Source organism: Haliotis rufescens, unplaced genomic scaffold (assembly GCF_023055435.1).
Source record: "Haliotis rufescens isolate VD_foot unplaced genomic scaffold, xgHalRufe1.0.p SCAF_15, whole genome shotgun sequence".
Lineage (NCBI taxonomy): Eukaryota > Metazoa > Mollusca > Gastropoda > Lepetellida > Haliotidae > Haliotis > Haliotis rufescens.
Genome location: NW_025963835.1, coordinates 18,602,962 through 18,675,050, shown reverse-complemented (window position 1 = coordinate 18,675,050; position 72,089 = coordinate 18,602,962).

The following is a 72,089-nucleotide window of genomic DNA, read 5'->3' as shown; positions in this document are numbered from 1 at the left end:
TCTTGTATGCACAGTTTAATAACTTATGATTAATTAGGGTGAAAAACATGTTATGCATGTTTCTTATGGTTTGTCTTCTTGTATATTTTCAGGTTCAACAGCTTATGAAAGGCCATTTTCCAGAGATTAGCGAGTATCAGATCGTTGACTGCAGGTACCCCTACGAATTCGAGGGAGGACACATCCAAGGTGCAACCAACATATACACAGAGGAAGGCATTTCCGAGCTTGTTCAACGTCCTGCTAGCCAACCGACAGTTCTCATTTTCCACTGTGAATTCTCATCTGAAAGAGGTCCCAAAATGTAGGTTGTTTAGCAATCTCATATTGCATTATGTCTATGAGACATCGTACTTTTGCTAACTTAATGTATTATCTTAAACACTATAATTTGTAAGAAGTTGTGTATCATTTTTTTCATATTTGTGTAATACTATGTATTCTTGGATGTATGATGTCGTCCCTTTGTCGTCATAAATTGTATTTTATATCTTTATTATCTTTATACAGGATGCGCCATTTGAGAAGCGAAGACAGGAAAGCCAACAGTCACCGTTACCCAGAGTTGCATTATCCCGAGGTCTACCTCCTACATTCAGGATACAAGACCTTCTTTGGTGAGCACAAGGTAGGTTGGCTGCATATCAGTTTATTCCACATTCATATGGACAACCTTAATTGCCCACTCTGGCATATACTTTGTATCTTGTACGGAGACTGCACGTGACTGAATTCGCTAAAGGTAGATTTTAATGTCTCTTCTTTGTTTCTTTGCAGGATATGTGTGAACCCCAGACCTACGTTCCCATGCTGCACGCTGACCACGTTGACGATTTGAAGAAGTTTCGGGCACGATCCAAGTCAGGGACCGCAGGCCAGAAAAAGATGGGAAGAAGTAGGCAAAGGATGAGTGCTCGAAGCATGTCTTCTCCCTCTTTCGGTCAGCCGTGTCTACCAGAGTCTCATCTAATGGCCTGTTTGCAGTTTTGAACCTAGTTGGTGTGCTATTTGGCCTTTTTTATATTCTTCCACGATTGAGGCAATTAATATGTTTTGTTGTTGATTGTTACTGTTGTAATAATGTTACAATGTTAGCATGTTACTATGTCCACGATGGTTCATGCATTGTTTTTTTTGTAAAGAAATTGCAAATGGACATTATTATCCTTATGCGCATGCAATTGTATATCATGTGTTTGAAGTTGTTGTTAACGATTGTTACTGTTGTAATATATTTTACAATAATGTTACTTTGTGTATGACGCCGATTTATGTCCTGTTTTCAATAAAACGAATTTCAACATTACATCGATTCTGTTATTACCCTGACGTATATGTGACAAGTCATTATTTTGAGAACTAGCTGCTGGCAGAGTTCAAGACAGAACACATACCCACAGATGTTTGCTACCCAAGTAACAATACTTTCTATCCAAAACAGACGTATATATATTTTTAAGATATATGATTTTTTTCACACACAAAGAGTAATCATTTAGACAAGCGTTTGAATGCATATATGTACACGTCTGATCTTCAGAGTAACTCGGTTACAGTTGATGTTATTGTATGTGAAGCCACTTACATCAATGCAGCTCCAAGTTACTTGGTATGGGGGCATTGTATTCAATTAACATCAAAGGGATTTCAATAAAGCTTATTTTGTATTTCAACGTCGTCATTAAATCTGACCTCCAGATCAGTGTGTACAGTCACGCCTACAAACGCGTGTTGCTTTAAGCTGTAATTGAATCAACGTTGACTTGGTCTCTGTCACTCAACCAGTCACCTCACTGTGAAATGAGCTCACACTAATCCAATCAAGAGAACATCTCTGGCTTCATTAGGAAACAGCTTATAAGCAAGCGCCCTCGGGAGACTGACCATTATATCCAGCGTCTACCAGTTGCATTGCATTTTCTTCCTAGTCCTCCAATACAAGAAGAATGTCTTCCCCTAGTTTCTCTTTGAGTGTTACTTCCGAGGCTGACATCAGCTTCACCGACCTGAAGACCTTACTCTTTGACAGCCCATGTGCCTGGAGAAACAGCGACTCCGAATCAAGTGACAGTGGTTTTGGGTCACCCGACTCGTTATCAGAGGTGGGTATTCTTGGTCTTTAATATTTGAATGTAATACTTAGTAAATATTTGAATGTAATACTCTAGTGAGTTACTCACACGTTTGACCTAATGATCAGGAGGTCATTTCGATACAGCATTCGTTTCATCTTGATTGGTAAATTGTGAGTTTGATGAATTTATTATTCTATTTCAGATTTCCACGGATGGTAGCCCCGTTTCTATGTGTGGATCCCTTGCCAGACGTTCACTATTCTCTTCCAAAAGGCAGCGCGAGGATGTGGATGACCATGAAGATTCACCCCTCAAGCGTTCACGACAGGGGCTGATATCCTGGGATGGGGATTCTGATGATGAAGAAGAGAGAACTCGATCCGCCGTAGAAAGGTTACAAGCTGTTGAGAAAAACCTGGTTGGTGATGGCTCAAGAGTACATTCCCTTCCCACTGTGGAGACGAGAAACCACAGAGATTTGAAGACTGTTACTCCTTTAACGGTATGTATGACAATATTGCATTTATCTGGAAACAACAATCAGAATATACAAAAATATGGAACTTTCTTGTATGCACAGTTTAATAACTTCATGATAAATTAGGGTGAAAAACATGTTATGCATGTTTCTTATGGTTTGTCTTCTTGTATATTTTCAGGTTCAACAGCTTATGAAAGGCCACTTTCCAGAGATTAGCGAGTATCAGATCGTTGACTGCAGGTACCCCTACGAATTCGAGGGAGGACACATCCAAGGTGCAACCAACATATACACAGAGGAAGGCATTTCCGAGCTTGTTCAACGTCCTGCTAGCCAACCGACAGTTCTCATTTTCAACTGTGAATTCTCATCTGAAAGAGGTCCCAAAATGTAGGTTGTTTAGCAATCTCATATTGCATTATGTCTATGAGACATCGTACTTTTGCTAACTTAATGTATTATCTTAAACACTATAATTTGTAAGAAGTTGTGTATCATTTTTTAAATATTTGTGTATGTATTCTTGGATGTATGATGTCGTCCCTTTGTCGTCATAAATTGTATTTTATATCTTTATTATCTTTATACAGGATGCGCCATTTGAGAAGCGAAGACAGGAAAGCCAACAGTCACCGTTACCCAGAGTTGCATTATCCCGAGGTCTACCTCCTACATTCAGGATACAAGACCTTCTTTGGTGAGCACAAGGTAGGTTGGCTGCATATCAGTTTATTCCACATTCATATGGACAACCTTAATAGCCCACTCTGGCATATACTTTGTATCTTGTACGGAGACTGCACGTGACTGAATTCGCTAAAGGTAGATTTTAATGTCTCTTCTTTATTTCTTTGCAGGATATGTGTGAACCCCAGACCTACGTTCCCATGCTGCACGCTGACCACGTTGACGATTTGAAGAAGTTTCGGGCACGATCCAAGTCAGGGACCGCAGGCCAGAAAAAGATGGGAAGAAGTAGGCAAAGGATGAGTGCTCGAAGCATGTCTTCTCCCTCTTTCGGTCAGCCGTGTCCACCAGAGTCTCATCTAATGGCCTGTTTGCAGTTTTGAACCTAGTTGGTGTGCTATTTGGCCTTTTTTATATTCTTCCACGATTGAGGCAATTAATATGTTTTGTTGTTGATTGTTACTGTTGTAATATTGTTACAATGTTAGCATGTTACTATGTCCATGATGGTTCATGCATTGTTGTTTTTTGTAAAGAAATTGCAAATGGACATTATTATCCTGATGCGCATGCAATTGTATATCATGTGTTTGAAGTGGTTGTTAACGATTGTTACTGTTGTAATATATTTTACAATAATGTTACTTTGTGTATGACGCCGATTTATGTCCTGTTTTCAATAAAACGAATTTCAACATTACATCGATTCTGTTATTACCCTGACGTATATGTGACAAGTCATTATTTTGAGAACTAGCTGCTGGCAGAGTTCAAGACAGAACACATACCCACAGATGTTTGCTACCCAAGTAACATTACTTTCTATCCAAAACAGACGTATATATATTTTTAAGATATATGATTTTTTTCACACACAAAGAGTTATCATTTAGACAAGCGTTTGAATGCATATATGTACACATCAGATCTTCAGAGTAACTCGGACACAGTTTGTTTATGTTATTGTATGTGAAGCCACTTACATCAATGCAGCTCCAAGTTACTTGGTATGGGGGCATTGCATTCAATTAACATCAACGGGATTACAATAAAGCTTATTTTGTATTTCAACGTCGTCATTAAATCTGACCTCCAGATCAGTGTGTACAGTCACGCCTACAAACGCGTGTTGCTTTAAGCTGTAATTGAATCAACGTTGACTTGGTCTCTGTCACTCAACCAGTCACCTCACTGTGAAATGAGCTCACACTAATCCAATCAAGAGAACATCTCTGGCTTCATTAGGAAACAGCTTATAAGCAAGCGCCCTCGGGAGACTGACCATTATATCCAGCGTCTACCAGTTGCATTGCATTTTCTTCCTAGTCCTCCAATACAAGAAGAATGTCTTCCCCTAGTTTCTCTTTGAGTGTTACTTCCGAGGCTGACATCAGCTTCACCGACCTGAAGACCTTACTCTTTGACAGCCCATGTGCCTGGAGAAACAGCGACTCCGAATCAAGTGACAGTGGTTTTGGGTCACCCGACTCGTTATCAGAGGTGGGTATTCTTGGTCTTTAATATTTGAATGTAATACTTAGTAAATATTTGAATGTAATACTCTAGTGAGTTACTGACACGTTTGACCTAATGATCAGGAGGTCATTTCGATACAGCATTCGTTTCATCTTGATTGGTAAATTGTGAGTTTGATGAATTTATTATTCTATTTCAGATTTCCACGGATGGTAGCCCCGTTTCTCTGTGTGGATCCCTTGCCAGACGTTCACTATTCTCTTCCAAAAGGCAGCGCGAGGATGTGGATGACCATGAAGATTCACCCCTCAAGCGTTCACGACAGGGGCTGATATCCTGGGATGGGGATTCTGATGATGAAGAAGAGAGAACTCGATCCGCCGTAGAAAGGTTACAAGCTGTTGACAAAAACCTGGTTGGTGATGGCTCAAGAGTACACTCCCTTCCCACTGTGGAGACGAGAAACCACAGAGATTTGAAGACTGTTACTCCTTTAACGGTATGTATGACAATATTGCATTTATCTGGAAACAACAATCAGAAGATACAAAAATATGGAACTTTCTTGTATGCACAGTTTAATAACTTCATGATAAATTAGGGTGAAAAACATTTTATGCATGTTTCTTATGGTTTGTCTTCTTGTATATTTTCAGGTTCAACAGCTTATGAAAGGCCACTTTCCAGAGATTAGCGAGTATCAGATCGTTGACTGCAGGTACCCCTACGAATTCGAGGGAGGACACATCCAAGGTGCAACCAACATATACACAGAGGAAGGCATTTCCGATCTTGTTCAACGTCCTGCTAGCCAACCGACAGTTCTCATTTTCCACTGTGAATTCTCATCTGAAAGAGGTCCCAAAATGTAGGTTGTTTAGCAATCTCATATTGCATTATGTCTATGAGACATCGTACTTTTGCTAACTTAATGTATTATCTTAAACACTATAATTTGTAAGAAGTTGTGTATCATTTTTTAAATATTTGTGTATGTATTCTTGGATGTATGATGTCGTCCCTTTGTCGTCATAAATTGTATTTTATATCTTTATTATCTTTATACAGGATGCGCCATTTGAGAAGCGAAGACAGGAAAGCCAACAGTCACCGTTACCCAGAGTTGCATTATCCCGAGGTCTACCTCCTACATTCAGGATACAAGACCTTCTTTGGTGAGCACAAGGTAGGTTGGCTGCATATCAGTTTATTCCACATTCATATGGACAACCTTAATAGCCCACTCTGGCATATACTTTGTATCTTGTACGGAGACTGCACGTGACTGAATTCGCTAAAGGTAGATTTTAATGTCTCTTCTTTATTTCTTTGCAGGATATGTGTGAACCCCAGACCTACGTTCCCATGCTGCACGCTGACCACGTTGACGATTTGAAGAAGTTTCGGGCACGATCCAAGTCAGGGACCGCAGGCCAGAAAAAGATGGGAAGAAGTAGGCAAAGGATGAGTGCTCGAAGCATGTCTTCTCCCTCTTTCGGTCAGCCGTGTCCACCAGAGTCTCATCTAATGGCCTGTTTGCAGTTTTGAACCTAGTTGGTGTGCTATTTGGCCTTTTTTATATTCTTCCACGATTGAGGCAATTAATATGTTTTGTTGTTGATTGTTACTGTTGTAATATTGTTACAATGTTAGCATGTTACTATGTCCATGATGGTTCATGCATTGTTGTTTTTTGTAAAGAAATTGCAAATGGACATTATTATCCTGATGCGCATGCAATTGTATATCATGTGTTTGAAGTGGTTGTTAACGATTGTTACTGTTGTAATATATTTTACAATAATGTTACTTTGTGTATGACGCCGATTTATGTCCTGTTTTCAATAAAACGAATTTCAACATTACATCGATTCTGTTATTACCCTGACGTATATGTGACAAGTCATTATTTTGAGAACTAGCTGCTGGCAGAGTTCAAGACAGAACACATACCCACAGATGTTTGCTACCCAAGTAACATTACTTTCTATCCAAAACAGACGTATATATATTTTTAAGATATATGATTTTTTTCACACACAAAGAGTTATCATTTAGACAAGCGTTTGAATGCATATATGTACACATCAGATCTTCAGAGTAACTCGGACACAGTTTGTTTATGTTATTGTATGTGAAGCCACTTACATCAATGCAGCTCCAAGTTACTTGGTATGGGGGCATTGCATTCAATTAACATCAACGGGATTACAATAAAGCTTATTTTGTATTTCAACGTCGTCATTAAATCTGACCTCCAGATCAGTGTGTACAGTCACGCCTACAAACGCGTGTTGCTTTAAGCTGTAATTGAATCAACGTTGACTTGGTCTCTGTCACTCAACCAGTCACCTCACTGTGAAATGAGCTCACACTAATCCAATCAAGAGAACATCTCTGGCTTCATTAGGAAACAGCTTATAAGCAAGCGCCCTCGGGAGACTGACCATTATATCCAGCGTCTACCAGTTGCATTGCATTTTCTTCCTAGTCCTCCAATACAAGAAGAATGTCTTCCCCTAGTTTCTCTTTGAGTGTTACTTCCGAGGCTGACATCAGCTTCACCGACCTGAAGACCTTACTCTTTGACAGCCCATGTGCCTGGAGAAACAGCGACTCCGAATCAAGTGACAGTGGTTTTGGGTCACCCGACTCGTTATCAGAGGTGGGTATTCTTGGTCTTTAATATTTGAATGTAATACTTAGTAAATATTTGAATGTAATACTCTAGTGAGTTACTGACACGTTTGACCTAATGATCAGGAGGTCATTTCGATACAGCATTCGTTTCATCTTGATTGGTAAATTGTGAGTTTGATGAATTTATTATTCTATTTCAGATTTCCACGGATGGTAGCCCCGTTTCTCTGTGTGGATCCCTTGCCAGACGTTCACTATTCTCTTCCAAAAGGCAGCGCGAGGATGTGGATGACCATGAAGATTCACCCCTCAAGCGTTCACGACAGGGGCTGATATCCTGGGATGGGGATTCTGATGATGAAGAAGAGAGAACTCGATCCGCCGTAGAAAGGTTACAAGCTGTTGACAAAAACCTGGTTGGTGATGGCTCAAGAGTACACTCCCTTCCCACTGTGGAGACGAGAAACCACAGAGATTTGAAGACTGTTACTCCTTTAACGGTATGTATGACAATATTGCATTTATCTGGAAACAACAATCAGAAGATACAAAAATATGGAACTTTCTTGTATGCACAGTTTAATAACTTCATGATAAATTAGGGTGAAAAACATTTTATGCATGTTTCTTATGGTTTGTCTTCTTGTATATTTTCAGGTTCAACAGCTTATGAAAGGCCACTTTCCAGAGATTAGCGAGTATCAGATCGTTGACTGCAGGTACCCCTACGAATTCGAGGGAGGACACATCCAAGGTGCAACCAACATATACACAGAGGAAGGCATTTCCGATCTTGTTCAACGTCCTGCTAGCCAACCGACAGTTCTCATTTTCCACTGTGAATTCTCATCTGAAAGAGGTCCCAAAATGTAGGTTGTTTAGCAATTTCATATTTCTTATGTCTATGAGACATCGTACTTTTGCTAACTTAATGTATTATCTTAAACACTATAATTTGTAAGAAGTTGTGTATCATTATTTTAATATTTGTGTAATACTATGTATTCTTGGATGTATGATGTCGTCCCTTTGTCGTCATAAATTGTATTTTATATCTTTATTATCTTTATACAGGATGCGCCATTTGAGAAGCGAAGACAGGAAAGCCAACAGTCACCGTTACCCAGAGTTGCATTATCCCGAGGTCTACCTCCTACATTCAGGATACAAGACCTTCTTTGGTGAGCACAAGGTAGGTTGGCTGCATATCAGTTTATTCCACATTCATATGGACAACCTTAATAGCCCACTCTGGCATATACTTTGTATCTTGTACGGAGACTGCACGTGACTGAATTCGCTAAAGGTAGATTTTAATGTCTCTTCTTTGTTTCTTTGCAGGATATGTGTGAACCCCAGACCTACGTTCCCATGCTGCACGCTGACCACGTTGACGATTTGAAGAAGTTTCGGGCACGATCCAAGTCAGGGACCGCAGGCCAGAAAAAGATGGGAAGAAGTAGGCAAAGGATGAGTGCTCGAAGCATGTCTTCTCCCTCTTTCGGTCAGCCGTGTCCACCAGAGTCTCATCTAATGGCCTGTTTGCAGTTTTGAACCTAGTTGGTGTGCTATTTGGCCTTTTTTATATTCTTCCACGATTGAGGCAATTAATATGTTTTGTTGTTGATTGTTACTGTTGTAATATTGTTACAATGTTAGCATGTTACTATGTCCATGATGGTTCATGCATTGTTTTTTTTGTAAAGAAATTGCAAATGGACATTATTATCCTTATGCGCATGCAATTGTATATCATGTGTTTGAAGTGGTTGTTAACGATTGTTACTGTTGTAATATATTTTACAATAATGTTACTTTGTGTATGACGCCGATTTATGTCCTGTTTTCAATAAAACTAATTTCAACATTACATCGATTCTGTTATTACCCTGACGTATATGTGACAAGTCATTATTTTGAGAACTAGCTGCTGGCAGAGTTCAAGACAGAACACATACCCACAGATGTTTGCTACCCAAGTAACAATACTTTCTATCCAAAACAGACGTATATATATTTTTAAGATATATGATTTTTTTCACACACAAAGAGTAATCATTTAGACAAGCGTTTGAATGCATATATGTACACGTCTGATCTTCAGAGTAACTCGGTTACAGTTGATGTTATTGTATGTGAAGCCACTTACATCAATGCAGCTCCAAGTTACTTGGTATGGGGGCATTGCATTCAATTAACATCAAAGGGATTTCAATAAAGCTTATTTTGTATTTCAACGTCGTCATTAAATCTGACCTCCAGATCAGTGTGTACAGTCACGCCTACAAACACGTGTTGCTTTAAGCTGTAATTGAATCAACGTTGACTTGGTCTCTGTCACTCAACCAGTCACCTCACTGTGAAATGAGCTCACACTAATCCAATCAAGAGAACATCTCTGGCTTCATTAGGAAACAGCTTATAAGCAAGCGCCCTCGGGAGACTGACCATTATATCCAGCGTCTACCAGTTGCATTGCATTTTCTTCCTAGTCCTCCAATACAAGAAGAATGTCTTCCCCTAGTTTCTCTTTGAGTGTTACTTCCGAGGCTGACATCAGCTTCACCGACCTGAAGACCTTACTCTTTGACAGCCCATGTGCCTGGAGAAACAGCGACTCCGAATCAAGTGACAGTGGTTTTGGGTCACCCGACTCGTTATCAGAGGTGGGTATTCTTGGTCTTTAATATTTGAATGTAATACTTAGTAAATATTTGAATGTAATACTCTAGTGAGTTACTGACACGTTTGACCTAATGATCAGGAGGTCATTTCGATACAGCATTCGTTTCATCTTGATTGGTAAATTGTGAGTTTGATGAATTTATTATTCTATTTCAGATTTCCACGGATGGTAGCCCCGTTTCTCTGTGTGGATCCCTTGCCAGACGTTCACTATTCTCTTCCAAAAGGCAGCGCGAGGATGTGGATGACCATGAAGATTCACCCCTCAAGCGTTCACGACAGGGGCTGATATCCTGGGATGGGGATTCTGATGATGAAGAAGAGAGAACTCGATCCGCCGTAGAAAGGTTACAAGCTGTTGAGAAAAACCTGGTTGGTGATGGCTCAAGAGTACACTCCCTTCCCACTGTGGAGACGAGAAACCACAGAGATTTGAAGACTGTTACTCCTTTAACGGTATGTATTCTTGGATGTATGATGTTGTCCCTTTGCGTTATAAATTGTATTTTATATCTTTATTATCTTTATACAGGATGCGCCATTTGAGAAGCGAAGACAGGAAAGCCAACAGTCACCGTTACCCAGAGTTGCATTATCCCGAGGTCTACCTCCTGCATTCAGGATACAAGACCTTCTTTGGTGAGCACAAGGTAGGTTGGCTGCATATCAGTTTATTCCACATTCATATGGACAACCTTAATAGCCCACTCTGGCATATACTTTGTATCTTGTACGGAGACTGCACGTGACTGAATTCGCTAAAGGTAGATTTTAATGTCTCTTCTTTGTTTCTTTGCAGGATATGTGTGAACCCCAGACCTACGTTCCCATGCTGCACGCTGACCACGTTGACGATTTGAAGAAGTTTCGGGCACGATCCAAGTCAGGGACCGCAGGCCAGAAAACGATGGGAAGAAGTAGGCAAAGGATGAGTGCTCGAAGCATGTCTTCTCCCTCTTTCGGTCAGCCGTGTCTACCAGAGTCTCATCTAATGGCCTGTTTGCAGTTTTAAACCTAGTTGGTGTGCTATTTGGCCTTTGTTATATTCTTCCACGATTGAGGCAATTAATATGTTTTGTTGTTGATTGTTACTGTTGTAATATTGTTACAATGTTAGCATGTTACTATGTCCACGATGGTTCATGCATTGTTTTTTTTGTAAAGAAATTGCAAATGGACATTATTATTCCCTTATGCGCATGCAATCGTATATCATGTGTTTGAAGTTGTTGTTAACGATTGTTACTGTTGTAATATATTTTACAATAATGTTACTTTGTGTATGACGCCGATTTATGTCCTGTTTTCAATAAAACGAATTTCAACATTACATCGATTCTGTTATTACCCTGACGTATATGTGACAAGTCATTATTTTGAGAACTAGCTGCTGGCAGAGTTCAAGACAGAACACATACCCACAGATGTTTGCTACCCAAGTAACATTACTTTCTATCCAAAACAGACGTATATATATTTTTAAGATATATGATGTTTTTCACACACAAAGAGTTATCATTTAGACAAGCGTTTGAATGCATATATGTACACATCAGATCTTCAGAGTAACTCGGACACAGTTTGTTTATGTTATTGTATGTGAAGCCACTTACATCAATGCAGCTCCAAGTTACTTGGTATGGGGGCATTGCATTCAATTAACATCAAAGGGATTACAATAAAGCTTATTTTGTATTTCAACGTCGTCATTAAATCTGACCTCCAGATCAGTGTGTACAGTCACGCCTACAAACACGTGTTGCTTTAAGCTGTAATTGAATCAACGTTGACTTGGTCTCTGTCACTCAACCAGTCACCTCACTGTGAAATGAGCTCACACTAATCCAATCAAGAGAACATCTCTGGCTTCATTAGGAAACAGCTTATAAGCAAGCGCCCTCGGGAGACTGACCATTATATCCAGCGTCTACCAGTTGCATTGCATTTTCTTCCTAGTCCTCCAATACAAGAAGAATGTCTTCCCCTAGTTTCTCTTTGAGTGTTACTTCCGAGGCTGACATCAGCTTCACCGACCTGAAGACCTTACTCTTTGACAGCCCATGTGCCTGGAGAAACAGCGACTCCGAATCAAGTGACAGTGGTTTTGGGTCACCCGACTCGTTATCAGAGGTGGGTATTCTTGGTCTTTAATATTTGAATGTAATACTTAGTAAATATTTGAATGTAATACTCTAGTGAGTTACTGACACGTTTGACCTAATGATCAGGAGGTCATTTCGATACAGCATTCGTTTCATCTTGATTGGTAAATTGTGAGTTTGATGAATTTATTATTCTATTTCAGATTTCCACGGATGGTAGCCCCGTTTCTCTGTGTGGATCCCTTGCCAGACGTTCACTATTCTCTTCCAAAAGGCAGCGCGAGGATGTGGATGACCATGAAGATTCACCCCTCAAGCGTTCACGACAGGGGCTGATATCCTGGGATGGGGATTCTGATGATGAAGAAGAGAGAACTCGATCCGCCGTAGAAAGGTTACAAGCTGTTGAGAAAAACCTGGTTGTTGATGGCTCAAGAGTACACTCCCTTCCCACTGTGGAGACGAGAAACCACAGAGATTTGAAGACTGTTACTCCTTTAACGGTATGTATGACAATATTGCATTTATCTGGAAACAACAATCAGAAGATACAAAAATATGGAACTTTCTTGTATGCACAGTTTAATAACTTCATGATAAATTAGGGTGAAAAACATTTTATGCATGTTTCTTATGGTTTGTCTTCTTGTATATTTTCAGGTTCAACAGCTTATGAAAGGCCACTTTCCAGAGATTAGCGAGTATCAGATCGTTGACTGCAGGTACCCCTACGAATTCGAGGGAGGACACATCCAAGGTGCAACCAACATATACACAGAGGAAGGCATTTCCGATCTTGTTCAACGTCCTGCTAGCCAACCGACAGTTCTCATTTTCCACTGTGAATTCTCATCTGAAAGAGGTCCCAAAATGTAGGTTGTTTAGCAATTTCATATTGCTTATGTCTATGAGACATCGTACTTTTGCTAACTTAATGTATTATCTTAAACACTATAATTTGTAAGAAGTTGTGTATCATTGTTTTAATATTTGTGTATGTATTCTTGGATGTATGATGTTGTCCCTTTGCGTTATAAATTGTATTTTATATCTTTATTATCTTTATACAGGATGCGCCATTTGAGAAGCGAAGACAGGAAAGCCAACAGTCACCGTTACCCAGAGTTGCATTATCCCGAGGTCTACCTCCTGCATTCAGGATACAAGACCTTCTTTGGTGAGCACAAGGTAGGTTGGCTGCATATCAGTTTATTCCACATTCATATGGACAACCTTAATAGCCCACTCTGGCATATACTTTGTATCTTGTACGGAGACTGCACGTGACTGAATTCGCTAAAGGTAGATTTTAATGTCTCTTCTTTGTTTCTTTGCAGGATATGTGTGAACCCCAGACCTACGTTCCCATGCTGCACGCTGACCACGTTGACGATTTGAAGAAGTTTCGGGCACGATCCAAGTCAGGGACCGCAGGCCAGAAAACGATGGGAAGAAGTAGGCAAAGGATGAGTGCTCGAAGCATGTCTTCTCCCTCTTTCGGTCAGCCGTGTCTACCAGAGTCTCATCTAATGGCCTGTTTGCAGTTTTAAACCTAGTTGGTGTGCTATTTGGCCTTTTTTATATTCTTCCACGATTGAGGCAATTAATATGTTTTGTTGTTGATTGTTACTGTTGTAATATTGTTACAATGTTAGCATGTTACTATGTCCACGATGGTTCATGCATTGTTTTTTTTGTAAACAAATTGCAAATGGACATTATTATCCTTATGCGCATGCAATTGTATATCATGTGTTTGAAGTGGTTGTTAACGATTGTTACTGTTGTAATATATTTTACAATAATGTTACTTTGTGTATGACGCCGATTTATGTCCTGTTTTCAATAAAACGAATTTCAACATTACATCGATTCTGTTATTACCCTGACGTATATGTGACAAGTCATTATTTTGAGAACTAGCTGCTGGCAGAGTTCAAGACAGAACACATACCCACAGATGTTTGCTACCCAAGTAACAATACTTTCTATCCAAAACAGACGTATATATATTTTTAAGATATATGATTTTTTTCACACACAAAGAGTAATCATTTAGACAAGCGTTTGAATGCATATATGTACACGTCTGATCTTCAGAGTAACTCGGTTACAGTTGATGTTATTGTATGTGAAGCCACTTACATCAATGCAGCTCCAAGTTACTTGGTATGGGGGCATTGCATTCAATTAACATCAAAGGGATTTCAATAAAGCTTATTTTGTATTTCAACGTCGTCATTAAATCTGACCTCCAGATCAGTGTGTACAGTCACGCCTACAAACACGTGTTGCTTTAAGCTGTAATTGAATCAACGTTGACTTGGTCTCTGTCACTCAACCAGTCACCTCACTGTGAAATGAGCTCACACTAATCCAATCAAGAGAACATCTCTGGCTTCATTAGGAAACAGCTTATAAGCAAGCGCCCTCGGGAGACTGACCATTATATCCAGCGTCTACCAGTTGCATTGCATTTTCTTCCTAGTCCTCCAATACAAGAAGAATGTCTTCCCCTAGTTTCTCTTTGAGTGTTACTTCCGAGGCTGACATCAGCTTCACCGACCTGAAGACCTTACTCTTTGACAGCCCATGTGCCTGGAGAAACAGCGACTCCGAATCAAGTGACAGTGGTTTTGGGTCACCCGACTCGTTATCAGAGGTGGGTATTCTTGGTCTTTAATATTTGAATGTAATACTTAGTAAATATTTGAATGTAATACTCTAGTGAGTTACTGACACGTTTGACCTAATGATCAGGAGGTCATTTCGATACAGCATTCGTTTCATCTTGATTGGTAAATTGTGAGTTTGATGAATTTATTATTCTATTTCAGATTTCCACGGATGGTAGCCCCGTTTCTATGTGTGGATCCCTTGCCAGACGTTCACTATTCTCTTCCAAAAGGCAGCGCGAGGATGTGGATGACCATGAAGATTCACCCCTCAAGCGTTCACGACAGGGGCTGATATCCTGGGATGGGGATTCTGATGATGAAGAAGAGAGAACTCGATCCGCCGTAGAAAGGTTACAAGCTGTTGAGAAAAACCTGGTTGGTGATGGCTCAAGAGTACACTCCCTTCCCACTGTGGAGACGAGAAACCACAGAGATTTGAAGACTGTTACTCCTTTAACGGTATGTATGACAATATTGCATTTATCTGGAAACAACAATCAGAAGATACAAAAATATGGAACTTTCTTGTATGCACAGTTTAATAACTTCATGATAAATTAGGGTGAAAAACATTTTATGCATGTTTCTTATGGTTTGTCTTCTTGTATATTTTCAGGTTCAACAGCTTATGAAAGGCCACTTTCCAGAGATTAGCGAGTATCAGATCGTTGACTGCAGGTACCCCTACGAATTCGAGGGAGGACACATCCAAGGTGCAACCAACATATACACAGAGGAAGGCATTTCCGATCTTGTTCAACGTCCTGCTAGCCAACCGACAGTTCTCATTTTCCACTGTGAATCATCTGAAAGAGGTCCCAAAATGTAGGTTGTTTAGCAATTTCATATTGCTTATGTCTATGAGACATCGTACTTTTGCTAACTTAATGTATTATCTTAAACACTATAATTTGTAAGAAGTTGTGTATCATTGTTTTAATATTTGTGTATGTATTCTTGGATGTATGATGTTGTCCCTTTGCGTTATAAATTGTATTTTATATCTTTATTATCTTTATACAGGATGCGCCATTTGAGAAGCGAAGACAGGAAAGCCAACAGTCACCGTTACCCAGAGTTGCATTATCCCGAGGTCTACCTCCTGCATTCAGGATACAAGACCTTCTTTGGTGAGCACAAGGTAGGTTGGCTGCATATCAGTTTATTCCACATTCATATGGACAACCTTAATAGCCCACTCTGGCATATACTTTGTATCTTGTACGGAGACTGCACGTGACTGAATTCGCTAAAGGTAGATTTTAATGTCTCTTCTTTGTATCTTTGCAGGATATGTGTGAACCCCAGACCTACGTTCCCATGCTGCACGCTGACCACGTTGACGATTTGAAGAAGTTTCGGGCACGATCCAAGTCAGGGACCGCAGGCCAGAAAACGATGGGAAGAAGTAGGCAAAGGATGAGTGCTCGAAGCATGTCTTCTCCCTCTTTCGGTCAGCCGTGTCTACCAGAGTCTCATCTAATGGCCTGTTTGCAGTTTTAAACCTAGTTGGTGTGCTATTTGGCCTTTTTTATATTCTTCCACGATTGAGGCAATTAATATGTTTTGTTGTTGATTGTTACTGTTGTAATATTGTTACAATGTTAGCATGTTACTATGTCCACGATGGTTCATGCATTGTTTTTTTTGTAAACAAATTGCAAATGGACATTATTATTCCCTTATGCGCATGCAATCGTATATCATGTGTTTGAAGTGGTTGTTAACGATTGTTACTGTTGTAATATATTTTACAATAATGTTACTTTGTGTATGACGCCGATTTATGTCCTGTTTTCAATAAAACGAATTTCAACATTACATCGATTCTGTTATTACCCTGACGTATATGTGACAAGTCATTATTTTGAGAACTAGCTGCTGGCAGAGTTCAAGACAGAACACATACCCACAGATGTTTGCTATCCAAGTAACATTACTTTCTATCCAAAACAGACGTATATATATTTTTAAGATATATGATGTTTTTCACACACAAAGAGTTATCATTTAGACAAGCGTTTGAATGCATATATGTACACATCAGATCTTCAGAGTAACTCGGACACAGTTTGTTTATGTTATTGTATGTGAAGCCACTTACATCAATGCAGCTCCAAGTTACTTGGTATGGGGGCATTGCATTCAATTAACATCAAAGGGATTACAATAAAGCTTATTTTGTATTTCAACGTCGTCATTAAATCTGACCTCCAGATCAGTGTGTACAGTCACGCCTACAAACACGTGTTGCTTTAAGCTGTAATTGAATCAACGTTGACTTGGTCTCTGTCACTCAACCAGTCACCTCACTGTGAAATGAGCTCACACTAATCCAATCAAGAGAACATCTCTGGCTTCATTAGGAAACAGCTTATAAGCAAGCGCCCTCGGGAGACTGACCATTATATCCAGCGTCTACCAGTTGCATTGCATTTTCTTCCTAGTCCTCCAATACAAGAAGAATGTCTTCCCCTAGTTTCTCTTTGAGTGTTACTTCCGAGGCTGACATCAGCTTCACCGACCTGAAGACCTTACTCTTTGACAGCCCATGTGCCTGGAGAAACAGCGACTCCGAATCAAGTGACAGTGGTTTTGGGTCACCCGACTCGTTATCAGAGGTGGGTATTCTTGGTCTTTAATATTTGAATGTAATACTTAGTAAATATTTGAATGTAATACTCTAGTGAGTTACTCACACGTTTGACCTAATGATCAGGAGGTCATTTCGATACAGCATTCGTTTCATCTTGATTGGTAAATTGTGAGTTTGATGAATTTATTATTCTATTTCAGATTTCCACGGATGGTAGCCCCGTCTCTATGTGTGGATCCCTTGCCAGACGTTCACTATTCTCTTCCAAAAGGCAGCGCGAGGATGTGGATGACCATGAAGATTCTCCCCTCAAGCGTTCACGACAGGGGCTGATATCCTGGGATGGGGATTCTGATGATGAAGAAGAGAGAACTCGATCCGCCGTAGAAAGGTTACAAGCTGTTGAGAAAAACCTGGTTGGTGATGGCTCAAGAGTACATTCCCTTCCCACTGTGGAGACGAGAAACCACAGAGATTTGAAGACTGTTACTCCTTTAACGGTATGTATGACAATATTGCATTTATCTGGAAACAACAATCAGAAGATACAAAAATATGGAACTTTCTTGTATGCACAGTTTAATAACTTCATGATAAATTAGGGTGAAAAACATGTTATGCATGTTTCTTATGGTTTGTCTTCTTGTATATTTTCAGGTTCAACAGCTTATGAAAGGCCACTTTCCAGAGATTAGCGAGTATCAGATCGTTGACTGCAGGTACCCCTACGAATTCGAGGGAGGACACATCCAAGGTGCAACCAACATATACACAGAGGAAGGCATTTCCGAGCTTGTTCAACGTCCTGCTAGCCAACCGACAGTTCTCATTTTCCACTGTGAATTCTCATCTGAAAGAGGTCCCAAAATGTAGGTTGTTTAGCAATCTCATATTGCATTATGTCTATGAGACATCGTACTTTTGCTAACTTAATGTATTATCTTAAACACTATAATTTGTAAGAAGTTGTGTATCATTTTTTTAATATTTGTGTATGTATTCTTGGATGTATGATGTCGTCCCTTTGTCGTCATAAATTGTATTTTATATCTTTATTATCTTTATACAGGATGCGCCATTTGAGAAGCGAAGACAGGAAAGCCAACAGTCACCGTTACCCAGAGTTGCATTATCCCGAGGTCTACCTCCTACATTCAGGATACAAGACCTTCTTTGGTGAGCACAAGGTAGGTTGGCTGCATATCAGTTTATTCCACATTCATATGGACAACCTTAATAGCCCACTCTGGCATATACTTTGTATCTTGTACGGAGACTGCACGTGACTGAATTCGCTAAAGGTAGATTTTAATGTCTCTTCTTTATTTCTTTGCAGGATATGTGTGAACCCCAGACCTACGTTCCCATGCTGCACGCTGACCACGTTGACGATTTGAAGAAGTTTCGGGCACGATCCAAGTCAGGGACCGCAGGCCAGAAAAAGATGGGAAGAAGTAGGCAAAGGATGAGTGCTCGAAGCATGTCTTCTCCCTCTTTCGGTCAGCCGTGTCCACCAGAGTCTCATCTAATGGCCTGTTTGCAGTTTTGAACCTAGTTGGTGTGCTATTTGGCCTTTTTTATATTCTTCCACGATTGAGGCAATTAATATGTTTTGTTGTTGATTGTTACTGTTGTAATATTGTTACAATGTTAGCATGTTACTATGTCCACGATGGTTCATGCATTGTTTTTTTTGTAAACAAATTGCAAATGGACATTATTATTCCCTTATGCGCATGCAATCGTATATCATGTGTTTGAAGTTGTTGTTAACGATTGTTACTGTTGTAATATATTTTACAATAATGTTACTTTGTGTATGACGCCGATTTATGTCCTGTTTTCAATAAAACGAATTTCAACATTACATCGATTCTGTTATTACCCTGACGTATATGTGACAAGTCATTATTTTGAGAACTAGCTGCTGGCAGAGTTCAAGACAGAACACATACCCACAGATGTTTGCTATCCAAGTAACATTACTTTCTATCCAAAACAGACGTATATATATTTTTAAGATATATGATGTTTTTCACACACAAAGAGTTATCATTTAGACAAGCGTTTGAATGCATATATGTACACATCAGATCTTCAGAGTAACTCGGACACAGTTTGTTTATGTTATTGTATGTGAAGCCACTTACATCAATGCAGCTCCAAGTTACTTGGTATGGGGGCATTGCATTCAATTAACATCAAAGGGATTACAATAAAGCTTATTTTGTATTTCAACGTCGTCATTAAATCTGACCTCCAGATCAGTGTGTACAGTCACGCCTACAAACACGTGTTGCTTTAAGCTGTAATTGAATCAACGTTGACTTGGTCTCTGTCACTCAACCAGTCACCTCACTGTGAAATGAGCTCACACTATTCCAATCAAGAGAACATCTCTGGCTTCATTAGGAAACAGCTTATAAGCAAGCGCCCTCGGGAGACTGACCATTATATCCAGCGTCTACCAGTTGCATTGCATTTTCTTCCTAGTCCTCCAATACAAGAAGAATGTCTTCCCCTAGTTTCTCTTTGAGTGTTACTTCCGAGGCTGACATCAGCTTCACCGACCTGAAGACCTTACTCTTTGACAGCCCATGTGCCTGGAGAAACAGCGACTCCGAATCAAGTGACAGTGGTTTTGGGTCACCCGACTCGTTATCAGAGGTGGGTATTCTTGGTCTTTAATATTTGAATGTAATACTTAGTAAATATTTGAATGTAATACTCTAGTGAGTTACTCACACGTTTGACCTAATGATCAGGAGGTCATTTCGATACAGCATTCGTTTCATCTTGATTGGTAAATTGTGAGTTTGATGAATTTATTATTCTATTTCAGATTTCCACGGATGGTAGCCCCGTCTCTATGTGTGGATCCCTTGCCAGACGTTCACTATTCTCTTCCAAAAGGCAGCGCGAGGATGTGGATGACCATGAAGATTCTCCCCTCAAGCGTTCACGACAGGGGCTGATATCCTGGGATGGAGATTCTGATGATGAAGAAGAGAGAACTCGATCCGCCGTAGAAAGGTTACAAGCTGTTGAGAAAAACCTGGTTGGTGATGGCTCAAGAGTACATTCCCTTCCCACTGTGGAGACGAGAAACCACAGAGATTTGAAGACTGTTACTCCTTTAACGGTATGTATGACAATATTGCATTTATCTGGAAACAACAATCAGAATATACAAAAATATGGAACTTTCTTGTATGCACAGTTTAATAACTTCATGATAAATTAGGGTGAAAAACATGTTATGCATGTTTCTTATGGTTTGTCTTCTTGTATATTTTCAGGTTCAACAGCTTATGAAAGGCCACTTTCCAGAGATTAGCGAGTATCAGATCGTTGACTGCAGGTACCCCTACGAATTCGAGGGAGGACACATCCAAGGTGCAACCAACATATACACAGAGGAAGGCATTTCCGAGCTTGTTCAACGTCCTGCTAGCCAACCGACAGTTCTCATTTTCCACTGTGAATTCTCATCTGAAAGAGGTCCCAAAATGTAGGTTGTTTAGCAATCTCATATTGCATTATGTCTATGAGACATCGTACTTTTGCTAACTTAATGTATTATCTTAAACACTATAATTTGTAAGAAGTTGTGTATCATTTTTTTAATATTTGTGTATGTATTCTTGGATGTATGATGTCGTCCCTTTGTCGTCATAAATTGTATTTTATATCTTTATTATCTTTATACAGGATGCGCCATTTGAGAAGCGAAGACAGGAAAGCCAACAGTCACCGTTACCCAGAGTTGCATTATCCCGAGGTCTACCTCCTACATTCAGGATACAAGACCTTCTTTGGTGAGCACAAGGTAGGTTGGCTGCATATCAGTTTATTCCACATTCATATGGACAACCTTAATAGCCCACTCTGGCATATACTTTGTATCTTGTACGGAGACTGCACGTGACTGAATTCGCTAAAGGTAGATTTTAATGTCTCTTCTTTATTTCTTTGCAGGATATGTGTGAACCCCAGACCTACGTTCCCATGCTGCACGCTGACCACGTTGACGATTTGAAGAAGTTTCGGGCACGATCCAAGTCAGGGACCGCAGGCCAGAAAAAGATGGGAAGAAGTAGGCAAAGGATGAGTGCTCGAAGCATGTCTTCTCCCTCTTTCGGTCAGCCGTGTCCACCAGAGTCTCATCTAATGGCCTGTTTGCAGTTTTGAACCTAGTTGGTGTGCTATTTGGCCTTTTTTATATTCTTCCACGATTGAGGCAATTAATATGTTTTGTTGTTGATTGTTACTGTTGTAATATTGTTACAATGTTAGCATGTTACTATGTCCATGATGGTTCATGCATTGTTGTTTTTTGTAAAGAAATTGCAAATGGACATTATTATCCTTATGCGCATGCAATTGTATATCATGTGTTTGAAGTGGTTGTTAACGATTGTTACTGTTGTAATATATTTTACAATAATGTTACTTTGTGTATGACGCCGATTTATGTCCTGTTTTCAATAAAACGAATTTCAACATTACATCGATTCTGTTATTACCCTGACGTATATGTGACAAGTCATTATTTTGAGAACTAGCTGCTGGCAGAGTTCAAGACAGAACACATACCCACAGATGTTTGCTACCCAAGTAACAATACTTTCTATCCAAAACAGACGTATATATATTTTTAAGATATATGATGTTTTTCACACACAAAGAGTTATCATTTAGACAAGCGTTTGAATGCATATATGTACACATCTGATCTTCAGAGTAACTCGGTTACAGTTGATGTTATTGTATGTGAAGCCACTTACATCAATGCAGCTCCAAGTTACTTGGTATGGGGGCATTGTATTCAATTAACATCAACGGGATTACAATAAAGCTTATTTTGTATTTCAACGTCGTCATTAAATCTGACCTCCAGATCATTGTGTACAGTCAAGCCTACAAACACGTGTTGCTTTAAGCTGTAATTGAATCAACGTTGACTTGGTCTCTGTCACTCAACCAGTCACCTCACTGTGAAATGAGCTCACACTAATCCAATCAAGAGAACATCTCTGGCTTCATTAGGAAACAGCTTATAAGCAAGCGCCCTCGGGAGACTGACCATTATATCCAGCGTCTACCAGTTGCATTGCATTTTCTTCCTAGTCCTCCAATACAAGAAGAATGTCTTCCCCTAGTTTCTCTTTGAATGTTACTTCCGAGGCTGACATCAGCTTCACCGACCTGAAGACCTTACTCTTTGACAGCCCATGTGCCTGGAGAAACAGCGACTCCGAATCAAGTGACAGTGGTTTTGGGTCACCCGACTCCTTATCAGAGGTGGGTATTCTTGGTCTTTAATATTTGAATGTAATACTTAGTAAATATTTGAATGTAATACTCTAGTGAGTTACTGACACGTTTGACCTAATGATCAGGAGGTCATTTCGATACAGCATTCGTTTCATCTTGATTGGTAAATTGTGAGTTTGATGAATTTATTATTCTATTTCAGATTTCCATGGATGGTTGCCCCGTTTCTCTGTGTGGATCCCTTGCCAGACGTTCACTATTCTCTTCCAAAAGGCAGCGCGAGGATGTGGATGACCATGAAGATTCACCCCTCAAGCGTTCACGACAGGGGCTGATATCCTGGGATTGGGATTCTGATGATGAAGAAGAGAGAACTCGATCCGCCGTAGAAAGGTTACAAGCTGTTGAGAAGAACCTGGTTGGTGATGGCTCAAGAGTACATTCCCTTCCCACTGTGGAGACGAGAAACCACAGAGATTTGAAGACTGTTACTCCTTTAACGGTATGTATGACAATATTGCATTTATCTGGAAACAACAATCAGAATATACAAAAATATGGAACTTTCTTGTATGCACAGTTTAATAACTTCATGATAAATTAGGGTGAAAAACATGTTATGCATGTTTCTTATGGTTTGTCTTCTTGTATATTTTCAGGTTCAACAGCTTATGAAAGGCCACTTTCCAGAGATTAGCGAGTATCAGATCGTTGACTGCAGGTACCCCTACGAATTCGAGGGAGGACACATCCAAGGTGCAACCAACATATACACAGAGGAAGGCATTTCCGATCTTGTTCAACGTCCTGCTAGCCAACCGACAGTTCTCATTTTCAACTGTGAATTCTCATCTGAAAGAGGTCCCAAAATGTAGGTTGTTTAGCAATCTCATATTGCATTATGTCTATGAGACATCGTACTTTTGCTAACTTAATGTATTATCTTAAACACTATAATTTGTAAGAAGTTGTGTATCATTTTTTTAATATTTGTGTATGTATTCTTGGATGTATGATGTCGTCCCTTTGTCGTCATAAATTGTATTTTATATCTTTATTATCTTTATACAGGATGCGCCATTTGAGAAGCGAAGACAGGAAAGCCAACAGTCACCGTTACCCAGAGTTGCATTATCCCGAGGTCTACCTCCTACATTCAGGATACAAGACCTTCTTTGGTGAGCACAAGGTAGGTTGGCTGCATATCAGTTTATTCCACATTCATATGGACAACCTTAATAGCCCACTCTGGCATATACTTTGTATCTTGTACGGAGACTGCACGTGACTGAATTCGCTAAAGGTAGATTTTAATGTCTCTTCTTTGTTTCTTTGCAGGATATGTGTGAACCCCAGACCTACGTTCCCATGCTGCACGCTGACCACGTTGACGATTTGAAGAAGTGTCGGGCACGATCCAAGTCAGGGACCGCAGGCCAGAAAAAGATGGGAAGAAGTAGGCAAAGGATGAGTGCTCGAAGCATGTCTTCTCCCTCTTTCGGTCAGCCGTGTCTACCAGAGTCTCATCTAATGGCCTGTTTGCAGTTTTGAACCTAGTTGGTGTGCTATTTGGCCTTTTTTATATTCTTCCACGATTGAGGCAATTAATATGTTTTCTTGTTGATTGTTACTGTTGTAATATTGTTACAATGTTAGCATGTTACTATGTCCATGATGGTTCATGCATTGTTGTTTTTTGTAAACAAATTGCAAATGGACATTATTATCCTTATGCGCATGCAATTGTATATCATGTGTTTGAAGTGGTTGTTAACGATTGTTACTGTTGTAATATATTTTACAATAATGTTACTTTGTGTATGACGCCGATTTATGTCCTGTTTTCAATAAAACGAATTTCAACATTACATCGATTCTGTTATTACCCTGACGTATATGTGACAAGTCATTATTTTGAGAACTAGCTGCTGGCAGAGTTCAAGACAGAACACATACCCACAGATGTTTGCTACCCAAGTAACAATACTTTCTATCCAAAACAGACGTATATATATTTTTAAGATATATGATTTTTTTCACACACAAAGAGTTATCATTTAGACAAGCGTTTGAATGCATATATGTACACATCTGATCTTCAGAGTAACTCGGTTACAGTTGATGTTATTGTATGTGAAGCCACTTACATCAATGCAGCTCCAAGTTACTTGGTATGGGGGCATTGTATTCAATTAACATCAACGGGATTACAATAAAGCTTATTTTGTATTTCAACGTCGTCATTAAATCTGACCTCCAGATCATTGTGTACAGTCAAGCCTACAAACACGTGTTGCTTTAAGCTGTAATTGAATCAACGTTGACTTGGTCTCTGTCACTCAACCAGTCACCTCACTGTGAAATGAGCTCACACTAATCCAATCAAGAGAACATCTCTGGCTTCATTAGGAAACAGCTTATAAGCAAGCGCCCTCGGGAGACTGACCATTATATCCAGCGTCTACCAGTTGCATTGCATTTTCTTCCTAGTCCTCCAATACAAGAAGAATGTCTTCCCCTAGTTTCTCTTTGAATGTTACTTCCGAGGCTGACATCAGCTTCACCGACCTGAAGACCTTACTCTTTGACAGCCCATGTGCCTGGAGAAACAGCGACTCCGAATCAAGTGACAGTGGTTTTGGGTCACCCGACTCCTTATCAGAGGTGGGTATTCTTGGTCTTTAATATTTGAATGTAATACTTAGTAAATATTTGAATGTAATACTCTAGTGAGTTACTGACACGTTTGACCTAATGATCAGGAGGTCATTTCGATACAGCATTCGTTTCATCTTGATTGGTAAATTGTGAGTTTGATGAATTTATTATTCTATTTCAGATTTCCATGGATGGTTGCCCCGTTTCTCTGTGTGGATCCCTTGCCAGACGTTCACTATTCTCTTCCAAAAGGCAGCGCGAGGATGTGGATGACCATGAAGATTCACCCCTCAAGCGTTCACGACAGGGGCTGATATCCTGGGATGGGGATTCTGATGATGAAGAAGAGAGAACTCGATCCGCCGTAGAAAGGTTACAAGCTGTTGAGAAAAACCTGGTTGGTGATGGCTCAAGAGTACATTCCCTTCCCACTGTGGAGACGAGAAACCACAGAGATTTGAAGACTGTTACTCCTTTAACGGTATGTATGACAATATTGCATTTATCTGGAAACAACAATCAGAATATACAAAAATATGGAACTTTCTTGTATGCACAGTTTAATAACTTATGATTAATTAGGGTGAAAAACATGTTATGCATGTTTCTTATGGTTTGTCTTCTTGTATATTTTCAGGTTCAACAGCTTATGAAAGGCCACTTTCCAGAGATTAGCGAGTATCAGATCGTTGACTGCAGGTACCCCTACGAATTCGAGGGAGGACACATCCAAGGTGCAACCAACATATACACAGAGGAAGGCATTTCCGAGCTTGTTCAACGTCCTGCTAGCCAACCGACAGTTCTCATTTTCCACTGTGAATTCTCATCTGAAAGAGGTCCCAAAATGTAGGTTGTTTAGCAATCTCATATTGCATTATGTCTATGAGACATCGTACTTTTGCTAACTTAATGTATTATCTTAAACACTATAATTTGTAAGAAGTTGTGTATCATTTTTTTAATATTTGTGTATGTATTCTTGGATGTATGATGTCGTCCCTTTGTCGTCATAAATTGTATTTTATATCTTTATTATCTTTATACAGGATGCGCCATTTGAGAAGCGAAGACAGGAAAGCCAACAGTCACCGTTACCCAGAGTTGCATTATCCCGAGGTCTACCTCCTACATTCAGGATACAAGACCTTCTTTGGTGAGCACAAGGTAGGTTGGCTGCATATCAGTTTATTCCACATTCATATGGACAACCTTAATAGCCCACTCTGGCATATACTTTGTATCTTGTACGGAGACTGCACGTGACTGAATTCGCTAAAGGTAGATTTTAATGTCTCTTCTTTGTTTCTTTGCAGGATATGTGTGAACCCCAGACCTACGTTCCCATGCTGCACGCTGACCACGTTGACGATTTGAAGAAGTGTCGGGCACGATCCAAGTCAGGGACCGCAGGCCAGAAAAAGATGGGAAGAAGTAGGCAAAGGATGAGTGCTCGAAGCATGTCTTCTCCCTCTTTCGGTCAGCCGTGTCTACCAGAGTCTCATCTAATGGCCTGTTTGCAGTTTTGAACCTAGTTGGTGTGCTATTTGGCCTTTTTTATATTCTTCCACGATTGAGGCAATTAATATGTTTTGTTGTTGATTGTTACTGTTGTAATATTGTTACAATGTTAGCATGTTACTATGTCCATGATGGTTCATGCATTGTTGTTTTTTGTAAAGAAATTGCAAATGGACATTATTATCCTTATGCGCATGCAATTGTATATCATGTGTTTGAAGTGGTTGTTAACGATTGTTACTGTTGTAATATATTTTACAATAATGTTACTTTGTGTATGACGCCGATTTATGTCCTGTTTTCAATAAAACGAATTTCAACATTACATCGATTCTGTTATTACCCTGACGTATATGTGACAAGTCATTATTTTGAGAACTAGCTGCTGGCAGAGTTCAAGACAGAACACATACCCACAGATGTTTGCTACCCAAGTAACAATACTTTCTATCCAAAACAGACGTATATATATTTTTAAGATATATGATTTTTTTCACACACAAAGAGTTATCATTTAGACAAGCGTTTGAATGCATATATGTACACATCTGATCTTCAGAGTAACTCGGTTACAGTTGATGTTATTGTATGTGAAGCCACTTACATCAATGCAGCTCCAAGTTACTTGGTATGGGGGCATTGTATTCAATTAACATCAACGGGATTACAATAAAGCTTATTTTGTATTTCAACGTCGTCATTAAATCTGACCTCCAGATCATTGTGTACAGTCAAGCCTACAAACGCTTGTTGCTTTAAGCTGTAATTGAATCAACGTTGACTTGGTCTCTGTCACTCAACCAGTCACCTCACTGTGAAATGAGCTCACACTAATCCAATCAAGAGAACATCTCTGGCTTCATTAGGAAACAGCTTATAAGCAAGCGCCCTCGGGAGACTGACCATTATATCCAGCGTCTACCAGTTGCATTGCATTTTCTTCCTAGTCCTCCAATACAAGAAGAATGTCTTCCCCTAGTTTCTCTTTGAATGTTACTTCCGAGGCTGACATCAGCTTCACCGACCTGAAGACCTTACTCTTTGACAGCCCATGTGCCTGGAGAAACAGCGACTCCGAATCAAGTGACAGTGGTTTTGGGTCACCCGACTCCTTATCAGAGGTGGGTATTCTTGGTCTTTAATATTTGAATGTAATACTTAGTAAATATTTGAATGTAATACTCTAGTGAGTTACTGACACGTTTGACCTAATGATCAGGAGGTCATTTCGATACAGCATTCGTTTCATCTTGATTGGTAAATTGTGAGTTTGATGAATTTATTATTCTATTTCAGATTTCCATGGATGGTTGCCCCGTTTCTCTGTGTGGATCCCTTGCCAGACGTTCACTATTCTCTTCCAAAAGGCAGCGCGAGGATGTGGATGACCATGAAGATTCACCCCTCAAGCGTTCACGACAGGGGCTGATATCCTGGGATGGGGATTCTGATGATGAAGAAGAGAGAACTCGATCCGCCGTAGAAAGGTTACAAGCTGTTGAGAAAAACCTGGTTGGTGATGGCTCAAGAGTACATTCCCTTCCCACTGTGGAGACGAGAAACCACAGAGATTTGAAGACTGTTACTCCTTTAACGGTATGTATGACAATATTGCATTTATCTGGAAACAACAATCAGAATATACAAAAATATGGAACTTTCTTGTATGCACAGTTTAATAACTTATGATTAATTAGGGTGAAAAACATGTTATGCATGTTTCTTATGGTTTGTCTTCTTGTATATTTTCAGGTTCAATAGCTTATGAAAGGCCACTTTCCAGAGATTAGCGAGTATCAGATCGTTGACTGCAGGTACCCCTACGAATTCGAGGGAGGACACATCCAAGGTGCAACCAACATATACACAGAGGAAGGCATTTCCGAGCTTGTTCAACGTCCTGCTAGCCAACCGACAGTTCTCATTTTCCACTGTGAATTCTCATCTGAAAGAGGTCCCAAAATGTAGGTTGTTTAGCAATCTCATATTGCATTATGTCTATGAGACATCGTACTTTTGCTAACTTAATGTATTATCTTAAACACTATAATTTGTAAGAAGTTGTGTATCATTTTTTTAATATTTGTGTATGTATTCTTGGATGTATGATGTCGTCCCTTTGTCGTCATAAATTGTATTTTATATCTTTATTATCTTTATACAGGATGCGCCATTTGAGAAGCGAAGACAGGAAAGCCAACAGTCACCGTTACCCAGAGTTGCATTATCCCGAGGTCTACCTCCTACATTCAGGATACAAGACCTTCTTTGGTGAGCACAAGGTAGGTTGGCTGCATATCAGTTTATTCCACATTCATATGGACAACCTTAATAGCCCACTCTGGCATATACTTTGTATCTTGTACGGAGACTGCACGTGACTGAATTCGCTAAAGGTAGATTTTAATGTCTCTTCTTTATTTCTTTGCAGGATATGTGTGAACCCCAGACCTACGTTCCCATGCTGCACGCTGACCACGTTGACGATTTGAAGAAGTTTCGGGCACGATCCAAGTCAGGGACCGCAGGCCAGAAAAAGATGGGAAGAAGTAGGCAAAGGATGAGTGCTCGAAGCATGTCTTCTCCCTCTTTCGGTCAGCCGTGTCTACCAGAGTCTCATCTAATGGCCTGTTTGCAGTTTTGAACCTAGTTGGTGTGCTATTTGGCCTTTTTTATATTCTTCCACGATTGAGGCAATTAATATGTTTTGTTGTTGATTGTTACTGTTGTAATATTGTTACAATGTTAGCATGTTACTATGTCCATGATGGTTCATGCATTGTTGTTTTTTGTAAAGAAATTGCAAATGGACATTATTATCCTTATGCGCATGCAATTGTATATCATGTGTTTGAAGTGGTTGTTAACGATTGTTACTGTTGTAATATATTTTACAATAATGTTACTTTGTGTATGACGCCGATTTATGTCCTGTTTTCAATAAAACGAATTTCAACATTACATCGATTCTGTTATTACCCTGACGTATATGTGACAAGTCATTATTTTGAGAACTAGCTGCTGGCAGAGTTCAAGACAGAACACATACCCACAGATGTTTGCTACCCAAGTAACAATACTTTCTATCCAAAACAGACGTATATATATTTTTAAGATATATGATTTTTTTCACACACAAAGAGTTATCATTTAGACAAGCGTTTGAATGCATATATGTACACATCTGATCTTCAGAGTAACTCGGTTACAGTTGATGTTATTGTATGTGAAGCCACTTACATCAATGCAGCTCCAAGTTACTTGGTATGGGGGCATTGTATTCAATTAACATCAACGGGATTACAATAAAGCTTATTTTGTATTTCAACGTCGTCATTAAATCTGACCTCCAGATCATTGTGTACAGTCAAGCCTACAAACACGTGTTGCTTTAAGCTGTAATTGAATCAACGTTGACTTGGTCTCTGTCACTCAACCAGTCACCTCACTGTGAAATGAGCTCACACTAATCCAATCAAGAGAACATCTCTGGCTTCATTAGGAAACAGCTTATAAGCAAGCGCCCTCGGGAGACTGACCATTATATCCAGCGTCTACCAGTTGCATTGCATTTTCTTCCTAGTCCTCCAATACAAGAAGAATGTCTTCCCCTAGTTTCTCTTTGAATGTTACTTCCGAGGCTGACATCAGCTTCACCGACCTGAAGACCTTACTCTTTGACAGCCCATGTGCCTGGAGAAACAGCGACTCCGAATCAAGTGACAGTGGTTTTGGGTCACCCGACTCCTTATCAGAGGTGGGTATTCTTGGTCTTTAATATTTGAATGTAATACTTAGTAAATATTTGAATGTAATACTCTAGTGAGTTACTGACACGTTTGACCTAATGATCAGGAGGTCATTTCGATACAGCATTCGTTTCATCTTGATTGGTAAATTGTGAGTTTGATGAATTTATTATTCTATTTCAGATTTCCATGGATGGTTGCCCCGTTTCTCTGTGTGGATCCCTTGCCAGACGTTCACTATTCTCTTCCAAAAGGCAGCGCGAGGATGTGGATGACCATGAAGATTCACCCCTCAAGCGTTCACGACAGGGGCTGATATCCTGGGATTGGGATTCTGATGATGAAGAAGAGAGAACTCGATCCGCCGTAGAAAGGTTACAAGCTGTTGAGAAGAACCTGGTTGGTGATGGCTCAAGAGTACATTCCCTTCCCACTGTGGAGACGAGAAACCACAGAGATTTGAAGACTGTTACTCCTTTAACGGTATGTATGACAATATTGCATTTATCTGGAAACAACAATCAGAATATACAAAAATATGGAACTTTCTTGTATGCACAGTTTAATAACTTCATGATAAATTAGGGTGAAAAACATGTTATGCATGTTTCTTATGGTTTGTCTTCTTGTATATTTTCAGGTTCAACAGCTTATGAAAGGCCACTTTCCAGAGATTAGCGAGTATCAGATCGTTGACTGCAGGTACCCCTACGAATTCGAGGGAGGACACATCCAAGGTGCAACCAACATATACACAGAGGAAGGCATTTCCGATCTTGTTCAACGTCCTGCTAGCCAACCGACAGTTCTCATTTTCAACTGTGAATTCTCATCTGAAAGAGGTCCCAAAATGTAGGTTGTTTAGCAATCTCATATTGCATTATGTCTATGAGACATCGTACTTTTGCTAACTTAATGTATTATCTTAAACACTATAATTTGTAAGAAGTTGTGTATCATTTTTTTAATATTTGTGTATGTATTCTTGGATGTATGATGTCGTCCCTTTGTCGTCATAAATTGTATTTTATATCTTTATTATCTTTATACAGGATGCGCCATTTGAGAAGCGAAGACAGGAAAGCCAACAGTCACCGTTACCCAGAGTTGCATTATCCCGAGGTCTACCTCCTACATTCAGGATACAAGACCTTCTTTGGTGAGCACAAGGTAGGTTGGCTGCATATCAGTTTATTCCACATTCATATGGACAACCTTAATAGCCCACTCTGGCATATACTTTGTATCTTGTACGGAGACTGCACGTGACTGAATTCGCTAAAGGTAGATTTTAATGTCTCTTCTTTGTTTCTTTGCAGGATATGTGTGAACCCCAGACCTACGTTCCCATGCTGCACGCTGACCACGTTGACGATTTGAAGAAGTGTCGGGCACGATCCAAGTCAGGGACCGCAGGCCAGAAAAAGATGGGAAGAAGTAGGCAAAGGATGAGTGCTCGAAGCATGTCTTCTCCCTCTTTCGGTCAGCCGTGTCTACCAGAGTCTCATCTAATGGCCTGTTTGCAGTTTTGAACCTAGTTGGTGTGCTATTTGGCCTTTTTTATATTCTTCCACGATTGAGGCAATTAATATGTTTTGTTGTTGATTGTTACTGTTGTAATATTGTTACAATGTTAGCATGTTACTATGTCCATGATGGTTCATGCATTGTTGTTTTTTGTAAAGAAATTGCAAATGGACATTATTATCCTTATGCGCATGCAATTGTATATCATGTGTTTGAAGTGGTTGTTAACGATTGTTACTGTTGTAATATATTTTACAATAATGTTACTTTGTGTATGACGCCGATTTATGTCCTGTTTTCAATAAAACGAATTTCAACATTACATCGATTCTGTTATTACCCTGACGTATATGTGACAAGTCATTATTTTGAGAACTAGCTGCTGGCAGAGTTCAAGACAGAACACATACCCACAGATGTTTGCTACCCAAGTAACAATACTTTCTATCCAAAACAGACGTATATATATTTTTAAGATATATGATTTTTTTCACACACAAAGAGTTATCATTTAGACAAGCGTTTGAATGCATATATGTACACATCTGATCTTCAGAGTAACTCGGTTACAGTTGATGTTATTGTATGTGAAGCCACTTACATCAATGCAGCTCCAAGTTACTTGGTATGGGGGCATTGTATTCAATTAACATCAACGGGATTACAATAAAGCTTATTTTGTATTTCAACGTCGTCATTAAATCTGACCTCCAGATCATTGTGTACAGTCAAGCCTACAAACGCTTGTTGCTTTAAGCTGTAATTGAATCAACGTTGACTTGGTCTCTGTCACTCAACCAGTCACCTCACTGTGAAATGAGCTCACACTAATCCAATCAAGAGAACATCTCTGGCTTCATTAGGAAACAGCTTATAAGCAAGCGCCCTCGGGAGACTGACCATTATATCCAGCGTCTACCAGTTGCATTGCATTTTCTTCCTAGTCCTCCAATACAAGAAGAATGTCTTCCCCTAGTTTCTCTTTGAATGTTACTTCCGAGGCTGACATCAGCTTCACCGACCTGAAGACCTTACTCTTTGACAGCCCATGTGCCTGGAGAAACAGCGACTCCGAATCAAGTGACAGTGGTTTTGGGTCACCCGACTCCTTATCAGAGGTGGGTATTCGTGGTCTTTAATATTTGAATGTAATACTTAGTAAATATTTGAATGTAATACTCTAGTGAGTTACTGACACGTTTGACCTAATGATCAGGAGGTCATTTCGATACAGCATTCGTTTCATCTTGATTGGTAAATTGTGAGTTTGATGAATTTATTATTCTATTTCAGATTTCCATGGATGGTTGCCCCGTTTCTCTGTGTGGATCCCTTGCCAGACGTTCACTATTCTCTTCCAAAAGGCAGCGCGAGGATGTGGATGACCATGAAGATTCACCCCTCAAGCGTTCACGACAGGGGCTGATATCCTGGGATGGGGATTCTGATGATGAAGAAGAGAGAACTCGATCCGCCGTAGAAAGGTTACAAGCTGTTGAGAAAAACCTGGTTGGTGATGGCTCAAGAGTACATTCCCTTCCCACTGTGGAGACGAGAAACCACAGAGATTTGAAGACTGTTACTCCTTTAACGGTATGTATGACAATATTGCATTTATCTGGAAACAACAATCAGAATATACAAAAATATGGAACTTTCTTGTATGCACAGTTTAATAACTTATGATTAATTAGGGTGAAAAACATGTTATGCATGTTTCTTATGGTTTGTCTTCTTGTATATTTTCAGGTTCAACAGCTTATGAAAGGCCACTTTCCAGAGATTAGCGAGTATCAGATCGTTGACTGCAGGTACCCCTACGAATTCGAGGGAGGACACATCCAAGGTGCAACCAACATATACACAGAGGAAGGCATTTCCGAGCTTGTTCAACGTCCTGCTAGCCAACCGACAGTTCTCATTTTCCACTGTGAATTCTCATCTGAAAGAGGTCCCAAAATGTAGGTTGTTTAGCAATCTCATATTGCATTATGTCTATGAGACATCGTACTTTTGCTAACTTAATGTATTATCTTAAACACTATAATTTGTAAGAAGTTGTGTATCATTTTTTTAATATTTGTGTATGTATTCTTGGATGTATGATGTCGTCCCTTTGTCGTCATAAATTGTATTTTATATCTTTATTATCTTTATACAGGATGCGCCATTTGAGAAGCGAAGACAGGAAAGCCAACAGTCACCGTTACCCAGAGTTGCATTATCCCGAGGTCTACCTCCTACATTCAGGATACAAGACCTTCTTTGGTGAGCACAAGGTAGGTTGGCTGCATATCAGTTTATTCCACATTCATATGGACAACCTTAATAGCCCACTCTGGCATATACTTTGTATCTTGTACGGAGACTGCACGTGACTGAATTCGCTAAAGGTAGATTTTAATGTCTCTTCTTTGTTTCTTTGCAGGATATGTGTGAACCCCAGACCTACGTTCCCATGCTGCACGCTGACCACGTTGACGATTTGAAGAAGTGTCGGGCACGATCCAAGTCAGGGACCGCAGGCCAGAAAAAGATGGGAAGAAGTAGGCAAAGGATGAGTGCTCGAAGCATGTCTTCTCCCTCTTTCGGTCAGCCGTGTCTACCAGAGTCTCATCTAATGGCCTGTTTGCAGTTTTGAACCTAGTTGGTGTGCTATTTGGCCTTTTTTATATTCTTCCACGATTGAGGCAATTAATATGTTTTGTTGTTGATTGTTACTGTTGTAATATTGTTACAATGTTAGCATGTTACTACGTCCATGATGGTTCATGCATTGTTGTTTTTTGTAAAGAAATTGCAAATGGACATTATTATCCTTATGCGCATGCAATTGTATATCATGTGTTTGAAGTGGTTGTTAACGATTGTTACTGTTGTAATATATTTTACAATAATGTTACTTTGTGTATGACGCCGATTTATGTCCTGTTTTCAATAAAACGAATTTCAACATTACATCGATTCTGTTATTACCCTGACGTATATGTGACAAGTCATTATTTTGAGAACTAGCTGCTGGCAGAGTTCAAGACAGAACACATACCCACAGATGTTTGCTACCCAAGTAACAATACTTTCTATCCAAAACAGACGTATATATATTTTTAAGATATATGATTTTTTTCACACACAAAGAGTTATCATTTAGACAAGCGTTTGAATGCATATATGTACACATCTGATCTTCAGAGTAACTCGGTTACAGTTGATGTTATTGTATGTGAAGCCACTTACATCAATGCAGCTCCAAGTTACTTGGTATGGGGGCATTGTATTCAATTAACATCAACGGGATTACAATAAAGCTTATTTTGTATTTCAACGTCGTCATTAAATCTGACCTCCAGATCATTGTGTACAGTCAAGCCTACAAACGCTTGTTGCTTTAAGCTGTAATTGAATCAACGTTGACTTGGTCTCTGTCACTCAACCAGTCACCTCACTGTGAAATGAGCTCACACTAATCCAATCAAGAGAACATCTCTGGCTTCATTAGGAAACAGCTTATAAGCAAGCGCCCTCGGGAGACTGACCATTATATCCAGCGTCTACCAGTTGCATTGCATTTTCTTCCTAGTCCTCCAATACAAGAAGAATGTCTTCCCCTAGTTTCTCTTTGAATGTTACTTCCGAGGCTGACATCAGCTTCACCGACCTGAAGACCTTACTCTTTGACAGCCCATGTGCCTGGAGAAACAGCGACTCCGAATCAAGTGACAGTGGTTTTGGGTCACCCGACTCCTTATCAGAGGTGGGTATTCTTGGTCTTTAATATTTGAATGTAATACTTAGTAAATATTTGAATGTAATACTCTAGTGAGTTACTGACACGTTTGACCTAATGATCAGGAGGTCATTTCGATACAGCATTCGTTTCATCTTGATTGGTAAATTGTGAGTTTGATGAATTTATTATTCTATTTCAGATTTCCATGGATGGTAGCCCCGTTTCTCTGTGTGGATCCCTTGCCAGACGTTCACTATTCTCTTCCAAAAGGCAGCGCGAGGATGTGGATGACCATGAAGATTCACCCCTCAAGCGTTCACGACAGGGGCTGATATCCTGGGATGGGGATTCTGATGATGAAGAAGAGAGAACTCGATCCGCCGTAGAAAGGTTACAAGCTGTTGAGAAAAACCTGGTTGGTGATGGCTCAAGAGTACATTCCCTTCCCACTGTGGAGACGAGAAACCACAGAGATTTGAAGACTGTTACTCCTTTAACGGTATGTATGACAATATTGCATTTATCTGGAAACAACAATCAGAATATACAAAAATATGGAACTTTCTTGTATGCACAGTTTAATAACTTATGATTAATTAGGGTGAAAAACATGTTATGCATGTTTCTTATGGTTTGTCTTCTTGTATATTTTCAGGTTCAACAGCTTATGAAAGGCCACTTTCCAGAGATTAGCGAGTATCAGATCGTTGACTGCAGGTACCCCTACGAATTCGAGGGAGGACACATCCAAGGTGCAACCAACATATACACAGAGGAAGGCATTTCCGAGCTTGTTCAACGTCCTGCTAGCCAACCGACAGTTCTCATTTTCCACTGTGAATTCTCATCTGAAAGAGGTCCCAAAATGTAGGTTGTTTAGCAATCTCATATTGCATTATGTCTATGAGACATCGTACTTTTGCTAACTTAATGTATTATCTTAAACACTATAATTTGTAAGAAGTTGTGTATCATTTTTTTAATATTTGTGTATGTATTCTTGGATGTATGATGTCGTCCCTTTGTCGTCATAAATTGTATTTTATATCTTTATTATCTTTATACAGGATGCGCCATTTGAGAAGCGAAGACAGGAAAGCCAACAGTCACCGTTACTCAGAGTTGCATTATCCCGAGGTCTACCTCCTACATTCAGGATACAAGACCTTCTTTGGTGAGCACAAGGTAGGTTGGCTGCATATCAGTTTATTCCACATTCATATGGACAACTTTAATAGCCCACTCTGGCATATACTTTGTATCTTGTACGGAGACTGCACGTGACTGAATTCGCTAAAGGTAGATTTTAATGTCTCTTCTTTGTTTCTTTGCAGGATATGTGTGAACCCCAGACCTACGTTCCCATGCTGTACGTTGACGATTTGAAGAAGTTTCGGGCACGATCCAAGTCAGGGACCGCAGGCCAGAAAAAGATGGGAAGAAGTAGGCAAAGGATGAGTGCTCGAAGCATGTCTTCTCCCTCTTTCGGTCAGCCGTGTCTACCAGAGTCTGATCTAATGGCCTGTTTGCAGTTTTGAACCTAGTTGGTGTGCTATTTGGCCTTTTTTATATTCTTCCACGATTGAGGCAATTAATATGTTTTGTTGTTGATTGTTACTGTTGTAATATTGTTACAATGTTAGCATGTTACTATGTCCATGATGGTTCATGCATTGTTGTTTTTTGTAAAGAAATTGCAAATGGACATTATTATCCTTATGCGCATGCAATTGTATATCATGTGTTTGAAGTGGTTGTTAACGATGGTTACTGTTGTAATATATTTTACAATAATGTTACTTTGTGTATGACGCCGATTTATTTCCTGTTTTCAATAAAACGAATTTCAACATTACATCGATTCTGTTATTACCCTGACGTATATGTGACAAGTCATTATTTTGAGAACTAGCTGCTGGCAGAGTTCAAGACGGAACACATACCCACAGATGTTTGCTACCCAAGTAACAATACTTTCTATCCAAAACAGACGTATATATATTTTTAAGATATATGATTTTTTTCACACACAAAGAGTTATCATTTAGACAAGCGTTTGAATGCATATATGTACACATCTGATCTTCAGAGTAACTCGGTTACAGTTGATGTTATTGTATGTGAAGCCACTTACATCAATGCAGCTCCAAGTTACTTGGTATGGGGGCATTGTATTCAATTAACATCAAAGGGATTACAATAAAGCTTATTTTGTATTTCAACGTCGTCATTAAATCTGACCTCCAGATCATTGTGTACAGTCAAGCCTACAAACACGTGTTGCTTTAAGCTGTAATTGAATCAACGTTGACTTGGTCTCTGTCACTCAACCAGTCACCTCACTGTGAAATGAGCTCACACTAATCCAATCAAGAGAACATCTCTGGCTTCATTAGGAAACAGCTTATAAGCAAGCGCCCTCGGGAGACTGATCAGTTGCAGTTTGTACTCCAAGCCAGCACAGAGCATTGCCTGATAGCCAGCCAAGGAGAAATCCATCATCGGTAATTATCACGTTATCCTTTCAGCCTTATTCACATACTCTTAAAATCACTCTCATCGTTTGTTTGTTTGTTGTTTAACGCCGAACCTAGCAATATTCCAGCTATAGGACAGCGGTCTGTAAATAATCGAGTCTTGGCCAAGCGAGCAACACTTCCCAAGCCAGCACAGAGCATTGCCTGATAGCCAGCCAAGGAAACTCCATCATCGGTAATTATCACGTTATCCTTTCATCCTTATTCACATACATCACTCTCACCGAATTAATCACAAAACCCCTAAATCCTTAAAACCAACAACAACACTCAACTCTTATAAATAACCAACACCTTATCCTCCCCCATCTCCCTAACACAGCTCGCTCTCATTTCTACTCGCTACCCACGCCCACCACTCAAACACACCCTTTGACCCAACTCCTAAAAACAAAAAAACACCTAATCCCCCCTTCTCCTTAACACAACGCACGCTCTTTCCTACTCACCACCCACGCCCACCACTCACATACCTCCACTCCTTCGACTAAATATCTCCTAATCCCCGCTTTCCACTTGTCTCACCTAATCCCAGCCTTCCAGCAACAAAATAAATCTTTAATAATTAATCCATTTCACAAACCCTCCTACTAAAACCAACAACAAATAACCACCGCAACCTCCTCCGCCTCCTAAACACAACTCACCAAGTAAAAACAACAAACCAACTCACCTCCCCAAAACACCACTCCACCCACCACAACACACGCTCTCCAACTCTCCAAACAACATGACTGACACCCGCAACGCCACACTCGCAGACATGCCAGCTCCTAACTCACCCACGCCTGCGGAAGCGCACAACACTTCCGGGAGGTCACTCGAAAACATCGTCCCGACCGAGTATGGCGAAAACACGACACACACCACCCCCACCAAACCAGCTAACTCGCCACCTCAAAACACCAAAAAACGCAAACTCGACACATCCACTCCACCTCCATCGCCCACACCCTCCCCGGCCGCCTTCCTCACGACCTTCGCCCTCTACTTCTTCTCAGCAGGCTCAGGCACCACTCTCTCACTAGAACTTTCGGCAGATAAAATAGGACTTTGGTTTAAAAGAGAAAAAATAAATTACAACAATATTAAAAAAGCCAACAAAGGATACCAGATAATCTTCCCTAACCGAGAATCTTACAACGCAGCAAATAAAATAACTCAAATATTCCACGTCACAGTAATCAAACAAACACCTAATTGGCAACAATATACACGAGGCGTAATTAGGGTTAACCCAAGGGAAACAACTGAGGACTTACAATTATACTCTCTAGAAGCTAACATAAACCAAGACCAAAACCCTCAACCCCTAATCACTAGCACGCGTAGAATAACCTCAACTAGAAACGGAAAAACGGTCCCAACCTCCATTGTCATAATCAACTTCAAAAAGACCGCTAAATTCCCTGAAGCCCCCAAACACATATCCTTCGGAGCCCACACCAACTTAGAAGTCAAACCCTATATAAAGCAGGTTAAGCAATGTACAAAGTGCCTCAAATACAACCACACTGCCTCCCAATGCACATACCGTAAAACTAAATGTAAAAAATGCGCACAAACAGACTGCCCAGGCACATGCACACCCTGGTGCATCCACTGCAAATCCACCCAACACACTTCACTCTCAAACCAATGCCCATACAGACACACACTCACCCAGCAGGCCAACAAACACATAAACATAGACACGGCCAAAATCCAAACACGAAAATTTGCTACACCTGCATCTAAACCACTCCTCCCTACACCACACCCAAACACCATCCCACAAACAAACACCACACCCATAACCGACAGCTCTGTCTGGGGCCCCTACCGAGAAACCGCACCCACCTCACACATACAAGCAGCCACTCAACCAACCACGAACCCTCCCACATCTCACATAGCCAAAACATCAACCCCCGCATGCAAAACAAACCTCAAAATGACCACCACAACACGACCCTCATCCAAGCACCCTACAGCCAATATGGTAACAACGCTCTCCCACAAGCAAGCACAACAACAAAACACAAACACTATGAAATCATCAGCTACACCCATCCCACAAACACCTTCACAATCCTCCACATCACATGCCTCCCCCATGGCAACTCAATCAGCTAAACCTAATCTAACCTATGACGAAGATTTCTCCACTACTGAGGAAACAATAGACACTACTCCAACTAAAACAAACCAAACTCCCCAACCAGCCAACACCCAAAACCTAAACAACCTCACCTTACTCCTAGCATACATGCATAGTCAAAACTCACCAAAAGCTAGCATGAAATCCTTCTACAAAGTAGCTTTCAATCTAAAATTAACCGATCTTCCCTTCTTCCTCTTTAACCTCCATCTAAAAGAACTCACCGAATAAAATAAAAAATAAAAAATAAATCACCAATCAGCCGAACCCAATATTCGAAGGACTAAATATTTTTCAGTGGAACGCCAACGGACTCACCTCCCACGGCCATGAACTAAAAACTAAATTTAAACTAAATAAAGGCCCTCACATTGCTTGTATACAGGAAACCAAATTCTCAAAAAAATCCAAATTCACACTACCTAACTACAACTCAGTTAGAACTGACAGAGCTAAACCGAAAACAAGAAGAGCCGCAGGAGGACTAATCATATTTATCAGGGAAGATATAAATTACGAAGAAATAAAAATAGACACGCCAAACCTAGAAGCCAACGGCATTAAAATCACATTAAATAACCGAAACATAAACATCATAAATATTTACCACTGGGCGGAACAAAAAGTCCAACCTGAGGATCTAAACAAACTACTCCAAATAAGCGATAAATCTACTATATTCCTAGGAGACTTTAACGCTCACCATCCTACATGGAGCATAGATGATAAAATAGATAATCATGGCAAATTAATCTCCGAATGGATAGAAACAAACGACCTAGTACTCCTTAATAGCAACCAACCCACGAGGTACGATAAGATAAACCAAAAAATGCCGGCTATCGACCTAACCATATGCACCGCAGATCTAGCCCAAAGTACTCAATGGGAAGTGCACGACGTCCCGCTAGGTAGTGACCACTTCCCCATAAACATAACCATAGGAAATACAAACGTACCAATCCAAACAGAAAACCAAGAACCAAAATTCCATTACAATAAAGCTAACTGGGACCAATTCCAAGATATCTGCAACGAAGCTAACCTAAACGAAATAGAAAATAATGATCCAGAAACCTATTGTAAAAACCTAACAGACTATATAATAAACGCAGCCAAAACCTCCATCCCCTTCAAAACATCTAAGACAGGCAAACCGACGGTACCATGGTGGAATGAGGAAATAGAACAGACTAGACGAAAACGTAAATCAGCCTTCAATAAAGCAAAACGCGACTACAAATATTTAAACATAGCCCACGAACTAAACCACCAGGTTCAAAAACTAGTCCAAATAGCCAAAAGTAGAGACTGGAAAAAATTCTGCGAAGGTATAAATAACCGTACAGATGCCAGAACGGTCTGGCGCAAAATCCACGCCATCAGAGGCTTAAAACGACATAAAAACAAAACAAACATTGACAACTCAACCAACCCCGCCCAAAAAGCAAATAATCTCGCCAACCACTTGTCGGCCGTTAGCAGTAACACCAACTTCAGTAAAAAATTCCAAGATAAACTTAAAACAGAAAACAAACCCACAAAAGAACCAAACAATAACAATCTAGAAATAAATCAACCCTACACAATGGAGGAGCTCCTCTACGTAATCCAAAACAGGAAAAAGGGCACAGCCCCAGGATTAGACCTAACTTCTTACCAAATAATTAAAAAACTCCCCCTAAAACTACTCCAGGCACTACTCAAACTATACAATCTCATCTACCTAAACGGACAGGTTCCTACTCCCTGGAAACAGGCCCTAGTCATACCAATCCCTAAACCTAATAAACCAGCTAATCAAGCTAACTCATATAGACCAATATCCCTAACTTCAAACTTATGTAAAGTAATGGAATCAATGGCTAAAAATAGATTACAACATTACTTAACCCAAAATAACATCATAAACCCAGATCAAAGCGGTTTCACTCCTGGCCGCTCAACCCTAGATAACCTCACCCGACTAGAACAAGATATTAAGACAGGACAGCTAAATAAACAATATACCACAGGCATCTTCTTAGACTTCTCTAAAGCTTTCGACATGGTATGGCACGATGGGCTAATACAAAAACTTAAAAAAATAGGACTCAAAGGTCAGATAATAAACTACATCCAGGACTTCCTAAACAATCGTAAAATAACCGTGGGTATAGACCAAACTCTATCGGACCAATGTCCCCTAGAAAATGGTACTCCACAGGGCAGTATCCTCAGCCCCACCCTCTTCAATATAATGATAAACGATCTATTCGAGGGCCTATCCCCTAAAGTAAACACATCAAAATTCGCGGATGATGGAGCCATCTGGATCCGCACTAAAAGCATGAACATGGTCCAAAATTTACTCCAAAAATCTCTTAATAAAATACAACAGTGGGCTGACAAATGGGGCTTCTCCCTTAACTCAGAAAAAACAACAGGAATAGTATTCAAACATAAAAACATGAAACCCGCCTCCCCAATCCTCCAGCTAAACAATCAAACAATCAAATTTCAAAAACAAACCAAATTCTTAGGACTTATTTTCGATGAACATCTCACCTGGGATGCTCACATCCAAAACCTAACAACTAAATGCAGTAAAGACCTAAACACCCTAAGATGCCTAACTGGTTCTAACTGGGGAGCATCCAAAGATACCCTCCTCTCTCTCTACATATCACTAATTAGATCAAAACTAGACTACGGCTGCGCCACATACAACACCCTAAACAACTCTCTATCTAAAAAACTTGACTCAATACAATATCAGGCTCTCAAACTAATTACACGCACCCAACATGGCACCTCCTACACCTCACTTCAGGCCTTAACAGGAGAAATGCCACTAAGTCTACGCAGGGAACAGCTAAGCTTAAATTTCTGGGCCGCGTCCCAATCAAACCCTCTCATCCAAAACTTAATAAACCAAAACATCAGCCCCAAAAACCAAGCTCTAGCTCGTAAACACCCCTTACTTACCCCAATATCCCAAAGAATATCAAACTACCTAAATGAACACCAAATTAAAAATCTTAAACCAAACTGCAAACAATCAAATATCTTCACCCCTAAACTTAAAATACCCAAAATAGACACAACACTAGCTAGCCAAATAAATAAACAAACCGACCCAAACATAGCTAAAACTACCACACTAGCATACATACACGAAAATTGGCCAAATTGGTGTCACATTTACACGGACGGATCCTCAGATCCGACCTCCAAACACACAGGTTTCGGAGTCCATACCACACAACCAACTAAAACCACACAATCCTTCCGACTCCCAAACAACCAATCAATATTCACGGCAGAACTAATGGGCATGGCCTCAGCCCTCCATAATCAAGAATCCAAAAACCACAAAAAAAATCCTTATACTTACCGACTCCCTAAGTGGACTGCAAGCCCTCCAAAACAAAAATACCAAAAACCGACCTAAATTAATAAATCAAATACTTAAAAGCTCCAACGACCTTACTAAGGCAGGCAAACAAATAACCTTCTTGTGGATACCCGCCCACGTAGGAATATACGGTAATGAAAACGCCGATAAAGCAGCTAAACTATCCCTCAAAATCCCAGAAATAAGCTTAAACTTACCCATCTCAAAATCAGAAATTAAAAGTGTAAACAAGCAAAAAATCACCAAAAAATGGCATAACCTATATCTAAACTCAAATAGCCAAATCAAAAAAGTGCTCAGCAAACCACTAACCAAACCAAAAATTCTCCATCCATCCAAAAAAATCGACAGAGTAATCACTGAACTCCAAACAGGACACACCAACCTAAATAACCACCTAAAAAAATTTAAAAAACACACTACAGGTAACTGCCCACACTGCAAACAACCAGAAACCACAGAACACGCACTCATCCACTGCACACACTACCTAACACATCGAACCGCATTACAAACCACCCTCAATCTAAACAAGGCTCTAACTCTAGAAGCAATACTAAACCCACAAAATAAACTAGAAAACTTCAAGGCCTTAGGCGTATTCTTAATAAAAAGGGAACTAATAAAACGCATCTAAAAACACAATAACTCACCAAATCAAATCACATAAACAAACAAACATCCACCATACCCAGCCCCCTTAGTTCTCCTCCCCAATCCCATCGGCATCTATTCCAAATCTCAAAATTCCCAAATTCTATATAAGCAACCCCTAAAACCCCCCTCTTGGGTTGCACAGACCACCTTCGCCCCTTTCGGAAACACATTAAATGGCCTGGCCGGGCCCGTGTGCGAAATACGCATCAGTCGGAAAGCGCACGTTAAATCTCCAAAGTAAGTAAGTAAGTAAGTAAGTAAGTAAGGAGACTGACCATTATATCCAGCGTCTACCAGTTGCATTGCATTTTCTTCCTAGTCCTCCAATACAAGAAGAATGTCTTCCCCTAGTTTCTCTTTGAGTGTTACTTCCGAGGCTGACATCAGCTTCACCGACCTGAAGACCTTACTCTTTGACAGCCCATGTGCCTGGAGAAACAGCGACTCCGAATCAAGTGACAGTGGTTTTGGGTCACCCGACTCCTTATCAGAGGTGGGTATTCTTGGTCTTTAATATTTGAATGTAATACTTAGTAAATATTTGAATGTAATACTCTAGTGAGTTACTGACACGTTTGACCTAATGATCAGGAGGTCATTTCGATACAGCATTCGTTTCATCTTGATTGGTAAATTGTGAGTTTGATGAATTTATTATTCTATTTCAGATTTCCACGGATGGTAGGCCCGTTTCTATATGTGGATCCCTTGCCAGACGTTCACTATTCTCTTCCAAAAGGCAGCGCGAGAATGTGGATGACCATGAAGATTCACCCCTCAAGCGTTCACGACAGGGGCTGATATCCTGGGATGGGGATTCTGATGATGAAGAAGAGAGAACTCGATCCGCCGTAGAAAGGTTACAAGCTGTTGAGAAAAACCTGGTTGGTGATGGCTCAAGAGTACATTCCCTTCCCACTGTGGAGACGAGAAACCACAGAGATTTGAAGACTGTTACTCCTTTAACGGTATGTATGACAATATTGCATTTATCTGGAAACAACAATCAGAATATACAAAAATATGGAACTTTCTTGTATGCACAGTTTAATAACTTCATGATAAATTAGGGTGAAAAACATGTTATGCATGTTTCTTATGGTTTGTCTTCTTGTATATTTTCAGGTTCAACAGCTTATGAAAGGCCACTTTCGAGAGATTAGCGAGTATCAGATCGTTGACTGCAGGTACCCCTACGAATTCGAGGGAGGACACATCCAAGGTGCAACCAACATATACACAGAGGAAGGCATTTCCGAGCTTGTTCAACGTCCTGCTAGCCAACCGACAGTTCTCATTTTCCACTGTGAATTCTCATCTGAAAGAGGTCCCAAAATGTAGGTTGTTTAGCAATCTCATATTGCATTATGTCTATGGGACATCGTACTTTTGCTAACTTAATGTATTATCTTAAACACTATAATTTGTAAGAAGTTGTGTATCATTTTTTTAATATTTGTGTATGTATTCTTGGATGTATGATGACGTCCCTTTGTCGTCATAAATTGTATTTTATATCTTTATTATCTTTATACAGGATGCGCCATTTGAGAAGCGAAGACAGGAAAGCCAACAGTCACCGTTACCCAGAGTTGCATTATCCCGAGGTCTACCTCCTACATTCAGGATACAAGACCATCTTTGGTGAGCACAAGGTAGGTTGGCTGCATATCAGTTTATTCCACATTCATATGGACAACCTTAATAGCCCACTCTGGCATATACTTTGTATCTTGTACGGAGACTGCACGTGACTGAATTCGCTAAAGGTAGATTTTAATGTCTCTTCTTTGTTTCTTTGCAGGATATGTGTGAACCCCAGACCTACGTTCCCATGCTGCACGCTGACCACGTTGACGATTTGAAGAAGTTTCGGGCACGATCCAAGTCAGGGACCGCAGGCCAGAAAAAGATGGGAAGAAGTAGGCAAAGGATGAGTGCTCGAAGCATGTCTTCTCCCTCTTTCGGTCAGCCGTGTCTACCAGAGTCTCATCTAATGGCCTGTTTGCAGTTTTGAACCTAGTTGGTGTGCTATTTGGCCTTTTTTATATTCTTCCACGATTGAGGCAATTAATATGTTTTGTTGTTGATTGTTACTGTTGTAATATTGTTACAATGTTAGCATGTTACTATGTCCATGATGGTTCATGCATTGTTTTTTTTTGTAAAGAAATTGCAAATGGACATTATTATCCTTATGCGCATGCAATTGTATATCATGTGTTTGAAGTGGTTGTTAACGATGGTTACTGTTGTAATATATTTTACAATAATGTTACTTTGTGTATGACGCCGATTTATTTCCTGTTTTCAATAAAACGAATTTCAACATTACATCGATTCTGTTATTACCCTGACGTATATGTGACAAGTCATTATTTTGAGAACTAGCTGCTGGCAGAGTTCAAGACAGAACACATACCCACAGATGTTTGCTACCCAAGTAACAATACTTTCTATCCAAAACAGACGTATATATATTTTTAAGATATATGATTTTTTTCACACACAAAGAGTTATCATTTAGACAAGCGTTTGAATGCATATATGTACACATCTGATCTTCAGAGTAACTCGGTTACAGTTGATGTTATTGTATATGAAGCCACTTACATCAATGCAGCTCCAAGTTACTTGGTATGGGGGTATTGTATTCAATTAACATCAACGGGATTACAATAAAGCTTATTTTGTATTTCAACGTCGTCATTAAATCTGACCTCCAGATCATTGTGTACAGTCAAGCCTACAAACGCGTGTTGCTTTAAGCTGTAATTGAATCAACGTTGACTTGGTCTCTGTCACTCAACAAGTCACCTCACTGTGAAATGAGCTCACACTAATCCAATCAAGAGAACACCTCTGGCTTCATTAGGAAACAGCTTATAAGCAAGCGCCCTCGGGAGACTGACCATTATATCCAGCGTCTACCAGTTGCATTGCATTTTCTTCCTAGTCCTCCAATACAAGAAGAATGTCTTCCCCTAGTTTCTCTTTGAATGTTACTTCCGAGGCTGACATCAGCTTCACCGACCTGAAGACCTTACTCTTTGACAGCCCATGTGCCTGGAGAAACAGCGACTCCGAATCAAGTGACAGTGGTTTTGGGTCACCCGACTCCTTATCAGAGGTGGGTATTCTTGGTCTTTAATATTTGAATGTAATACTTAGTAAATATTTGAATGTAATACTCTAGTGAGTTACTGACACGTTTGACCTAATGATCAGGAGGTCATTTCGATACAGCATTCGTTTCATCTTGATTGGTAAATTGTGAGTTTGATGAATTTATTATTCTATTTCAGATTTCCACGGATGGTAGCCCCGTTTCTATGTGTGGATCCTTTGCCAGACGTTCACTATTCTCTTCCAAAAGGCAGCGCGAGGATGTGGATGACCATGAAGATTCACCCCTCAAGCGTTCACGACAGGGGCTGATATCCTGGGATGGGGATTCTGATGATGAAGAAGAGAGAACTCGATCCGCCGTAGAAAGGTTACAAGCTGTTGAGAAAAACCTGGTTGGTGATGGCTCAAGAGTACATTCCCTTCCCACTGTGGAGACGAGAAACCACAGAGATTTGAAGACTGTTACTCCTTTAACGGTATGTATGACAATATTGCATTTATCTGGAAACAACAATCAGAATATACAAAAATATGGAACTTTCTTGTATGCACAGTTTAATAACTTCATGATAAATTAGGGTGAAAAACATGTTATGCATGTTTCTTATGGTTTGTCTTCTTGTTTATTTTCAGGTTCAACAGCTTATGAAAGGCCACTTTCCAGAGATTAGAGAGTATCAGATCGTTGACTGCAGGTACCCCTACGAATTCGAGGGAGGACACATCCAAGGTGCAACCAACATATACACAGAGGAAGGCATTTCCGAGCTTGTTCAACGTCCTGCTAGCCAACCGACAGTTCTCATTTTCCACTGTGAATTCTCATCTGAAAGAGGTCCCAAAATGTAGGTTGTTTAGCAATCTCATATTGCATTATGTCTATGGGACATCGTACTTTTGCTAACTTAATGTATTATCTTAAACACTATAATTTGTAAGAAGTTGTGTATCATTTTTTTAATATTTGTGTATGTATTCTTGGATGTATGATGTCGTCCCTTTGTCGTCATAAATTGTATTTTATATCTTTATTATCTTTATACAGGATGCGCCATTTGAGAAGCGAAGACAGGAAAGCCAACAGTCACCGTTACCCAGAGTTGCATTATCCCGAGGTCTACCTCCTACATTCAGGATACAAGACCTTCTTTGGTGAGCACAAGGTAGGTTGGCTGCATATCAGTTTATTCCACATTCATATGGACAACCTTAATAGCCCACTCTGGCATATACTTTGAATCTTGTACGGAGACTGCACGTGACTGAATTCGCTAAAGGTAGATTTTAATGTCTCTTCTTTGTTTCTTTGCAGGATATGTGTGAACCCCAGACCTACGTTCCCATGCTGCACGCTGATCACGTTGACGATTTGAAGAAGTTTCGGGCACGATCCAAGTCAGGGACCGCAGACCAGAAAAAGATGGGAAGAAGTAGGCAAAGGATGAGTGCTCGAAGCATGTCTTCTCCCTCTTTCGGTCAGCCGTGTCTACCAGAGTCTCATCTAATGGCCTGTTTGCAGTTTTGAACCTAGTTGGTGTGCTATTTGGCCTTTTTTATATTCTTCCACGATTGAGGCAATTAATATGTTTTGTTGTTGATTGTTACTGTTGTAATATTGTTACAATGTTAGCATGTTACTATGTCCATGATGGTTCATGCATTGTTTTTTTTGTAAAGAAATTGCAAATGGAAATTATTATCCTTATGCGCATGCAATTGTATATCATGTGTTTGAAGTGGTTGTTAACGATTGTTACTGTTGTAATATATTTTACAATAATGTTACTTTGTGTATGACGCCGATTTATGTCCTGTTTTCAATAAAACGAATTTCAACATTACATCGATTCTGTTATTACCCTGACGTATATGTGACAAGTCATTATTTTCAGAACTAGCTGCTGGCAGAGTTCAAGACATAACACATACCCACAGATGTTTTTTTCTACCCAAGTAACAATACTTTCTATCCAAAACAGACGTATATATATTTTTAAGATATATGATTTTTTTCACACACAAAGAGTTATCATTTAGACAAGCGTTTGAATGCATATATGTACACATCTGATCTTCAGAGTAACTCGGATACAGTTTGTTTATGTTATTGTATGTGAAGCCACTTACTTCAATGCAGCTCCAAGTTACTTGGTATGGGGGCATTGTATTCAATTAACATCAACGGGATTACAATAAAGCTTATTTTGTATTTCAACGTCGTCATTAAATCTGACCTCCAGATCATTGTGTACAGTCAAGCCTACAAACGCGTGTTGCTTTAAGTTGTAATTGAATCAACGTTGACTTGGTCTCTGTCACTCAACCAGTCACCTCACTGTGAAATGAGCTCACACTAATCCAATCAAGAGAACATCTCTGGCTTCATTAGGAAACAGCTTATAAGCAAGCGCCCTCGGGAGACTGACCATTATATCCAGCGTCTACCTGTTGCATTGCATTTTCTTCCTAGTCCTCCAATACAAGAAGAATGTCTTCCCCTAGTTTCTCTTTGAATGTTACTTCCGAGGCTGACATCAGCTTCACCGACCTGAAGACCTTACTCTTTGACAGCCCATGTGCCTGGAGAAACAGCGACTCCGAATCAAGTGACAGTGGTTTTGGGTCACCCGACTCCTTATCAGAGGTGGGTATTCTTGGTCTTTAATATTTGAATGTAATACTTAGTAAATATTTGAATGTAATACTCTAGTGAGTTACTGACACGTTTGACCTAATGATCAGGAGGTCATTTCGATACAGCATTCGTTTCATCTTGATTGGTAAATTGTGAGTTTGATGAATTTATTATTCTATTTCAGATTTCCACGGATGGTAGGCCCGTTTCTATATGTGGATCCCTTGCCAGACGTTCACTATTCTCTTCCAAAAGGCAGCGCGAGAATGTGGATGACCATGAAGATTCACCCCTCAAGCGTTCACGACATGGGCTGATATCCTGGGATGGGGATTCTGATGATGAAGAAGAGAGAACTCGATCCGCCGTAGAAAGGTTACAAGCTGTTGAGAAAAACCTGGTTGGTGATGGCTCAAGAGTACATTCCCTTCCCACTGTGGAGACGAGAAACCACAGAGATTTGAAGACTGTTACTCCTTTAACGGTATGTATGACAATATTGCATTTATCTGGAAACAACAATCAGAATATACAAAAATATGGAACTTTCTTGTATGCACAGTTTAATAACTTATGATTAATTAGGGTGAAAAACATGTTATGCATGTTTCTTATGGTTTGTCTTCTTGTTTATTTTCAGGTTCAACAGCTTATGAAAGGCCACTTTCCAGAGATTAGAGAGTATCAGATCGTTGACTGCAGGTACCCCTACGAATTCGAGGGAGGACACATCCAAGGTGCAACCAACATATACACAGAGGAAGGCATTTCCGAGCTTGTTCAACGTCCTGCTAGCCAACCGACAGTTCTCATTTTCCACTGTGAATTCTCATCTGAAAGAGGTCCCAAAATGTAGGTTGTTTAGCAATCTCATATTGCATTATGTCTATGAGACATCGTACTTTTGCTAACTTAATGTATTATCTTAAACACTATAATTTGTAAGGAGTTGTGTATCATTTTTTTAATATTTGTGTATGTATTCTTGGATGTATGATGACGTCCCTTTGTCGTCATAAATTGTATTTTATATCTTTATTATCTTTATACAGGATGCGCCATTTGAGAAGCGAAGACAGGAAAGCCAACAGTCACCGTTACCCAGAGTTGCATTATCCCGAGGTCTGCCTCCTACATTCAGGATACAAGACCTTCTTTGGTGAGCACAAGGTAGGTTGGCTGCATATCAGTTTATTCCACATTCATATGGACAACCTTAATAGCCCACTCTGGCATATACTTTGTATCTTGTACGGAGACTGCACGTGACTGAATTCGCTAAAGGTAGATTTTAATGTCTCTTCTTTGTTTCTTTGCAGGATATGTGTGAACCCCAGACCTACGTTCCCATGCTGCACGCTGATCACGTTGACGATTTGAAGAAGTTTCGGGCACGATCCAAGTCAGGGACCGCGGGCCAGAAAAAGATGGGAAGAAGTAGGCAAAGGATGAGTGCTCGAAGCATGTCTTCTCCCTCTTTCGGTCAGCCGTGTCTACCAGAGTCTCATCTAATGGCCTGTTTGCAGTTTTGAACCTAGTTGGTGTGCTATTTGGCCTTTTTTATATTCTTCCACGATTGAGGCAATTAATATGTTTTCTTGTTGATTGTTACTGTTGTAATATTGTTACAATGTTAGCATGTTACTATGTCCATGATGGTTCATGCATTGTTTTTTTTTGTAAAGAAATTGCAAATGGACATTATTATCCTTATGCGCATGCAATTGTATATCATGTGTTTGAAGTGGTTGTTAACGATGGTTACTGTTGTAATATATTTTACAATAATGTTACTTTGTGTATGACGCCGATTTATGTCCTGTTTTCAATAAAACGAATTTCAACATTACATCGATTCTGTTATTACCCTGACGTATATGTGACAAGTCATTATTTGGAGAACTAGCTGCTGGCAGAGTTCAAGACAGAACACATACCCACAGATGTTTGCTACCCAAGTAACAATACTTTCTATCCAAAACAGACGTATATATATTTTTAAGATATATGATTTTTTTCACACACAAAGAGTTATCATTTAGACAAGCGTTTGAATGCATATATGTACACATCTGATCTTCAGAGTAACTCGGTTACAGTTGATGTTATTGTATGTGAAGCCACTTACATCAATGCAGCTCCAAGTTACTTGGTATGGGGGTATTGTATTCAATTAACATCAACGGGATTACAATAAAGCTTATTTTGTATTTCAACGTCGTCATTAAATCTGACCTCCAGATCATTGTGTACAGTCAAGCCTACAAACGCGTGTTGCTTTAAGCTGTAATTGAATCAACGTTGACTTGGTCTCTGTCACTCAACCAGTCACCTCACTGTGAAATGAGCTCACACTAATCCAATCAAGAGAACATCTCTGGCTTCATTAGGAAACAGCTTATAAGCAAGCGCCCTCGGGAGACTGACCATTATATCCAGCGTCTACCAGTTGCATTGCATTTTCTTCCTAGTCCTCCAATACAAGAAGAATGTCTTCCCCTAGTTTCTCTTTGAATGTTACTTCCGAGGCTGACATCAGCTTCACCGACCTGAAGACCTTACTCTTTGACAGCCCATGTGCCTGGAGAAACAGCGACTCCGAATCAAGTGACAGTGGTTTTGGGTCACCCGACTCCTTATCAGAGGTGGGTATTCTTGGTCTTTAATATTTGAATGTAATACTTAGTAAATATTTGAATGTAATACTCTAGTGAGTTACTGACACGTTTGACCTAATGATCAGGAGGTCATTTCGATACAGCATTCGTTTCATCTTGATTGGTAAATTGTGAGTTTGATGAATTTATTATTCTATTTCAGATTTCCACGGATGGTAGGCCCGTTTCTATATGTGGATCCCTTGCCAGACGTTCACTATTCTCTTCCAAAAGGCAGCGCGAGAATGTGGATGACCATGAAGATTCACCCCTCAAGCGTTCACGACAGGGGCTGATATCCTGGGATGGGGATTCTGATGATGAAGAAGAGAGAACTCGATCCGCCGTAGAAAGGTTACAAGCTGTTGAGAAAAACCTGGTTGGTGATGGCTCAAGAGTACATTCCCTTCCCACTGTGGAGACGAGAAACCACAGAGATTTGAAGACTGTTACTCCTTTAACGGTATGTATGACAATATTGCATTTATCTGGAAACAACAATCAGAATATACAAAAATATGGAACTTTCTTGTATGCACAGTTTAATAACTTCATGATAAATTAGGGTGAAAAACATGTTATGCATGTTTCTTATGGTTTGTCTTCTTGTATATTTTCAGGTTCAACAGCTTATGAAAGGCCACTTTCCAGAGATTAGAGAGTATCAGATCGTTGACTGCAGGTACCCCTACGAATTCGAGGGAGGACACATCCAAGGTGCAACCAACATATACACAGAGGAAGGCATTTCCGAGCTTGTTCAACGTCCTGCTAGCCAACCGACAGTTCTCATTTTCCACTGTGAATTCTCATCTGAAAGAGGTCCCAAAATGTAGGTTGTTTAGCAATCTCATATTGCATTATGTCTATGGGACATCGTACTTTTGCTAACTTAATGTATTATCTTAAACACTATAATTTGTAAGAAGTTGTGTATCATTTTTTTAATATTTGTGTATGTATTCTTGGATGTATGATGACGTCCCTTTGTCGTCATAAATTGTATTTTATATCTTTATTATCTTTATACAGGATGCGCCATTTGAGAAGCGAAGACAGGAAAGCCAACAGTCACCGTTACCCAGAGTTGCATTATCCCGAGGTCTACCTCCTACATTCAGGATACAAGACCATCTTTGGTGAGCACAAGGTAGGTTGGCTGCATATCAGTTTATTCCACATTCATATGGACAACCTTAATAGCCCACTCTGGCATATACTTTGTATCTTGTACGGAGACTGCACGTGACTGAATTCGCTAAAGGTAGATTTTAATGTCTCTTCTTTGTTTCTTTGCAGGATATGTGTGAACCCCAGACCTACGTTCCCATGCTGCACGCTGACCACGTTGACGATTTGAAGAAGTTTCGGGCACGATCCAAGTCAGGGACCGCAGGCCAGAAAAAGATGGGAAGAAGTAGGCAAAGGATGAGTGCTCGAAGCATGTCTTCTCCCTCTTTCGGTCAGCCGTGTCTACCAGAGTCTCATCTAATGGCCTGTTTGCAGTTTTGAACCTAGTTGGTGTGCTATTTGGCCTTTTTTATATTCTTCCACGATTGAGGCAATTAATATGTTTTGTTGTTGATTGTTACTGTTGTAATATTGTTACAATGTTAGCATGTTACTATGTCCATGATGGTTCATGCATTGTTTTTTTTTGTAAAGAAATTGCAAATGGACATTATTATCCTTATGCGCATGCAATTGTATATCATGTGTTTGAAGTGGTTGTTAACGATGGTTACTGTTGTAATATATTTTACAATAATGTTACTTTGTGTATGACGCCGATTTATGTCCTGTTTTCAATAAAACGAATTTCAACATTACATCGATTCTGTTATTACCCTGACGTATATGTGACAAGTCATTATTTTGAGAACTAGCTGCTGGCAGAGTTCAAGACAGAACACATACCCACAGATGTTTGCTACCCAAGTAACAATACTTTCTATCCAAAACAGACGTATATATATTTTTAAGATATATGATTTTTTTCACACACAAAGAGTTATCATTTAGACAAGCGTTTGAATGCATATATGTACACATCTGATCTTCAGAGTAACTCGGTTACAGTTGATGTTATTGTATATGAAGCCACTTACATCAATGCAGCTCCAAGTTACTTGGTATGGGGGTATTGTATTCAATTAACATCAACGGGATTACAATAAAGCTTATTTTGTATTTCAACGTCGTCATTAAATCTGACCTCCAGATCATTGTGTACAGTCAAGCCTACAAACGCGTGTTGCTTTAAGCTGTAATTGAATCAACGTTGACTTGGTCTCTGTCACTCAACAAGTCACCTCACTGTGAAATGAGCTCACACTAATCCAATCAAGAGAACACCTCTGGCTTCATTAGGAAACAGCTTATAAGCAAGCGCCCTCGGGAGACTGACCATTATATCCAGCGTCTACCAGTTGCATTGCATTTTCTTCCTAGTCCTCCAATACAAGAAGAATGTCTTCCCCTAGTTTCTCTTTGAATGTTACTTCCGAGGCTGACATCAGCTTCACCGACCTGAAGACCTTACTCTTTGACAGCCCATGTGCCTGGAGAAACAGCGACTCCGAATCAAGTGACAGTGGTTTTGGGTCACCCGACTCGTTATCAGAGGTGGGTATTCTTGGTCTTTAATATTTGAATGTAATACTTAGTAAATATTTGAATGTAATACTCTAGTGAGTTACTGACACGTTTGACCTAATGATCAGGAGGTCATTTCGATACAGCATTCGTTTCATCTTGATTGGTAAATTGTGAGTTTGATGAATTTATTATTCTATTTCAGATTTCCACGGATGGTAGCCCCGTTTCTATGTGTGGATCCCTTGCCAGACGTTCACTATTCTCTTCCAAAAGGCAGCGCGAGGATGTGGATGACCATGAAGATTCACCCCTCAAGCGTTCACGACAGGGGCTGATATCCTGGGATGGGGATTCTGATGATGAAGAAGAGAGAACTCGATCCGCCGTAGAAAGGTTACAAGCTGTTGAGAAAAACCTGGTTGGTGATGGCTCAAGAGTACATTCCCTTCCCACTGTGGAGACGAGAAACCACAGAGATTTGAAGACTGTTACTCCTTTAACGGTATGTATGACAATATTGCATTTATCTGGAAACAACAATCAGAATATACAAAAATATGGAACTTTCTTGTATGCACAGTTTAATAACTTCATGATAAATTAGGGTGAAAAACATGTTATGCATGTTTCTTATGGTTTGTCTTCTTGTATATTTTCAGGTTCAACAGCTTATGAAAGGCCACTTTCCAGAGATTAGCGAGTATCAGATCGTTGACTGCAGGTACCCCTACGAATTCGAGGGAGGACACATCCAAGGTGCAACCAACATATACACAGAGGAAGGCATTTCCGAGCTTGTTCAACGTCCTGCTAGCCAACCGACAGTTCTCATTTTCCACTGTGAATTCTCATCTGAAAGAGGTCCCAAAATGTAGGTTGTTTAGCAATCTCATATTGCATTATGTCTATGGGACATCGTACTTTTGCTAACTTAATGTATTATCTTAAACACTATAATTTGTAAGAAGTTGTGTATCATTTTTTTAATATTTGTGTATGTATTCTTGGATGTATGATGTCGTCCCTTTGTCGTCATAAATTGTATTTTATATCTTTATTATCTTTATACAGGATGCGCCATTTGAGAAGCGAAGACAGGAAAGCCAACAGTCACCGTTACCCAGAGTTGCATTATCCCGAGGTCTACCTCCTACATTCAGGATACAAGACCTTCTTTGGTGAGCACAAGGTAGGTTGGCTGCATATCAGTTTATTCCACATTCATATGGACAACCTTAATAGCCCACTCTGGCATATACTTTGAATCTTGTACGGAGACTGCACGTGACTGAATTCGCTAAAGGTAGATTTTAATGTCTCTTCTTTGTTTCTTTGCAGGATATGTGTGAACCCCAGACCTACGTTCCCATGCTGCACGCTGATCACGTTGACGATTTGAAGAAGTTTCGGGCACGATCCAAGTCAGGGACCGCAGACCAGAAAAAGATGGGAAGAAGTAGGCAAAGGATGAGTGCTCGAAGCATGTCTTCTCCCTCTTTCGGTCAGCCGTGTCTACCAGAGTCTCATCTAATGGCCTGTTTGCAGTTTTGAACCTAGTTGGTGTGCTATTTGGCCTTTTTTATATTCTTCCACGATTGAGGCAATTAATATGTTTTGTTGTTGATTGTTACTGTTGTAATATTGTTACAATGTTAGCATGTTACTATGTCCATGATGGTTCATGCATTGTTTTTTTTGTAAAGAAATTGCAAATGGAAATTATTATCCTTATGCGCATGCAATTGTATATCATGTGTTTGAAGTGGTTGTTAACGATTGTTACTGTTGTAATATATTTTACAATAATGTTACTTTGTGTATGACGCCGATTTATGTCCTGTTTTCAATAAAACGAATTTCAACATTACATCGATTCTGTTATTACCCTGACGTATATGTGACAAGTCATTATTTTGAGAACTAGCTGCTGGCAGAGTTCAAGACAGAACACATACCCACAGATGTTTTTTTCTACCCAAGTAACAATACTTTCTATCCAAAACAGACGTATATATATTTTTAAGATATATGATTTTTTTCACACACAAAGAGTTATCATTTAGACAAGCGTTTGAATGCATATATGTACACATCTGATCTTCAGAGTAACTCGGATACAGTTTGTTTATGTTATTGTATGTGAAGCCACTTACTTCAATGCAGCTCCAAGTTACTTGGTATGGGGGCATTGTATTCAATTAACATCAACGGGATTACAATAAAGCTTATTTTGTATTTCAACGTCGTCATTAAATCTGACCTCCAGATCATTGTGTACAGTCAAGCCTACAAACGCGTGTTGCTTTAAGTTGTAATTGAATCAACGTTGACTTGGTCTCTGTCACTCAACCAGTCACCTCACTGTGAAATGAGCTCACACTAATCCAATCAAGAGAACATCTCTGGCTTCATTAGGAAACAGCTTATAAGCAAGCGCCCTCGGGAGACTGACCATTATATCCAGCGTCTACCTGTTGCATTGCATTTTCTTCCTAGTCCTCCAATACAAGAAGAATGTCTTCCCCTAGTTTCTCTTTGAATGTTACTTCCGAGGCTGACATCAGCTTCACCGACCTGAAGACCTTACTCTTTGACAGCCCATGTGCCTGGAGAAACAGCGACTCCGAATCAAGTGACAGTGGTTTTGGGTCACCCGACTCGTTATCAGAGGTGGGTATTCTTGGTCTTTAATATTTGAATGTAATACTTAGTAAATATTTGAATGTAATACTCTAGTGAGTTACTGACACGTTTGACCTAATGATCAGGAGGTCATTTCGATACAGCATTCGTTTCATCTTGATTGGTAAATTGTGAGTTTGATGAATTTATTATTCTATTTCAGATTTCCACGGATGGTAGCCCCGTTTCTATGTGTGGATCCCTTGCCAGACGTTCACTATTCTCTTCCAAAAGGCAGCGCGAGGATGTGGATGACCATGAAGATTCACCCCTCAAGCGTTCACGACAGGGGCTGATATCCTGGGATGGGGATTCTGATGATGAAGAAGAGAGAACTCGATCCGCCGTAGAAAGGTTACAAGCTGTTGAGAAAAACCTGGTTGGTGATGGCTCAAGAGTACATTCCCTTCCCACTGTGGAGACGAGAAACCACAGAGATTTGAAGACTGTTACTCCTTTAACGGTATGTATGACAATATTGCATTTATCTGGAAACAACAATCAGAATATACAAAAATATGGAACTTTCTTGTATGCACAGTTTAATAACTTATGATTAATTAGGGTGAAAAACATGTTATGCATGTTTCTTATGGTTTGTCTTCTTGTTTATTTTCAGGTTCAACAGCTTATGAAAGGCCACTTTCCAGAGATTAGAGAGTATCAGATCGTTGACTGCAGGTACCCCTACGAATTCGAGGGAGGACACATCCAAGGTGCAACCAACATATACACAGAGGAAGGCATTTCCGAGCTTGTTCAACGTCCTGCTAGCCAACCGACAGTTCTCATTTTCCACTGTGAATTCTCATCTGAAAGAGGTCCCAAAATGTAGGTTGTTTAGCAATCTCATATTGCATTATGTCTATGGGACATCGTACTTTTGCTAACTTAATGTATTATCTTAAACACTATAATTTGTAAGAAGTTGTGTATCATTTTTTTAATATTTGTGTATGTATTCTTGGATGTATGATGTCGTCCCTTTGTCGTCATAAATTGTATTTTATATCTTTATTATCTTTATACAGGATGCGCCATTTGAGAAGCGAAGACAGGAAAGCCAACAGTCACCGTTACCCAGAGTTGCATTATCCCGAGGTCTACCTCCTACATTCAGGATACAAGACCTTCTTTGGTGAGCACAAGGTAGGTTGGCTGCATATCAGTTTATTCCACATTCATATGGACAACCTTAATAGCCCACTCTGGCATATACTTTGTATCTTGTACGGAGACTGCACGTGACTGAATTCGCTAAAGGTAGATTTTAATGTCTCTTCTTTGTTTCTTTGCAGGATATGTGTGAACCCCAGACCTACGTTCCCATGCTGCACGCTGATCACGTTGACGATTTGAAGAAGTTTCGGGCACGATCCAAGTCAGGGACCGCAGGCCAGAAAAAGATGGGAAGAAGTAGGCAAAGGATGAGTGCTCGAAGCATGTCTTCTCCCTCTTTCGGTCAGCCGTGTCTACCAGAGTCTCATCTAATGGCCTGTTTGCAGTTTTGAACCTAGTTGGTGTGCTATTTGGCCTTTTTTATATTCTTCCACGATTGAGGCAATTAATATGTTTTGTTGTTGATTGTTACTGTTGTAATATTGTTACAATGTTAGCATGTTACTATGTCCATGATGGTTCATGCATTGTTTTTTTTTGTAAAGAAATTGCAAATGGACATTATTATCCTTATGCGCATGCAATTGTATATCATGTGTTTGAAGTGGTTGTTAACGATGGTTACTGTTGTAATATATTTTACAATAATGTTACTTTGTGTATGACGCCGATTTATGTCCTGTTTTCAATAAAACGAATTTCAACATTACATCGATTCTGTTATTACCCTGACGTATATGTGACAAGTCATTATTTTGAGAACTAGCTGCTGGCAGAGTTCAAGACAGAACACATACCCACAGATGTTTGCTACCCAAGTAACAATACTTTCTATCCAAAACAGACGTATATATATTTTTAAGATATATGATTTTTTTCACACACAAAGAGTTATCATTTAGACAAGCGTTTGAATGCATATATGTACACATCTGATCTTCAGAGTAACTCGGTTACAGTTGATGTTATTGTATGTGAAGCCACTTACATCAATGCAGCTCCAAGTTACTTGGTATGGGGGTATTGTATTCAATTAACATCAACGGGATTACAATAAAGCTTATTTTGTATTTCAACGTCGTCATTAAATCTGACCTCCAGATCATTGTGTACAGTCAAGCCTACAAACGCGTGTTGCTTTAAGCTGTAATTGAATCAACGTTGACTTGGTCTCTGTCACTCAACAAGTCATCTCACTGTGAAATGAGCTCACACTAATCCAATCAAGAGAACACCTCTGGCTTCATTAGGAAACAGCTTATAAGCAAGCGCCCTCGGGAGACTGACCATTATATCCAGCGTCTACCAGTTGCATTGCATTTTCTTCCTAGTCCTCCAATACAAGAAGAATGTCTTCCCCTAGTTTCTCTTTGAATGTTACTTCCGAGGCTGACATCAGCTTCACCGACCTGAAGACCTTACTCTTTGACAGCCCATGTGCCTGGAGAAACAGCGACTCCGAATCAAGTGACAGTGGTTTTGGGTCACCCGACTCCTTATCAGAGGTGGGTATTCTTGGTCTTTAATATTTGAATGTAATACTTAGTAAATATTTGAATGTAATACTCTAGTGAGTTACTGACACGTTTGACCTAATGATCAGGAGGTCATTTCGATACAGCATTCGTTTCATCTTGATGGTAAATTGTGGGTTTGATGAATTTATTATTCTATTTCAGATTTCCACGGATGGTAGCCCCGTTTCTATGTGTGGATCCTTTGCCAGACGTTCACTATTCTCTTCCAAAAGGCAGCGCGAGGATGTGGATGACCATGAAGATTCACCCCTCAAGCGTTCACGACAGGGGCTGATATCCTGGGATGGGGATTCTGATGATGAAGAAGAGAGAACTCGATCCGCCGTAGAAAGGTTACAAGCTGTTGAGAAAAACCTGGTTGGTGATGGCTCAAGAGTACATTCCCTTCCCACTGTGGAGACGAGAAACCACAGAGATTTGAAGACTGTTACTCCTTTAACGGTATGTATGACAATATTGCATTTATCTGGAAACAACAATCAGAATATACAAAAATATGGAACTTTCTTGTATGCACAGTTTAATAACTTCATGATAAATTAGGGTGAAAAACATGTTATGCATGTTTCTTATGGTTTGTCTTCTTGTATATTTTCAGGTTCAACAGCTTATGAAAGGCCACTTTCCAGAGATTAGAGAGTATCAGATCGTTGACTGCAGGTACCCCTACGAATTCGAGGGAGGACACATCCAAGGTGCAACCAACATATACACAGAGGAAGGCATTTCCGAGCTTGTTCAACGTCCTGCTAGCCAACCGACAGTTCTCATTTTCCACTGTGAATTCTCATCTGAAAGAGGTCCCAAAATGTAGGTTGTTTAGCAATCTCATATTGCATTATGTCTATGGGACATCGTACTTTTGCTAACTTAATGTATTATCTTAAACACTATAATTTGTAAGAAGTTGTGTATCATTTTTTTAATATTTGTGTATGTATTCTTGGATGTATGATGTCGTCCCTTTGTCGTCATAAATTGTATTTTATATCTTTATTATCTTTATACAGGATGCGCCATTTGAGAAGCGAAGACAGGAAAGCCAACAGTCACCGTTACCCAGAGTTGCATTATCCCGAGGTCTACCTCCTACATTCAGGATACAAGACCTTCTTTGGTGAGCACAAGGTAGGTTGGCTGCAGATCAGTTTATTCCACATTCATATGGACAACCTTAATAGCCCACTCTGGCATATACTTTGAATCTTGTACGGAGACTGCACGTGACTGAATTCGCTAAAGGTAGATTTTAATGTCTCTTCTTTGTTTCTTTGCAGGATATGTGTGAACCCCAGACCTACGTTCCCATGCTGCACGCTGATCACGTTGACGATTTGAAGAAGTTTCGGGCACGATCCAAGTCAGGGACCGCAGACCAGAAAAAGATGGGAAGAAGTAGGCAAAGGATGAGTGCTCGAAGCATGTCTTCTCCCTCTTTCGGTCAGCCGTGTCTACCAGAGTCTCATCTAATGGCCTGTTTGCAGTTTTGAACCTAGTTGGTGTGCTATTTGGCCTTTTTTATATTCTTCCACGATTGAGGCAATTAATATGTTTTGTTGTTGATTGTTACTGTTGTAATATTGTTACAATGTTAGCATGTTACTATGTCCATGATGGTTCATGCATTGTTTTTTTTGTAAAGAAATTGCAAATGGAAATTATTATCCTTATGCGCATGCAATTGTATATCATGTGTTTGAAGTGGTTGTTAACGATTGTTACTGTTGTAATATATTTTACAATAATGTTACTTTGTGTATGACGCCGATTTATGTCCTGTTTTCAATAAAACGAATTTCAACATTACATCGATTCTGTTATTACCCTGACGTATATGTGACAAGTCATTATTTTGAGAACTAGCTGCTGGCAGAGTTCAAGACAGAACACATACCCACAGATGTTTTTTTCTACCCAAGTAACAATACTTTCTATCCAAAACAGACGTATATATATTTTTAAGATATATGATTTTTTTCACACACAAAGAGTTATCATTTAGACAAGCGTTTGAATGCATATATGTACACATCTGATCTTCAGAGTAACTCGGATACAGTTTGTTTATGTTATTGTATGTGAAGCCACTTACTTCAATGCAGCTCCAAGTTACTTGGTATGGGGGCATTGTATTCAATTAACATCAACGGGATTACAATAAAGCTTATTTTGTATTTCAACGTCGTCATTAAATCTGACCTCCAGATCATTGTGTACAGTCAAGCCTACAAACGCGTGTTGCTTTAAGTTGTAATTGAATCAACGTTGACTTGGTCTCTGTCACTCAACCAGTCACCTCACTGTGAAATGAGCTCACACTAATCCAATCAAGAGAACACCTCTGGCTTCATTAGGAAACAGCTTATAAGCAAGCGCCCTCGGGAGACTGACCATTATATCCAGCGTCTACCAGTTGCATTGCATTTTCTTCCTAGTCCTCCAATACAAGAAGAATGTCTTCCCCTAGTTTCTCTTTGAATGTTACTTCCGAGGCTGACATCAGCTTCACCGACCTGAAGACCTTACTCTTTGACAGCCCATGTGCCTGGAGAAACAGCGACTCCGAATCAAGTGACAGTGGTTTTGGGTCACCCGACTCCTTATCAGAGGTGGGTATTCTTGGTCTTTAATATTTGAATGTAATACTTAGTAAATATTTGAATGTAATACTCTAGTGAGTTACTGACACGTTTGACCTAATGATCAGGAGGTCATTTCGATACAGCATTCGTTTCATCTTGATGGTAAATTGTGGGTTTGATGAATTTATTATTCTATTTCAGATTTCCACGGATGGTAGCCCCGTTTCTATGTGTGGATCCTTTGCCAGACGTTCACTATTCTCTTCCAAAAGGCAGCGCGAGGATGTGGATGACCATGAAGATTCACCCCTCAAGCGTTCACGACAGGGGCTGATATCCTGGGATGGGGATTCTGATGATGAAGAAGAGAGAACTCGATCCGCCGTAGAAAGGTTACAAGCTGTTGAGAAAAACCTGGTTGGTGATGGCTCAAGAGTACATTCCCTTCCCACTGTGGAGACGAGAAACCACAGAGATTTGAAGACTGTTACTCCTTTAACGGTATGTATGACAATATTGCATTTATCTGGAAACAACAATCAGAATATACAAAAATATGGAACTTTCTTGTATGCACAGTTTAATAACTTCATGATAAATTAGGGTGAAAAACATGTTATGCATGTTTCTTATGGTTTGTCTTCTTGTATATTTTCAGGTTCAACAGCTTATGAAAGGCCACTTTCCAGAGATTAGAGAGTATCAGATCGTTGACTGCAGGTACCCCTACGAATTCGAGGGAGGACACATCCAAGGTGCAACCAACATATACACAGAGGAAGGCATTTCCGAGCTTGTTCAACGTCCTGCTAGCCAACCGACAGTTCTCATTTTCCACTGTGAATTCTCATCTGAAAGAGGTCCCAAAATGTAGGTTGTTTAGCAATCTCATATTGCATTATGTCTATGGGACATCGTACTTTTGCTAACTTAATGTATTATCTTAAACACTATAATTTGTAAGAAGTTGTGTATCATTTTTTTAATATTTGTGTATGTATTCTTGGATGTATGATGTCGTCCCTTTGTCGTCATAAATTGTATTTTATATCTTTATTATCTTTATACAGGATGCGCCATTTGAGAAGCGAAGACAGGAAAGCCAACAGTCACCGTTACCCAGAGTTGCATTATCCCGAGGTCTACCTCCTACATTCAGGATACAAGACCTTCTTTGGTGAGCACAAGGTAGGTTGGCTGCAGATCAGTTTATTCCACATTCATATGGACAACCTTAATAGCCCACTCTGGCATATACTTTGAATCTTGTACGGAGACTGCACGTGACTGAATTCGCTAAAGGTAGATTTTAATGTCTCTTCTTTGTTTCTTTGCAGGATATGTGTGAACCCCAGACCTACGTTCCCATGCTGCACGCTGATCACGTTGACGATTTGAAGAAGTTTCGGGCACGATCCAAGTCAGGGACCGCAGACCAGAAAAAGATGGGAAGAAGTAGGCAAAGGATGAGTGCTCGAAGCATGTCTTCTCCCTCTTTCGGTCAGCCGTGTCTACCAGAGTCTCATCTAATGGCCTGTTTGCAGTTTTGAACCTAGTTGGTGTGCTATTTGGCCTTTTTTATATTCTTCCACGATTGAGGCAATTAATATGTTTTGTTGTTGATTGTTACTGTTGTAATATTGTTACAATGTTAGCATGTTACTATGTCCATGATGGTTCATGCATTGTTTTTTTTGTAAAGAAATTGCAAATGGAAATTATTATCCTTATGCGCATGCAATTGTATATCATGTGTTTGAAGTGGTTGTTAACGATTGTTACTGTTGTAATATATTTTACAATAATGTTACTTTGTGTATGACGCCGATTTATGTCCTGTTTTCAATAAAACGAATTTCAACATTACATCGATTCTGTTATTACCCTGACGTATATGTGACAAGTCATTATTTTGAGAACTAGCTGCTGGCAGAGTTCAAGACAGAACACATACCCACAGATGTTTTTTTCTACCCAAGTAACAATACTTTCTATCCAAAACAGACGTATATATATTTTTAAGATATATGATTTTTTTCACACACAAAGAGTTATCATTTAGACAAGCGTTTGAATGCATATATGTACACATCTGATCTTCAGAGTAACTCGGATACAGTTTGTTTATGTTATTGTATGTGAAGCCACTTACTTCAATGCAGCTCCAAGTTACTTGGTATGGGGGCATTGTATTCAATTAACATCAACGGGATTACAATAAAGCTTATTTTGTATTTCAACGTCGTCATTAAATCTGACCTCCAGATCATTGTGTACAGTCAAGCCTACAAACGCGTGTTGCTTTAAGTTGTAATTGAATCAACGTTGACTTGGTCTCTGTCACTCAACCAGTCACCTCACTGTGAAATGAGCTCACACTAATCCAATCAAGAGAACATCTCTGGCTTCATTAGGAAACAGCTTATAAGCAAGCGCCCTCGGGAGACTGACCATTATATCCAGCGTCTACCTGTTGCATTGCATTTTCTTCCTAGTCCTCCAATACAAGAAGAATGTCTTCCCCTAGTTTCTCTTTGAATGTTACTTCCGAGGCTGACATCAGCTTCACCGACCTGAAGACCTTACTCTTTGACAGCCCATGTGCCTGGAGAAACAGCGACTCCGAATCAAGTGACAGTGGTTTTGGGTCACCCGACTCGTTATCAGAGGTGGGTATTCTTGGTCTTTAATATTTGAATGTAATACTTAGTAAATATTTGAATGTAATACTCTAGTGAGTTACTGACACGTTTGACCTAATGATCAGGAGGTCATTTCGATACAGCATTCGTTTCATCTTGATTGGTAAATTGTGAGTTTGATGAATTTATTATTCTATTTCAGATTTCCACGGATGGTAGCCCCGTTTCTATGTGTGGATCCCTTGCCAGACGTTCACTATTCTCTTCCAAAAGGCAGCGCGAGGATGTGGATGACCATGAAGATTCACCCCTCAAGCGTTCACGACAGGGGCTGATATCCTGGGATGGGGATTCTGATGATGAAGAAGAGAGAACTCGATCCGCCGTAGAAAGGTTACAAGCTGTTGAGAAAAACCTGGTTGGTGATGGCTCAAGAGTACATTCCCTTCCCACTGTGGAGACGAGAAACCACAGAGATTTGAAGACTGTTACTCCTTTAACGGTATGTATGACAATATTGCATTTATCTGGAAACAACAATCAGAATATACAAAAATATGGAACTTTCTTGTATGCACAGTTTAATAACTTATGATTAATTAGGGTGAAAAACATGTTATGCATGTTTCTTATGGTTTGTCTTCTTGTTTATTTTCAGGTTCAACAGCTTATGAAAGGCCACTTTCCAGAGATTAGAGAGTATCAGATCGTTGACTGCAGGTACCCCTACGAATTCGAGGGAGGACACATCCAAGGTGCAACCAACATATACACAGAGGAAGGCATTTCCGAGCTTGTTCAACGTCCTGCTAGCCAACCGACAGTTCTCATTTTCCACTGTGAATTCTCATCTGAAAGAGGTCCCAAAATGTAGGTTGTTTAGCAATCTCATATTGCATTATGTCTATGGGACATCGTACTTTTGCTAACTTAATGTATTATCTTAAACACTATAATTTGTAAGAAGTTGTGTATCATTTTTTTAATATTTGTGTATGTATTCTTGGATGTATGATGTCGTCCCTTTGTCGTCATAAATTGTATTTTATATCTTTATTATCTTTATACAGGATGCGCCATTTGAGAAGCGAAGACAGGAAAGCCAACAGTCACCGTTACCCAGAGTTGCATTATCCCGAGGTCTACCTCCTACATTCAGGATACAAGACCTTCTTTGGTGAGCACAAGGTAGGTTGGCTGCATATCAGTTTATTCCACATTCATATGGACAACCTTAATAGCCCACTCTGGCATATACTTTGTATCTTGTACGGAGACTGCACGTGACTGAATTCGCTAAAGGTAGATTTTAATGTCTCTTCTTTGTTTCTTTGCAGGATATGTGTGAACCCCAGACCTACGTTCCCATGCTGCACGCTGATCACGTTGACGATTTGAAGAAGTTTCGGGCACGATCCAAGTCAGGGACCGCAGGCCAGAAAAAGATGGGAAGAAGTAGGCAAAGGATGAGTGCTCGAAGCATGTCTTCTCCCTCTTTCGGTCAGCCGTGTCTACCAGAGTCTCATCTAATGGCCTGTTTGCAGTTTTGAACCTAGTTGGTGTGCTATTTGGCCTTTTTTATATTCTTCCACGATTGAGGCAATTAATATGTTTTGTTGTTGATTGTTACTGTTGTAATATTGTTACAATGTTAGCATGTTACTATGTCCATGATGGTTCATGCATTGTTTTTTTTTGTAAAGAAATTGCAAATGGACATTATTATCCTTATGCGCATGCAATTGTATATCATGTGTTTGAAGTGGTTGTTAACGATTGTTACTGTTGTAATATATTTTACAATAATGTTACTTTGTGTATGACGCCGATTTATGTCCTGTTTTCAATAAAACGAATTTCAACATTACATCGATTCTGTTATTACCCTGACGTATATGTGACAAGTCATTATTTTGAGAACTAGCTGCTGGCAGAGTTCAAGACAGAACACATACCCACAGATGTTTGCTACCCAAGTAACAATACTTTCTATCCAAAACAGACGTATATATATTTTTAAGATATATGATTTTTTTCACACACAAAGAGTTATCATTTAGACAAGCGTTTGAATGCATATATGTACACATCTGATCTTCAGAGTAACTCGGTTACAGTTGATGTTATTGTATGTGAAGCCACTTACATCAATGCAGCTCCAAGTTACTTGGTATGGGGGTATTGTATTCAATTAACATCAACGGGATTACAATAAAGCTTATTTTGTATTTCAACGTCGTCATTAAATCTGACCTCCAGATCATTGTGTACAGTCAAGCCTACAAACGCGTGTTGCTTTAAGCTGTAATTGAATCAACGTTGACTTGGTCTCTGTCACTCAACAAGTCATCTCACTGTGAAATGAGCTCACACTAATCCAATCAAGAGAACACCTCTGGCTTCATTAGGAAACAGCTTATAAGCAAGCGCCCTCGGGAGACTGACCATTATATCCAGCGTCTACCAGTTGCATTGCATTTTCTTCCTAGTCCTCCAATACAAGAAGAATGTCTTCCCCTAGTTTCTCTTTGAATGTTACTTCCGAGGCTGACATCAGCTTCACCGACCTGAAGACCTTACTCTTTGACAGCCCATGTGCCTGGAGAAACAGCGACTCCGAATCAAGTGACAGTGGTTTTGGGTCACCCGACTCCTTATCAGAGGTGGGTATTCTTGGTCTTTAATATTTGAATGTAATACTTAGTAAATATTTGAATGTAATACTCTAGTGAGTTACTGACACGTTTGACCTAATGATCAGGAGGTCATTTCGATACAGCATTCGTTTCATCTTGATGGTAAATTGTGGGTTTGATGAATTTATTATTCTATTTCAGATTTCCACGGATGGTAGCCCCGTTTCTATGTGTGGATCCTTTGCCAGACGTTCACTATTCTCTTCCAAAAGGCAGCGCGAGGATGTGGATGACCATGAAGATTCACCCCTCAAGCGTTCACGACAGGGGCTGATATCCTGGGATGGGGATTCTGATGATGAAGAAGAGAGAACTCGATCCGCCGTAGAAAGGTTACAAGCTGTTGAGAAAAACCTGGTTGGTGATGGCTCAAGAGTACATTCCCTTCCCACTGTGGAGACGAGAAACCACAGAGATTTGAAGACTGTTACTCCTTTAACGGTATGTATGACAATATTGCATTTATCTGGAAACAACAATCAGAATATACAAAAATATGGAACTTTCTTGTATGCACAGTTTAATAACTTCATGATAAATTAGGGTGAAAAACATGTTATGCATGTTTCTTATGGTTTGTCTTCTTGTATATTTTCAGGTTCAACAGCTTATGAAAGGCCACTTTCCAGAGATTAGAGAGTATCAGATCGTTGACTGCAGGTACCCCTACGAATTCGAGGGAGGACACATCCAAGGTGCAACCAACATATACACAGAGGAAGGCATTTCCGAGCTTGTTCAACGTCCTGCTAGCCAACCGACAGTTCTCATTTTCCACTGTGAATTCTCATCTGAAAGAGGTCCCAAAATGTAGGTTGTTTAGCAATCTCATATTGCATTATGTCTATGGGACATCGTACTTTTGCTAACTTAATGTATTATCTTAAACACTATAATTTGTAAGAAGTTGTGTATCATTTTTTTAATATTTGTGTATGTATTCTTGGATGTATGATGTCGTCCCTTTGTCGTCATAAATTGTATTTTATATCTTTATTATCTTTATACAGGATGCGCCATTTGAGAAGCGAAGACAGGAAAGCCAACAGTCACCGTTACCCAGAGTTGCATTATCCCGAGGTCTACCTCCTACATTCAGGATACAAGACCTTCTTTGGTGAGCACAAGGTAGGTTGGCTGCAGATCAGTTTATTCCACATTCATATGGACAACCTTAATAGCCCACTCTGGCATATACTTTGAATCTTGTACGGAGACTGCACGTGACTGAATTCGCTAAAGGTAGATTTTAATGTCTCTTCTTTGTTTCTTTGCAGGATATGTGTGAACCCCAGACCTACGTTCCCATGCTGCACGCTGATCACGTTGACGATTTGAAGAAGTTTCGGGCACGATCCAAGTCAGGGACCGCAGACCAGAAAAAGATGGGAAGAAGTAGGCAAAGGATGAGTGCTCGAAGCATGTCTTCTCCCTCTTTCGGTCAGCCGTGTCTACCAGAGTCTCATCTAATGGCCTGTTTGCAGTTTTGAACCTAGTTGGTGTGCTATTTGGCCTTTTTTATATTCTTCCACGATTGAGGCAATTAATATGTTTTGTTGTTGATTGTTACTGTTGTAATATTGTTACAATGTTAGCATGTTACTATGTCCATGATGGTTCATGCATTGTTTTTTTTGTAAAGAAATTGCAAATGGAAATTATTATCCTTATGCGCATGCAATTGTATATCATGTGTTTGAAGTGGTTGTTAACGATTGTTACTGTTGTAATATATTTTACAATAATGTTACTTTGTGTATGACGCCGATTTATGTCCTGTTTTCAATAAAACGAATTTCAACATTACATCGATTCTGTTATTACCCTGACGTATATGTGACAAGTCATTATTTTGAGAACTAGCTGCTGGCAGAGTTCAAGACAGAACACATACCCACAGATGTTTTTTTCTACCCAAGTAACAATACTTTCTATCCAAAACAGACGTATATATATTTTTAAGATATATGATTTTTTTCACACACAAAGAGTTATCATTTAGACAAGCGTTTGAATGCATATATGTACACATCTGATCTTCAGAGTAACTCGGATACAGTTTGTTTATGTTATTGTATGTGAAGCCACTTACTTCAATGCAGCTCCAAGTTACTTGGTATGGGGGCATTGTATTCAATTAACATCAACGGGATTACAATAAAGCTTATTTTGTATTTCAACGTCGTCATTAAATCTGACCTCCAGATCATTGTGTACAGTCAAGCCTACAAACGCGTGTTGCTTTAAGTTGTAATTGAATCAACGTTGACTTGGTCTCTGTCACTCAACCAGTCACCTCACTGTGAAATGAGCTCACACTAATCCAATCAAGAGAACACCTCTGGCTTCATTAGGAAACAGCTTATAAGCAAGCGCCCTCGGGAGACTGACCATTATATCCAGCGTCTACCAGTTGCATTGCATTTTCTTCCTAGTCCTCCAATACAAGAAGAATGTCTTCCCCTAGTTTCTCTTTGAATGTTACTTCCGAGGCTGACATCAGCTTCACCGACCTGAAGACCTTACTCTTTGACAGCCCATGTGCCTGGAGAAACAGCGACTCCGAATCAAGTGACAGTGGTTTTGGGTCACCCGACTCCTTATCAGAGGTGGGTATTCTTGGTCTTTAATATTTGAATGTAATACTTAGTAAATATTTGAATGTAATACTCTAGTGAGTTACTGACACGTTTGACCTAATGATCAGGAGGTCATTTCGATACAGCATTCGTTTCATCTTGATGGTAAATTGTGGGTTTGATGAATTTATTATTCTATTTCAGATTTCCACGGATGGTAGCCCCGTTTCTATGTGTGGATCCTTTGCCAGACGTTCACTATTCTCTTCCAAAAGGCAGCGCGAGGATGTGGATGACCATGAAGATTCACCCCTCAAGCGTTCACGACAGGGGCTGATATCCTGGGATGGGGATTCTGATGATGAAGAAGAGAGAACTCGATCCGCCGTAGAAAGGTTACAAGCTGTTGAGAAAAACCTGGTTGGTGATGGCTCAAGAGTACATTCCCTTCCCACTGTGGAGACGAGAAACCACAGAGATTTGAAGACTGTTACTCCTTTAACGGTATGTATGACAATATTGCATTTATCTGGAAACAACAATCAGAATATACAAAAATATGGAACTTTCTTGTATGCACAGTTTAATAACTTCATGATAAATTAGGGTGAAAAACATG